This window comes from Vicugna pacos, chromosome 9, assembly GCF_048564905.1.
Source record: "Vicugna pacos chromosome 9, VicPac4, whole genome shotgun sequence".
Classification (NCBI taxonomy): Eukaryota; Metazoa; Chordata; class Mammalia; order Artiodactyla; family Camelidae; genus Vicugna; species Vicugna pacos.
This window is the reverse complement of record NC_132995.1, coordinates 31,825,467-31,885,132: the sequence shown is the minus strand read 5'-3', so window position 1 is coordinate 31,885,132 and position 59,666 is coordinate 31,825,467. Positions and strand designations below refer to the sequence as shown.

General features: G+C 48.5%; 2 protein-coding genes and 1 long non-coding RNA gene across 6 annotated transcripts in view; 1 reads left to right on the top strand and 2 right to left on the bottom strand.

Moving 5' to 3' along the window:
* Window positions 1-3,854: 3,854 nt before the first annotated feature.
* On the bottom strand, window positions 3,855-20,532 carry LOC140698129 (uncharacterized). The gene is made up of 4 exons (XR_012075639.1): window positions 20,362-20,532; window positions 6,881-6,977; window positions 5,828-5,912; window positions 3,855-3,970 (listed from the first exon to the last, which is right to left on the bottom strand). It is a non-coding gene; the product is annotated as an uncharacterized lncRNA (long non-coding RNA).
* On the top strand, window positions 17,582-40,709 carry LOC140698128 (liver carboxylesterase-like). 3 transcript variants are annotated; one of them, XM_072967384.1, is made up of 14 exons: window positions 17,582-17,701; window positions 20,508-20,715; window positions 24,327-24,471; window positions 26,802-26,935; window positions 29,111-29,264; window positions 29,590-29,694; window positions 31,558-31,662; window positions 31,991-32,029; window positions 33,030-33,170; window positions 34,721-34,801; window positions 35,060-35,207; window positions 38,831-38,962; window positions 39,985-40,057; window positions 40,334-40,709. In XM_072967384.1, the coding sequence occupies exons 1-14, from the start codon at window positions 17,650-17,652 to the stop codon at window positions 40,515-40,517; spliced, it is 1,701 nt and encodes a 566-aa protein (XP_072823485.1). In that variant the 5' UTR covers window positions 17,582-17,649; the 3' UTR covers window positions 40,518-40,709. The 3 variants fall into 3 exon arrangements, with proteins under 3 accessions (XP_072823485.1, XP_072823486.1, XP_072823487.1); XM_072967385.1 differs by having other exon boundaries at window positions 17,584-17,701; window positions 20,511-20,715; XM_072967386.1 differs by lacking the exons at window positions 17,582-17,701; window positions 20,508-20,715 and adding an exon at window positions 20,947-21,217.
* A 5,569-nt stretch (window positions 40,710-46,278) lies between these two features.
* The window catches only part of LOC102545725 (liver carboxylesterase), a 19,574-nt gene continuing 6,186 nt past the window's right edge, over window positions 46,279-59,666 (bottom strand). For both annotated transcript variants that reach the window (XM_072967383.1, XM_072967382.1), the window contains exons 4-13: window positions 57,761-57,914; window positions 57,331-57,435; window positions 55,339-55,443; window positions 54,972-55,010; window positions 53,831-53,971; window positions 52,191-52,271; window positions 51,785-51,932; window positions 48,031-48,162; window positions 46,931-47,003; window positions 46,279-46,654 (exon numbers count right to left, since the gene is read on the bottom strand). In XM_072967383.1, the coding sequence (XP_072823484.1) occupies window positions 46,471-46,654; window positions 46,931-47,003; window positions 48,031-48,162; window positions 51,785-51,932; window positions 52,191-52,271; window positions 53,831-53,971; window positions 54,972-55,010; window positions 55,339-55,443; window positions 57,331-57,435; window positions 57,761-57,914 (1,162 nt within the window). In that variant the 3' untranslated portion in view covers window positions 46,279-46,470. The remainder of the gene's footprint in view (window positions 46,655-46,930; window positions 47,004-48,030; window positions 48,163-51,784; window positions 51,933-52,190; window positions 52,272-53,830; window positions 53,972-54,971; window positions 55,011-55,338; window positions 55,444-57,330; window positions 57,436-57,760; window positions 57,915-59,666) is intronic.

The window sequence follows — 59,666 nt, the reverse complement described above, 5'->3', positions numbered from 1 at the left end:
ACCTCATACAACTCATTATCAAACCAACACAATCCTATTTAAAAAATGGGCAGGGAACCTGAATAGACACTTTTCCAAAGAAATCCTAGAGATGGCCAACAGGCCCATAGAAAGATGCTCCACATCAGTCATCATCAGGGAAATGCAAATCAAAACTACAATGAGAATGGCTATCACTAAAAAGGCAAAAAATAACAAGTATTGGTGAGGCTGTGGAGAAAAGGGAACCCTCATGCACTGTTGTTGGGAATGTAAACTGGTGCAGCTGCTGTGCGAAACACTATGGCGAATCCTCAAAAAAATTAAAAATAGAACTGCCATATGATCCAGCAGTTCTACTCCTGGGTATTTATCCAAAGAAAACAAAAAACACCAGTTTGAAAAGATATATGTACCCCATGTTCATTGCAGAATTATTTACAATACGTAAGGTATGGAAGCAACCTAAGTGTCCATCAATAGATGAATGGATATAAATGTGAGATACACACACACACACACACACACTCAGCCATAAAAAAGAATGAAGTTTTGCCATTTTTAGCAACATGGATGGACCTAGAAGTTATTACGCTAAGTGAAATAAGTCAGACAGAGAAAGGCAAATACCGTATGACTTCACATATATGTGAAATCTAAAAAACAAAACAAATGAACAAACATAACAACATAGAAACAGTCATAGATACAGAGAACAAACAGGTGGTGGTTGGGTTGGAGGGAAGAGAGGAATGGGGAGAGACATTAAGAGGTACAAACTTCCAATTACCAAAAAAAAAAATTAGTCACAGGTGTGAAACATCCACTGTGGGGAATATAGTCAATATTATATGTTATTATATATTATGTATACTGTATTCATACATAATGTAAGTATGTATTATTGTATGGTGACAGATGGGAACTAGACCTATCATGGTGATCTTTTTGAAATGTCTAGAAATACCAAATCACTATGTTGTGTAACAGGAACTAACGGTGCTGTAGGGCAATTACATTGCAAAAACAAACAAGTAAACAGAGAAACTAACAAACTCATAGAAAAAGAGATTGTACTCATGGTTACTAGAGACAGGTTGGGGAAGGGGATTATATGAATGTTGTTCAAAAGTACAGACTTCCTGTTATCAGACAAATAAGTACTAGGTATGTAATGTATAACACAATAAATACAATTAACACTACTGTATGTTACATGTGAAAGTTGAGAGTAAATCCTAAGAGTTTCCATCACAAGGGGAAAATTGTCTATTTCTTTAATTTTATATCTACGTGAGATGGTGGATGTTCACTAAACTTCCTGTGGTACTCAATTCATGAGACGTGTAAGTCAAATCATTAGGCTCTACACCTTAAACGTATACAGCGCTGTATGTCACTTATGTTTCAATAAAACTGGGAGAAAAAAACCGGCTTTCATACATGCCTGATGTGGGTATATCACCATCTCTTTAGCCAACACTGTGCTCCTGGGCATAATTTGATGAGCTACTTTGGGAATAAGAACTTTTACCTTATAAAACTATATCTAAATTCTGGACTTGCAGATCCACTGAGTCAAAGACAATGCCCTTTTAAAATTATTCTCTTTATGTTCTACAAATTCACTTCCCTACAGGGCTGCATCACTTCATGTCAGCAATACAGGTGCATGTATTTCACATTCACTTCTGCTTTCTCATCATTGTAAAAAAAAAACGCTTACGTACCTTCTTATTGTAAATTCAACAATTTGCTTTTTTACAGAAAAACCCCCTCTTTTTTTTTTTTTTTTTCAAATAATCTTGTATTTAAATTACTAAATCAACCCCAGGCAAAACTTAAGAGGCAGCCCAAATCGGCCTTCGCCTGTGGATTTCCTCTCGTCCAGCAGAGGGCGGCATTGTACAAGGGGAAGAATGCTTCCCTCAGGCTCCTGGGATGCCGGTGATGTGACACTGTAGAACTCAGAAGGAAAAGAAAACGGTACAAAGTAGTTAATGTTATAAACCAACACCATTAATCATTATCCTTCTTCCCTGTAACATTTGGAAAGGGGAACAGTACAATCTATTACCTCAAAAATCTGACTGAAATGATTAAACTCACAGGAAGAAGAGCGTCTGGGGCCACCAGTTTTTTCTTCTCTAATTTTTGGACTTTCCCATCAAGTCCTGAGGAGCCCGCCTCAGACAGGCAGGAAGTAGTTCCCTCCCCTGTGGGTCCCTGTTCCTTCTACTCTTCCCGCAATTGTCTGTTGACTCTGGACCTTTCTGCCCAACCCTGAAAGTCCTATTCTCCTCCCTCTCAGCCTCTGGCCTGGGCTGCCAGTCAAGAGTCGCCCCCAACAGAGGTGGGACAGGGTCGGGGGCAGGCTCAGGCCCTGCGCTGGGAAGCTGCCCTGCCTGGTGCTGCCCCAGGGAACACATCTGCAAGAAGAACCTCCCTTCCCACAGCTGAGACAGACCCAGCCCGTCACAGACCTTGTGCTCTGCTGGAAGTGTGTGTTAAGTGTGCACCTCATTTTACTCCCTGGGAAGGGAGGAGTAGGGAGGGAAAACCTAACTTGTCACTTGATTGTGTCCAACAAGGGAATTCCTGGACAGAGAGATTGGTGTTCTCCATGGACATACTGGAGCTCAGGATGGAGAGGAGGACACACGCCAGCAAAGGTGTCGTGGAAGCTCAGCCATGAGTATGCACTGGTAATTCTCATAGTATTTCAAACTTTCCATCATTATTATATTTGTTATGATGATCAGTGATCTTTGATGTTACTATTGTCATTGTTTTGAGGTGCCAGGAATCATGTTCATATAAGACGGCAAACTTAGTGAATAAATGTTGTTTGTATTCTCCACCAATAGACCATTCCCACTCCCCCCACCTTCTCAGGCCTCCCTATTCCCTAAGACAAGACAATATTAACATTAGGCTAATTAATAACCCCACAATGGCCTCTAAGTGTTCAGGTGAAAGGAAGAGTTGCAGGTCTCTCGTTTAAATCAAAAGCTGGAAGTGATTAAGCCTAGTGAGAAAAGCATGTTGAAATCAGTTAGGCTGAAAGCTAAACCTCTTGTGCCAAACCATTAGCCCAATTGTGAGGGCAGAGGAAAAGTGAGCTTGAAGGAAAATAAACGTGCTTCGCCAGTGATCACACAAATGATGAGAAAGCAAAACATCCTTATTTCTGATTTGGAGAAAGTTTCAATGGTCTAGATAGAAGCTCAAACAGCCACAACGGTCTCTTAAGCCAAAGCCTAGTTCAGAGTGACACCCGAACTTCCTTTAATTCTATGAAGGCTGAGAGAGATGGGGAAGCTGCAGAAAAAAAGTCTGAAGCTAACAGAGGTTGATTCATGAAGTTTAAGGAAAGAAACTGCTTCCGTAACATAACACTGTAAGGGGAAGCAGCAAGTACTGATGGAGAAGCTGCAATAAATTATCCAGAAGGTCTAGCTTGGATCACTAATGAAGGTGGCTACACTACACAACAGATTTTCAATGGAGACAAAGCAGCCATCTGTTGAAAGAAGATGCCACCTTGGACTTTCAGAGCTAGAGGGGAGAAGCGACGTCTGGCTTCACAGCTTCTCTCATTAGGGGCTAATGCAGCGTGTGACTTGAAGTTAAAGTCAGTGCTCATTTACAATTCTGAAAATCCTAGGGCCCTTCAGAATTAGTCTAAATCTGTGGATTTCATGTATGTTCCAAATGTCCAGGGTGGATAATAACCTAGCTCTTGGTTGTCTCTCAATTCTTTGTGAGTGTCTAAGCAGCCTGACTTTTTCCTGATAGGTGCCAATTGTCGAGGGTACCAAGACTTTCTGATTTTTTTCAGATCCATGAGGGGGCCAGAAATACAATACCTCTTGCCACCAGAGCCAGACATTCCATGGGTGTCCTCTTTATGGGCTGAGTGTGTCTGCTGGCTTGGGTGGGGCCACAGGAGTAGTGGAGCAGGATGCTTGCCCAACAGGGTTTGGTGAAACTGTGGGAAACAGCACAGGTGCAGGGGACTTACCTGACTGGCTTTTGTGGGGCCACAGGAGTGGCACAGGGGTGAGGCACTTACTTGGCCAGCTTTGATGGGGGTCCCTGATGCTAGCAGGTCAGAGGGAGAGTGCAAAAATGGTGTCCGCCAAGCTGATGCTAGCAAGGTAGAGGGAGCAGCCAAAAGGGTGCCCTCCAGAGCCTTTGTTCCCAGAGAGCGTCTCCACAGGTCCCTGCCCGTCTGGCATAAGCTTTAGGATTAGCAAGTAAACCTTCTTCACATATGGTCAAGGTACTTTTCAAACTGCTGCTTTTGTGCTGGTCCCAGGGCAAATGAATCTGCATGCGTATACTTTAAGACTGGATAAGGTGTGCATTTATGAGACCCCTCCTGCTTATGAGTCATTATACTAGGGGTGGGGTTTTGGAAAAGCTTGAAGCATCAGGGAGATTATACATGTTAAACAAAATGGGTTTGGCTTCAGGCTTGGTAGATTTCAGCCTACCAGCCACTCCTGCAGAGTCATTATGAGCCAGCAATGGGCTTTAAGACTACAGCCATTTACAGCAAGGTCTGGGAGTGGTTGTCTGTTTGTGGAATTGTGGGTATCACAAGTGGGCATGTTTTGAACAGTGAGATTGGGAGAATAATTTAGCCCTTCTTTTTATAGTTTGCTAAGACACTACCCTAGAATCTCCACAGGCTAGGAGCCAGGGCTGTATTCCCAGGTTGGAAAGGCCAGCTGGTTAGGGCAAGAGGCTAAATGGTTATTTCTTGACAGGTGTGTGTGTATGAGCATTTGTGCATGCTAGTGTGAGTGCATGTGTGTGTGAGTTTGTATGTATGTATTGGTGTGGTAGTGATTAGAAACAACCTTGTTTTCTGCTTAGGAGGACCACCTGGGTTGTCTCATGTGGATAGAAATAGGGGTGCTTTTTATTAGGGTACTCATGTGACCCATGTTTCTTTCCCAGATAAAAGTAAAAGAAGAACCCCAGATCAGGTCAAACTCCATACAGGCAATCACCTCTGAGGGCTGACTCTACTGCTGTCACAGACTCTCACCCCTGCCACAGGGCTCCCACTCACCGGCCTGCCACTGTGGCTAGAATGAGTGCAAATGAGCATCCTTTTTAGAATTTGGGTCTCCAGAAGCTTCACTTCAGCTATAACCCATGGTCTTAGCCAAGAATCCATGAGTTTTTCTAGGATTGTCTTGTGTTTTATAGCTACTGGTTGCTTAACTCTCTCATGTCAATATTGGTCTGTCCTGGACAAAAGCAATCTGGCTAAATGACATTGTGAAAACAGTGTGAGCATGAAAAAGGTACATTTGTTTCTTAATGCACTGGCCTGGCTAAAATTTTAAAATAAGACTATACAGTCTCTCTGTATCTGTCTAGGTGTTTATGTGTATCTATATGTGTGTGTGTGGTAGCTGTGTGTGTATTTTCTACCTCTAGACAGTATTTCCAAAATTTGTAAAAAAGAGCTCTATTTAATTGGTTTAAGGAAAATTAAGTGCTTATATAGGTTAAACTCTCAGAAATATAATAGAAACTAGCCCAAATGTTTCTCAAGTTCATATGATCTAAAACAACTTTTAGTAAATAAAAGTTTAAGTTTGTTGGGTTTGTTAGTAGACAGATCTTGTGCTACACTGAGAAATTTACTATGAAAAATCATGTTTCTAAAAAATACTAAATAAATTTTTAAATTTAAATAAGTTGAATGAGTTTTAATATAATAATAATAAATTGACACAAAATTAAAGTTTGGGACAGAGAGAAGCAAGATGGTGGAGTAGAAGGACGCTTGTAGCTCACCCTCTCCCACAAATACACCAAAACTCACATCCACGGACCCACTCAGCCAACCAGAGCACCTGCTGAACTCCAACAGAACGTCGCCCTCTTCAAAAGACAAAGACGCCAAAAATCTGGTAGGAGAAAAGGAAAAAAGAAAGAAGAAAAAGCAAAACAATGTGGGACTGGCCCTGCGGGGAGGGAGCGGCAGAGGAGGACTAGCGCTCATTCACTGAACCTCCCTCTCTCCAATGGGGTGGCCAGAGGGACGGAGGGAGAGCCTCCGAGGCTCAGATCTGCCCCGAGCACCCCTTGACTGACAGAACCAAATGGGCAAAAGGGTCCCTACGACACCCAGCCCGAGACACGAGCCAGCAGGTGGGGCCAGGATAGGCGGCCCGAGCCGGGCGGAGGACTGGGGCGGCTGCATTGAGGCAGCCCTGGGGGACTGCAGGGGGCTGCGCACCGTGGCTGGGAGGGGATACGGAGCAGAACAACCTGGGCCCCCCATAAATTGTGAAAAAGCAAAACAACATGGCTGGTGTGCCCTAGGAGAAGGGGCGCCATAGCCTTTGTCTCCTCAGACCTGTGCCGCCATTACTGGCGCTTCTCACGAGAAGAGAGGCGGGGCGCAGCCACAGCCGCCATCTCCTCCTGCGCGCAGCGCCCGTGCCGGAACAGGACTGAGCCCTGAATCCGCACCCGGGGGCTCCGCAACCTCTTACGCAGGACTGATACTTGTTTACAGCCCAAGGCAGATAAGATCTTTCTGCTCTGGCACCTCAGAGAACACCCTCGGCCAAGACAAACAAGCTGAGATTTGGCAAGGAGCAGGGGCAGGGCTGTTCCACCCTCTTCCCGAAGCCCACCTCCAGAGCACCCACCGGAGGCGGAGCGGGCAGCTGCACAGAGCAGCGGAGTGACTGGTGCCTGTAGAGGGTAGGCGGGCGGCCACCCACCTTCCTGGCAGGAACACGGCACCTGACTGCGGTGCTGGGAGGGGGCGCGATCCACCCACCTCCTCCCTGCCGCCAGCACAGCATCTGCCTGTGGCATCTGGAGAGCGAGTGACCCACCCACCCACCATGAGGGAGAGAATCACCTGACCCAGTGTTGGGAGGGGGCGCGATCTTCTTGCTGACAGGCACTGGGAGCAGCACAGAGGAGGGCACCAACGGAGGGCCTCTGGAAACAGCAGGCTGAGTTTGCAAAACAGGGCAAAGACAGAAAGACTTCTCAATAAAACCATTAAGAGTGCACGGTCTCCAGGAGAACACATCCTTTTTTTAAAATCTTTTTAATATCTGTTTTGTTTTCTATTACCTTTTTAATCTTTACTTTTTAAACAGTTGTATATGTTTACAGTTTTAATCCCTTTAAATTTTTTCTTTTAAAAATTTTTAATTAATATTATTTTTAAAAACCCACCTCATTTCATTTTTAATTCTCTTGGTTTTGATCTCCTGTTATTGATTATTCACAGGTTTCAAATATTGTTTTTTTTATTTTTTTCTCCTTTTTATTAAGGTTTTTAAAAGATGTCTCAACTCAATTGTTTTTCTGCTTCAACTTGCTCTTCTATTATTGATTATACACTGTTTTCAAACCTTTTTTTCTCCATTCTTTTAAAATTCTCCCTCTCTCTTTTTTAAATTTTATTCCTGCATAGGCTTTAGATAGATAAGTAAATAAACTCCTTAAGGACCACAATAGATAACCGATACTCCTTAAGCCACAGTGCCAGAGAGATATGAGCAATATGAAGGCAGAGGAACCACTCCCAATTAAAAGAGCAAGAGAAATTCCCTGAAAGCATGATCAATGAAATAGACATTGGTGGCCTACTAGATCAAAATTTCAAAAAAGGACTGAACAAAGTACTGAAGGAACTAAAAGAGATAGTGTTTAGAGATATAAAATATGTCAAAAACGAAATTAAAGCTATAAAGAAGAGCCAAGTAGAATTGGTAAACTCAGTGGCTGAAATGAGAACTGATCTAAAGGCTGTACAAAGCAGGCTAGATAATGCAGAGGAACGAATAAGTGACCTAGAAGACAGGACAACAGAAAGCACTCAATCAGAACAGCTGAGAGAAAAACAAACAAAAAACAATGAAAACAATATAAGGGACCTATGGGATAATATAAAGCATGCCAATCAAACCAAAAGCTGGTTTTTTGAAAGAGTAAATAAAATCAATAAACCTCTGGCAAAATTCACAAAGATGAAAAAAGAAAGAGCACAAATAAGCAAAATAAGGAAGGAAAATGGAGAAATTACAACAAATAACATACAAATACAGAATATCATACAAGAATATTATGAAAAACTATGTGGAACCAAAATGGATAGCCTAGAGTAGATGGACAAGTTTCTGGAAACATACAGTCCACCAAGACTGAATCAAGAAGAAACTGAACACTTGAACAAACTGATCACTAGAAATGAAATCGAAATAGCAATAAAAAACCTCCCTACAAATTAAAGTCCAGGGCCAGACGGCTTCACTGGGGAATTCTACCAAACATACAAAGAACTCATACCAGTCCTTCTCAAACTCTTCCAGAAGACTGAAAAATAGGGAATACTCACAAACTCATCCTGTGAAGCTACCATCACCCTGATACCCAAACTAGGCAGACATCACCAAAAAAGAGAATTACAGACCAATATCACTGATGAACATAGATGCCAAAATCCTCACCAAAATATTACCAAATAGAATCCAACAACACATAAAAAAGATCATACATCATGACCAAGTGGGGTTCATCCCAGGGACACAAGGACGTTTCAACATACACAGATCAATCAATGTAATACATCACATCAACAGAAGAAAGGACAAAACCCACATGATTATCTCAATAGTTGCAGAAAAACCTTTTGATAAAATTCAACACCCATTTATGATAAAAACTCTCACCAAAGTGGGTATAGAGGGAACATATCTCAACATAATAAAAGCTATATATGACAAACCTACAGCCAGCATAGTACTCAATGGTGAAAATTTCAGAAGCTTCCCACTAAAATCTGGGACAAGACAAGGCTGCCCAGTATCACCACTCCTATTCAACATAGTCTTGGAAGTACTAGCCACAGCAATCAGGCAAGAGAGAGAAATAAAAGGGGTCCAAAATGGAAAAGAAGAGGTAAAAGTGTCACTATATGCAGATGACATGATGCCATATATAGAAAACCCTAAAAATTCCACACAAAAACTACTAGAAATAATCGAAGAATTCAGCATGATAGCAGGTTACAAGATTAACGTTCAAAAATCACTCGCATTTCTTTACACTAATGATGAATAAACAGAAAAAGAAAGTAAAGAAACAATCCCCTTTAAAATAGCACCCAAAGTAATAAAATACCTAGGAGTAGATCTAAACAAGGAGGTGAAAGACTTATACATGGAAAACTATAAAACACTGATGAAGGAAATTAAAGAAGACTTTAAAAAATGGAAAGATATCCCATGCTCCTGGATTGGAAAATTCAATATTGTTAAAATGGTCATACTGCCCAAGGCAATCTACAGATTTAATGCAATCCCTATCAAATTACCCAGGACATAGTTCACAGAACTAGAACAAATCATAATAAACTTTATATGGAACCACAAAAGACCTAGAACTGCCAAAGCATTACTGAAGATAAAGAAAGAGGCTGGAGGAATAACTCTCCCAGACTTCAGACAATACTACAGAGCTACAGTCATCAAGACAGCATGGTATTGGTACAGAAACAGACATATAGACCAGTGAAACAGAATAGAGAGCCCAGAAATGAACCCACAAACTTTTGGTCAACTAATCTTTGACAAAGGAGGCAAGAATATACAATGGAATAAAGACAGTCTCTTCAGCAAATGGTGTTGGGAAAACTGGACAGCAGCATGTAAATCAATCCCTTACACCATACACAAAAACAAACTCAAAATGGATCAAAGATTTAAACATAAGACAAGATACAATAAATCTTCTAGAAGAAAATATAGGCAAAACATTATCTGACATACATCTCAAAAATGCTCTAGGGCAGTCTACCCAAGAAATAGAAATAAAAGCAAGAATAAACAAATGGGACCTAATGAAACTTACAAGCTTCTGCACAGCAAAGGAAACCATAAGTAAAACAAAACGACAATCTATGCTATGGGAGAAAATCTTTGCAAGTGAAACCAACAAAGGCTTGATTTCCAGAATATATAAGCAGCTCATACGACTTAATAAGAAAAAAAAAAAAAAAAACAACCCAATCCAAAAATTGGCAGAATACCTAAACAAGCAATTCTCCAAGGAAGACATACAAATGATCAATAGGCACATGAAAAAATGCTCAATATCACTAATTATCAGAGAAATGCAAATCAAAACTACAATGAGGTATCACCTCACACCAGTCAGAATGGCTATCATTCTAAAGTCCACAAATGACAAATGCTGAAGAGGCTGTGGAGAAAGGGGAACCCTCCTACACAGCTGGTGGGAATGCAGTTTGGTGCAGCCACTGTGGAAAACAGTGTGGAGATTCCTCAAAAGACTAGGAATAGACTTACTATATGACCCAGGAATCCCACTCCTGGGCCTATATCCAGAAGGAACCCTACTTCAAAATGACACCTGCACCCCAATGTTCATAGCAGCACTATTTACAATAGCCAAGACATGGAAACAGCCTAAATGTCCATCAACAGATGATTGGATAAAGAAGAAGTGGTATATTTATACAATGGAATACTATTTAGCCATAAAAACTGACAACATAATGCCATTTGCAGCAACATGAATGCTCCTGGAGAATGTCATTGTAAGGGAAGTAAGCCAGAAAGAGAAAGAAAACTACCATATGAGATCGCTCATATGTGGAATCTAATAAATAAATAAATAAATACATACATACATACAAAACAGAAATAGACTCATAGACATAGAATATAAACTTGTGGTTGCTGGGGGATGGGGGGTGGGAAGGGACAGACTGGTATTTCAAAATGTAGAATAGATAAACAAGATTGTACTGTGTAGCACAGGGAAATATATACAGGATCTTGTGGTGGCTCACAGCGAAAGACAATGTGACAATGAATGTATGTATGTCCATGTATAACTGAAAAATTGTGCTCTACACTGGAATTTGACACAACATTGTAAAATGACTATAACTCAACAAAAAATGTTTTAAAAAATTAAAGTTTGGTTTTCTCACTGTTAATAAGACAAAGTTTTATTGGACTGCTGGTCTGCTCTTTATAAGAGATTGTGAAAGGTTTTCCTTTATCTTTTAAAATAATCTGCCTAGAAATAAAAGATCTTGAGTCCTGTTAAAATAGTCACCTATGTTCCATATCGCCTTGGATTTCTTAAGTAAATCTAGACCTCCCAATAGTGAAAGAGCTAAGGTTTGCTCAGAATATGTAACCTTCTGTATTTGTCTGAAAGGTCTTTGTCACTTTGGTTAGATAGATAACTAAGTATTGTTTTACAGTGACCTGTTATCCTGTTTGACTGAGTGCTTTAAAATCTTTTGTTATTTTTGATAAACTTCCCCCAAATCAAATTCTAAATGAAATCTTTTGACCTCAAACTAACTTTGGGATTTTCTGGAGGGCTCCTGGAATGCCTTAAAAATTTATTCTCTCTCCTTATAAAAAGAAAGATGTTAAATCAATTAGGTTTTTACTTAACATATTAAATTACATGGGGAAAATTGTCAAAAAGAAGTAATATTACGCTTCTTAATGTTGTATTTATATTGGTATATATTATACATGTTCCAGAATTTGTATGAAATTCCTAAAACTCTGAGATGTCTTAATATAATGTTATCACTTATAATTCTAGTTATTATATTAAAATGTTGCATGTGTCACAGAAATAACCAAATTTCCATGCCAATGGTACTGTAATGAATTCCAATAATATCTCTGTTTATTTTTGGTCTTTTGCCTTTTACAGATAGTTATTGTTTAACTCTGATGCTTTTGTGTTCCTACAAAAGTGTTTCATCTTCAGAGAAATTCATAGAAAGGATTCTGACAAGTACTCTAGATTCCTGATGACTTTCAGATCATACCACCAAACTGGGTAAGAATTTTCAGAACTCTAAGGAAAAACTGGATTCATAAAACTGCTAATAAATAATCAAAATCAACAAGAGTTAATTACATAGGACTAAATGAACCGATAACGAACATTATAAATTTTGATGACTTTTTGTTTGAAATGTCACTGGTTCTCTTTTTTTTTTTCCAGGTTTAAGGCAACTTTTTTCTTTTCTCTTAAAGCTACTAACAATTTAACAAGTTATACCTTGTGAACAAAGATGAAACATTTATTTTTCATCCCTACCAGAAATTCTTCTGAATTTTCTCCAAAATTCAGAAACTCTTGAGTATTCTTTTCATGGCCATATAGTTTGTCATTTGCATAAATTTAATAAGAATCTGTTTTCCTTGTAACAGAACACAATAACATTGGCTATGTTACCAAGTCTTTGACTAGAATATCATATTTAAGAGAGATGCATAAAGGCGCAAATATGACTGGACAACTTCAAGGACAAAAAGTTGGCCTGGTGCTTTGCTTAGAGTTCTCAGCAACCTTACCAGGTGAGTAAGGAAGATGACTTCCTGGCAGGGTCAGGAACCTCAAGGAGAGAGAAATCCACCCAAACTGTAGGTATTGCAAGCAAAAACTGAAGGTGAATGCTTGGCTTGGCTTCTTGACCTGAGAGGCTTTTTAAGAGTTCAAGCTGAGATTTCTCATGAAAAATGCCAATGAAGCAGGCTTAAAAAGAGCTTATATGCAAATTCTATTCTCGCTACACTTTGGCAAATAATCAAGCCAAATTTAATGCAAACAAATTGACTTTTACTGTGATTATCCTTAGAAAAAAGAAATGGGGGTGGTAGTAGAGAGAAAAATTACCTTTGCATCTTTGCTTATATCAGATCCTAATCCTGTTAATTGCCATTGAGGTTCTGTTATATGCATGTAGATTGGACTGGATCCTGAATTCTTCTAGCTTCCTCAAATATCTGGCTATGACTCTCCAAACTCATGTTTCCAATTTCTCCCACCCTTCTGATTTGGAATCACTAAGAACAAAGACTGCCCGTGGAGCTCCATGGAAGGGACTATACCAGGTTTTCCTCACTACCTAGATGACAGTCAAACTTCAGGAATTGAAACTTAGATACATATGTCACAGCTGAAAAAGAACCCACGGTATCTGGTCCTGTACAAATGCTGGGCACCCTCAAATCAAACTGACTAGGATGAGAAGCAGCCAACATCAAGGTAGACTGCTTCCACCAAAGATGTCAGATCAAGACTTCATACTTTAACTAAACATGAAATCTTTGTTCTTCTCTTTCTTTCCTATACTCTGGTATTGGCCTGGAAAGATAATGCCATTATCTGTGTCTCCAAGGCCATTGCTGGGGGGGTGGTAAGTTTCCAGACTGCTGGATTTGTGATTAAAAAAAAATCTTATCTGTCCATAATGCCAGGGACACCCCAGTCCATTCCTTTGTCTCTGATTAACAACCCTAAACTTGGGAAACCTTGTGTCCAGGCTCTGCAAAGAAAAGTACATGAGGCAAGGTTAACTGGAATAAACCTGCCTGTGTGGTGAGCACATCCTTTTACTGGGCTCCACGGCTATCACTTTTCCAATTCTGAGCTAAATATTCAAGTAAGAATTACCAGGAGGCATTCATTTTTCAGGATTTGCTTCCTTGGATGGGGCTTACTTCCCTGGTTAGGAGTAAATGTAAACAAAGCTATGACCAGGAAACTCTCCTTAATTCTTGAAAGTATTGTGGAATCTGCTGCTAAAGCAACAACTGCCCAACAAAAACCCTTAGACTCTCAGGCCAAAGTTATTTTTGATAATAGAATTGCCCTTGATAATCTTTTAGCTGAGCAAGGTGGTCTCCGTACTGTGGCCAACACCACCTACTGAACCTGAGTTAACACTTAGGAGGAAGTAACTCAGATACACAAGATCAGTTACATAAGAACACTTGGCCTAAAGAGGTGACTCCTTCAATGAGTTTTTCTTGGGCATGTTTGATTTGGATTGGTTTCAGTCTTGGGGACCACGACTCTGGCATGCACTCCAAACACTGAGAACTGTCCTGCTTATTGCAATCATGGTGCTCTCCATAGTGCTTTGTATTCTCTCAAAAGCTTTAAATACATATTTGCAGCTGCTAAGCACCAAGCAAATGGTCTCCCTAAGACTGTAATGTCAGAAAGGAAGCAAAGAGAATGACCCACTGAAGGATTGTGAATGAAGCCATGACGTATGCCTGTCACGGGGATTAAGCAAGAACATCGTGAGTTATGGGTACCACACAAAGGATCTGCAAAAGTTGTGGCTGGGAGCTAAGAGTGATGCTGGTGCCTTAGATTTTGATCACCTCTCTCAGTTAAGCTGAGAGTTTGATTAAAAGAGGAAAACTGTTGAAAGAAGAAAGGAAGGAAGGAAGGAAGAAAGAGAGAGAGAGAGAAAGAAAGAAAGAAAGAAAGAAAGAAAGAAAGAAAGAAAGAAAGAAAGAAAGAAAGAAAGAGAGAGAGAAAGAAAGAAAGAAAGAAAGAAAGAAAGAAAGGGAGAGAGAGAGAGAAAGAAAGAAAGAAAGAAAGGGAGAGAGAGAGAAAGAAAGAAAGAAAGAAAGAAAGAAAGAAAGAAAGAAAGAAAGAAAGAAAGAAAGAAAGAAAGAAAGAAAGAAAGAAAGAAAGAAGGAAAGAAAGAAAGAAAGAAAGGGAGAGAGAAAGAAAGGGAGAGAGAAAGAGAGAAAGAAGGAGAAAGGAAGGAAGGAAGGAGAGAGAGAGAAAGAGAAAGAGAGAAAGAGAAAGAAAGAAAGGAAGGAAGGAAGGAAGAAAGAAAGAAAGAGAGAGAGGAAGAAAGAAAGAAAGAGAGACAGAAAGAAAGAAAGAAAGAAAGAAAGAAAGAAAGAAAGAAAGAAAGAAAGGGAGAGAGAAAGAGAGAAAGAAGGAGAAAGGAAGGAAGGAGAGAGAGAGAAAGAGAAAGAGAGAAAGAGAAAGAAAGGAAGGAAGGAAGAAAGAAAGAAAGAGAGAGAGAGAAAGAAAGAAAGAAAGAAAGAAAGGAAGGGAGAGAGAAAGAAGGAGAAAGGAAGGAAGGAGAGAGAGAGAAAGAGAAAGAGAGAAAGAGAAAAAAAGAAAGGAAGGAAGGAAGAAAGAAAGAAAGAGAGAGAGAAAGAAAGAAAGAAAGAAAGAAAGAAAGAAAGAAAGAAAGGGAGAGAGAAAGAGAGAAAGAAGGAGAAAGGAAGGAAGGAAGGAGAGAGAGAGAAAGAGAAAGAGAGAAAGAGAAAGGAAGGAAGGAAGGAAGAAAGGAAGGAAGGAAGGGAGAAAGAAAGAAAGAAAGAAAGAAAGAAAGAAAGAAAGAAAGAAAGAAAGAAAGAAAGAAAGAAAGAGAGAGAGAAAGAGAAAAAGGAGAAAGGAAGGAAGGAAGGAGAGAGAGAGAAAGAGAAAGAGAGAAAGAGAAAGAAAAAAGGAAGGAAGGAAGGAAGAAGGAAGGAAGAAAGAAGAAAGAAAGAAAGAAAGAAAGAAAGAAAGAAAGAAAGAAAGAAAGAAAGAAAGAAAGAAAGAGAGGAAGACAGAAAGGGAGGAAGAAAGGGAGGAAGAAAGAAAAGAAAGAAAGGCAAAATGCAGTCACTTGTGCCAAGCCCACATCATCAAATGAAGATTTAGCACCTAACCTAATTGTAGTTTCAACCTTCCCCAGGAATGTAATCTCAACCAGTCAGTCTAGAATTTCTTGGTCAGCTCCAGTGAGGTAATACACCTAATAGACCCTCTTGTCCCCCAAAAGAAGGTGACCTTGCCTGAAATCATCCTTTTTGTTTCTTTGTTTATGACTTCCTTGTCCTATGCCTCCTCTGCCTTTAAAAACCTTTCCTTTCTACTTGCTAGATGAGATGCTGTTCAATTCATGAATCACTTGATAAAGCCAATTAGATCTTCAAATTTATGAAATAGAATTTTGTTTTCAACGTGGGATACTATACATGATAGGATTTTTAAAAAATATTTATTTTATTAAAATATATTTCACATACCATAAAATTCACCTTTTTAAAGTGTACAATTCAGTGGTATTAGTATACTCACAAAGTTGTGTAACCATTACTATTATCTAATCCCAGAAAATTTTCATCACACCCAAAAGAAACCTCAGACCCATTCAGGGTCATTCATTATACATCTCCTCCCCTAGCCTGTAGAAACCTCTAACCTACTTCTTGTCAATATGGATTCACTTGTCACGTACCTCACATATGTAGAATCATACACTGTGTGGCCTTTTGTGTCTGCCTTTTTTTTCATTAGTATAATGTTTTTAAGGTTCTTCCACATTGTATCCATACTTTGTTTCTTTTTAATGCCTGAATAATGTTCTGTTGTAAGGATAGATCATGCTTCTTTGTCCATTCATTGGTTGATGGACATTTTGGTTGTTTCCACCTTCAACTATTTTAAATAATGCTGCTCTTGGAGAACAAGTTTTTGCATGGACATTTTTTCAATTACCTTGGGTACATACCTAGGAGTAAAATTACTAGGAAATTATGATAACTCTAAGATCAATTTTTGAGGAACTGTCAAATAGTGTCCCAAAGTAGCCATGCCTGTTTTGTCATCTTGTTTTTTCCTTCACAATAGGTCATGACTCTTTTCCCTTGTCCATAAGGAAATGTGCATCAATAGTTTGTGTGAATGCATAATATTTCCTTAGCCAGCTAAGTATCAGTATCAGAGTGTATTTGGAGAATTCTCTATTGTTGGCTATTATTGGACACTTAATGATTCTCTGAAACAGGCTTTGTGCATCTTCGTTGTGTCCCCAGCAGGTAAACGACACTTAGGTTTACCCGGAGCACTTTGTGTCCCTCTGTTTTGGTGCTTTCACGTTGTATAGCAAGTCACTTCCTCCCCCATCTATCTTATCTATTACATGATGAGCTTCTCTGGGTGGTAGAACATGTCTTAAATTTTTCTTTGTATCCATACTACCTAGCATGGAGCCAGGCATTTGGTAAATGTTTGGAGAATGAATGAATAAGTGGAATAATGAATAAATGGCAGGATGGATGGGTGGTTAGAGCCAGGGACTCTGGAGAGATGGAGTACCTTTACTGTAAGAACATTCTGTCCAAAGATCTCTGCCTGGAGAGTTAATGAGTTCCCTGCCCCTGGAGGTGTGGGACAGGAGGCTGAATCACTTAGCAAAAAGATTGAAAAGTTAATCCAGGCGTCAAAAGGAAGAGGATGAAATTTAGGATGCTTCCAAACTTGAAAGCATGGAACTCTATGAGACAGAAGCTTAAGGAAGCTAAGAGACTTGCTGCTCCCAGGTGAGCAGCTGTGGGGCTGGGAGTCTCCCTGAAAGTCTTCAAGTTCTTCTGAGGACCCTAGACCAAAGCCTCCCCTTGTCTAAAGCATCTGTATGCTTGTATCTACCTTTGGGAAGCTCACAGCGCACCAAGGTTAGAGTCCAGGAAGGGAGAAATGCTTATGAGACAAGTTATTGAACGAGTCTTGTGGGTATCTGTAATCAGAGAGTTTAAAACAGGCTCTTTGATAAAAGAGAGTAAACTCTGAGAGGGTGTGACTTGGCGGCCCCAAGAGCCACTCACTGGGATCTTTGGAAGAGGGGAGAGCTTTTCTGTTGTCTTCTGACTAAGCTATTGAGCTACAGGGGAGGGAGCTGGGGGAGGGAGCTGGTGGAGGGAGGTGGGGGCGGAGCTGGAGGGGGGCGGGAGTCGGGGGGCGGGACCCGAACAGTCCTCCGAGGGCGCGGAGACCTGCCGGCACAGGCGTTGCTGTTCTTCCACGATGTGGCTTCTTCCTCTGGTCTTGACCTCCCTCACCACTTCCAGGGCTTGGGGTGAGTCCTCCCGAAATGCGAATAGCGGGGCACCATTGGAAATCCTTGAGGCGGGGACAGGGCAAAAGAGTGACAGGCCGGTTCCGCAGCAGCATTCCCTCGTTCTCAGGACTCTGAGACAGGCCCGTAGGAACCCGGGCTGGTGGGTAAACACTCGCAGGTGTTTTAGCAACTAGCTGACCTCGTGCGTCCCTTGACTGGACTTTGCCGAACTCCGTATGCTTGTCTCTTGATTATTAGTTGGGATATGGCCAAATGATGGAGGGTGAATTAGCAGGATATTAACATCGACTCTGACGCCAGAGTGTGTGGGTTCGCATCCCAGCTCAGTACTTACTAGCTGTGGGTCCTTAGGCAAGGGACTTCTCTTTTCTAGGCCTTCGTTACACATTTCTAAAATGAGAGTGACAAGTCTAACTACTTCATTGGGCTGTTGTGAGGTTGCAATCAGCTATTGTTTCTAAACTGTGTCTGGAATGGAGAAAGTGCAAAAAAAGGTTTTCATAAACAAAGGGCTTATTTTAAAATATAGTGTATTAATAGACAACTGAGGTGTCCTAAGGCCGACAGATCAGGAGCCAACTGCCACTGAAATGATAGCTTGTTGCTCTCAGTTCCCTGGAGGAGGGGCAGGTGCAACCATGCTGGGCCACAAGGAGGACCGGGGGGCAAGGGAAAGAGGGAGGAATCTGGGGCAAGAGACTTTATCTTGGTTGCTGTCAGGGAAGGAGACCAGATGAGCGGGTTTAGGATTGGCAACTAGCCAGTTGCAATGGGCTGTGGGGCACAGGGCCCACCCACACTTGTCAGGTACTTGGCCTGGAGTGATCAGGGTAGGATGATGGTGGCCTGGAGTGATCAGGGTAGGATGATGGTGGCCTGGTGTGTGAGAGCCCAATAAAGAAGGTGGATGAGGTACAGGCTCTGGCGTGCTGGAAGGGAAGCTGATTCCTATCTCTAGGGAGTGGCTCACTCTAGGAGGGGTAGTCCCTCCAGAGTCGGCAAGACCCCAGATGTCAAAGCATCAGGATACAGAAAATAAAGGCATGGGGAATGCAAGGGGGCAGCAAGGGACCTAGAATGCACCTGTGCCATTTTATAGATGGAGAAACTGAGACTCAGAGAGGGAAGTGGACTTGACCAAGGTCAAGTGGAATATTGTGCTCAGGAATGTCTCTCTGTCTCCTGAATCCAGAGCCAGTGCTCTGGCCATCAGTCCCCTGAGAGTCCGGGCCCCAATTGGGTTCTACCTTTCCCCCAGAGGCGTGTGTGACACTGAGTGTATGAGCAGAGTAAGAACCAAATTAGGAGTGGGCTACCCCTTACTGCTGGTTACCCCCTGACAGGGCCGTGCCATTTCCACCCTGAGAAAGTCCATGCTGGCTGCCTCCATTGCCTCAGTTTCCTCACCTGTAAAATGGGTATATTAATGCCTCCCCAGCAAGGCTTTTGTGCAGACTTGTTGAAAGGAACTGGAATGACCATGTGGCACAGAGTAAGTGCTCAGTTCATAAACATTACATATCACACGAGGGGTCACGTCTGTGGTACCATTATTGCTTGCGCCTCTCAGCCCATCACCTCATTTGCACCCTTGCCAACTGGGCTTCTGTCCACCTCATGTCTCTTCAAGGTTATCACTGATATTCTTCTATAAGACCTTTTCTGTTCTGGCCACATACTTTGATGTTGACCTTTTGTCTGTATCTAAAGGGGAGCAATTGGGAGGATGAGATGCTAGAAATCATTTCCTGTTGTGATGCTTAAAAAAGTGAAGCTATTGAGGACAGACAGGAGAAGACCTGAGGGACAGGCATGAACACGTGTCCCTAAGGTCACCTGCACGGGAAAGTGTAGGATGGTCCCAGAGCAGGTGGAGGCAAGCCTGGTGTGGAATTTGCAGGGAGATGGGTTTCACTCAGTGAGAAAGAGCCATCTGCTGCACAGACAGAATCTGACGGCAGCTCCCTGGGGAGGGCCCTGCTCAGAGCCCCCTCTTGTGTCCCTCTGCTGTACTTCAGAACAGATCACTGCTGCTCATGTATAAACTGAAAAATGTCCGAATCACTGGCCTGGCATCCGAGACCCTGTAAACTATCTCATTGCCGGATTATGTTCCACTGCCTGTTCCCCCACCTGCTCCAAGAGGGCCCATCGCTCCCCAGGCAGCCCTTGCACTTTGCTGTCCCAGGGCCTTGCCGCTGCTCAGTCTCAGCTCCAGCTTATACCTTTATACTCGCTCTCCCCCTCTGCCTTTGTCACTCCTTCCATCCATCCAAGGTCATTGCCTCCATGATGCCACCAGTCAGAGGGCCTCCCTCCCCCTTCTGTCTCCTGTGGGACCTTACTGGTACCTGTCCCGGGACAACACCCATTTCCACCCCAGCAGTAGGGCCAGGTGTGCATGTGTGTGGCTCTTTCTCCCTACAAGGTTCACACTCTGAGAAGAGGGGCAGCTTATTTTTCATTCAGTTTCCAGCATTCAGCTAAGCACCGGGAGCCAAAGGGTAATGTTTCCAGAGGCTCCTAAGAATGGAAATTGACTGCCTTTGTCGTTCCCAGCCCCTCTCCTTCTTGTTTTATTTTTCCCTGGATGCTGATATACCTCCAATTCCAGTTCCCTCCCTCAGGCAGCCCCGTGAGCTGGAAGGACAGTTCACCTCGTCTCTCTTTCACATAAGAAGCAACGGGGGCCTGGAGAGTGGAGGGGACTCATTCAAGGTCACATGCAGAAAGTGGCAAGACCCCCTGGAATCGAGTTCAAACCTTCACCAGTGACGTGTCCTCGTTTGCTCTCAATGTCCAGCAGGGCAGCCACCCTCGCCGCCCGTCGTGGACACGGCGCAGGGCAGAGTCCTGGGGAAGCACGTCCGCTTAGAAGGACTTGCACAGCCTGTGGCCGTTTTCCTGGGAGTCCCTTTTGCCAAGCCCCCACTCGGATCCTTGAGGTTTGCCGCGCCGCAGCCTGCAGAACCATGGAGCTTCGTGAAGAACACCACCTCCGACCCTCCTATGTAAGCTGGGGTGTGGTTTGGCGTCTCTCGAGGGGGATGTTAGCCTCCAAAGGATGCAGGTTGGAGCCAAGGCAACCCTCTGGGTGGCTCATACTTTGTTCTGGAATCCTCAAGGTACTGTAGATCCTGCAAAACGTTCCAGAACTCTCACAGCATTCTAGAGCCCTGCATTCCACTCATATTCATTGAGCAACTTTGCCAGACAATCTAGTTTCCCGGGATGTGTTAGTGAACAGAATAGAGATCCCACTTCCTGCAGTTTGCATTGTAGCAGGGAGAGCCAGACACTAGACAATATGCAGATTAACAAACAGATTATATAATATGTTTGAATCTGATAAGTGCTTTGGAAAAAATAGAAAGTTGAGCTGGTGAGGGGTTTCAAAATAATGATTCTGTTAACCTAAAAGCATAAATCAACCAGATATGTCACCAGCAAAATGGAAGCCGCAAAGAATTGGAATTGGGGACATGCAACTGTGGTGAACCACAAGCAAGCCTGGTAAAACAAAGGAGAAGAAACTCTTTAATAGCGGAGAAGGGGAAATTGGGAGGGACTGTTATAAAGAAAAAGTCCGCTGGTGGAAACTGGGATTTTAATAAGTAGTGGCTGTTAATTGGCTGAATGTCAGTCACTCATTGGCTGAGCTGTTGTCAGGCAAGGAGGAAATCTTCCTTGCGGTTAAGTAGTGTCACGTTTGGCCAGAAGTGGAAAGTGCATCTCTTCCCGGCGTGCTCTGCGTGAAGGTGGAGTGGTGCGTTCCAGAGAGCTCTCCCTCATGACCTCTGGATTCTATTTTAGTGAGGCTTCCCGTCGTTAAATTTTCACAGTGCTGTTTATTCTCCTGTCTTGAACATAGCTGGAGAGTGGGGTGGGCCAGGAGGTGTATGTTGGTAATACTTTGGGGTGTTTACTGGGCAAGCTCTCAACTCCCAGGTGTGTCTCACTGCCTGATCACAAGCAGAACAGTGGTTGGTGTGTTCTAGTCACCTGACCAAGTTGGGCAAGAAGGCTCATAGATGGCCTTCTGGACACTGTGGATCTATGCCAGCATCTATCCAGATCTCATCTACCTCAGCAAGACATTTCTGAACGTTCCCACAGTCCTACCTCTAGCTACACTTTCTTTTCTGTTTTTTTCCTTCTCTACTCTCCTTACTCCCTTCTTTCCTCCCTTACTTCTTCTCTTTCTCTTAAAATAATATTATTTTCTGACTACAGGTAATAAGTAGTACATACTGATTACAGGAAAGTGAGACAGCACAGATAAATAAAGCTACACAAATGAAAGCCACACACAGTTCCATCAACCAGAGAGAACTGCTGTTCACATCTTGGATTCTGTTTTTCCGATCTTTTATCTGTTGCACATTTTCGCCCTTAAAATGGAATCGCATACTTTTCTGTACCCAGTTCTAACATGTGTATGTGTGTTTTTCCACACTAAAAAGCAATTCTTCCACACCGTATGGGTGTCCAACAATTCTACTAATTCCGACACTGTTTTCCAAAGATAGGATCGGATTCCATAGGTTCAGGGCTCAGTCCCATGATACTGCCCTCGGCTTCAGATGCCAATTCCAAGTCCAAGTTACTTAGGCTTCTGACCAACTGGCTGTAAATCAGAGGCTGCCATGACCCACCTCCTTGAATCTAGTAATTTGCTGGAGCAGCTCAGAGAACACAGGGAACAGTTTACTCACTAGATTACCAGTTTATTGTGAACGATATTAAAGGATACAAACCACTAGTCAGATGCAGATATCAGTAAGGTGAGGTCCCCGATAAAAGAGCTTTCATCCTCCTGGACTTTGGAGTCCAGCACGATGGCACTTAGAGATGAGGTCAAAACTCACCTCCTTAACACTACTGTATATACCTTTATTGCTCTCATCACTCAGGAAATAACAAGGGTTTTAAGAGCGCATTGGCAGAAACTGGTCAAAGATCAAATATATATTTCTGATTATATCACAGTATCATATCACATTATACAGATATTTTTGGATGCCTGTTTTTCTCCTTAAAGTACATCGTGACCATTCTCTTATGTCACTAACTGTCACAACCTGACATTTAATAGCTGCATTACATTGGGTATTGAATCATGTAGTATGTATCCAATCTCTTATTTGAGATCCTTAATTGTTTTTGATAATAAATTAGCACTGTGATGAACATCTTGGAACTAAATATTCGTAAGTATTCATGAACTAATTTTGAATATGTTCCAAGAAATGACATTTCGGAGTAAGAGTATTTTTTAAATTTTCCTCCAGAAATGTTACAACCATTCAATTGATAAATGAAAGCCTCCATTAACTGAATTTTTGGCAATGCTTGAGGTCATTAAAAATGGATTTTTGCTGTTGAATAAGAAAAATAATGATAATACTACTTACTATCATCATTCTACATATAACTATTCTTTTTATTGTGCATTTATCTGAATACTAACGACGTTGAACTCTTTTTCCCTTTTTTAACTTTGGAATTTCTTCTTTTATGAATATTATGCCCGTTGCCTTGGTGATCTGGGGTCAGTTCCCCCCGGATGGAAATTGAGAGGCTATTGTTGGGGCTCTGACTCTGCCACTTGACAGCTGAGTCATCCCAGCACCTTAGTGCCTGAGTTGCCTCATCTATATACTGGATGCAGTGATGCCTGCTTTCTGGGGACATTGGAGTCTGGAAATGTGGCTTATAATATTCCTGGAAATAGAAGCAATGCATAGTGTGGCTCTTCCCAGCTGTGTGACGTTGGGCAGATTCTGTAGCCTCTGTGGCCTCATTTTCTCAACTGTAAAATGTACATAATAATAGAACCCATATTATGGGGCTGATCTGAGGATTAAATGAGTGAATATATAAGGAGTAGTTAAAGTAACGTTCGGCATGGTAGGAGGACTGAATAAATGTTACACATTATAACCTCCGTTGCATCTTTAAGATCTATTGATAGGGCAACCAACAGTGCCTGTCCCTGCTGGATAATGATAGCATGTGAGTTCTGCAAGACCTTTATAGAAATCACCCCCGTCAGTTACACCTGGGAGATTGGGGCCCAGAGCAGGCAAGGAATTCACCCAAGGAAACACAGCAAATTAGCAGCTGAGGCAGGACGAGAACAGAATTCTCCTGATGTTGCCCCATGTGCATTTCACCCCTGAACTGCTGCACGCTCTAAATGTCTGCCGTCTGAGTGATTTCTCCTGCTGAAAGTCTCCCGTGGACTATGACATGCTTACCAGTTGGTAGAATATGGTCGCCCTACAGCTCCCGGCAGAGAGCCGGCCTGCACCCAGGGCATACAGGAAGTGGTCCTGTCCCAGGCTCATCGACACAGAGGCTAAGGCATCCCAAATGATCTGGGAAGGAGAGAGGGACAGCTCTCCCCACACATGATCCTGGGGGACCTTGGTGAACCTGAGAAGCCCCCATCTGATGCCCCAGGTACCTTCCTACCCAATCCAGTGTCTGGAGTCTGATCAGAACAACTATATTTCCTGGCCTATTCCTGCCAGTCCAAGGCCCAGCCTGACACAGGAGACATGTCCTTGCTCGGCTCTGACTGAACCTCAAGAATTCTTCTCTCTCCTTGCTCCTCCAGGTGCTCCCAAGACCCAGTGGCCGGGCAGATGCTCTCAGAACTCTTTACCAACAGAAAGGAGAAGATTAAACTCCAGTTTTCCGAAGACTGTCTTTACCTGAATATTTACACCCCCGCTGACTTGACGAAGAGAAGCAGGCTGCCCGTAAGCAGTGGGACCACCAGTCAAGGCTGGTGTGGACTGGAAGCGATGAAGGCAGTGCTGGGTGGGGGCATCGTGGACCAAGGCTGTTTCAGGGGACCTAGGGCTCCCATTACCCCCAAGCCAAACCTGACCTCAGGAAGCACAAGTTTTCCATACCTCAGTTTCCCCCAGTCGGGGGAGGTTTGCTGTACGTCTGCATGGCATTTTTAATATTTCCGAGGTCTCTCATGCTAATAGGGCAAGAAGGATTGCTCTAAATTGTTAGATTAGGAATCTGATACCCAGAGCAGCTAAGAAATAATTTCCAATAAAGTCAGAGCTGGAAGGAATCCTAGAGGTAACCCAACATCTCAGTCCTTCCTTTACAGATAGAGAAACTGAGACCCAGAGAGTGGAAGGAGAGGTCATAGAGCAGGTTGGCAGGATCAGAGCCCAGGTCTGTGGTACTCAAACCACGCTCTCTGACTCAGAAGGAAGGGGAGCCTGTGTGTGGCCTTTCCTCAGCACACAGAGACCTTCTCTGACACCTGTCAGGGTCCCAGTGCCACAGGTCCAAAGGCAGAGCCCGGGGCAACCAAGAAGCACTTCCCTTCCTCTTGGCCAAATATCTGAGGTTTTGTTGAAGCTAATTTCACTCCCCAATTGTCTCTGGCCCTGGCTGATGACCCAGTGAGTCAGCATTTCCAGAACAATTGGAGGCCCAGAGAGGCAGCAGCCTTCCAGACTCAGCCTAGAGGGTAGGGGCTGGTCTGCCAGAAAGGAGGGGCCCGTGGGGTAGAGACTGGAGGGGTGAGAGGGCCCAGCCCTCTCCCAGGACACCCCGCATGGTACCCCGGGTTGGGGGAGGGCATCTGTGACCTTGTGACTATGGGCCGGCCCTGCACATGCTTGGCTCAGAGAGGTGGGGGCAGCAGTTCGTGCCTTCATTCACTCATTCCTTCTCCTGGTGTGTACTCAGTGCCCCGCACGCACAGCTAGAACTGGGGGTTAGGAGAACGGAGGAGCCTAGAGCCACGGCCACACAGCCCTGCGCTCCAGGGTCCTCCCGTCCGGGCTGCGCACACCTGGGCTGGCTGCTGCAGCACATCGCTGCCGGGCGGCCCTGGGCTCGGCCTGGACTCAGAGGGGACTGCAGACTCAGTCCTCTGCCTGTAGGGAGCCGGGGGTCGCAGGTGAAGCAGGAGCAGGGGCTCTGGGGACCTGGGGGCTGGAGAACCTCTGCTGACAGATGCCGGCTCTGGGACTACTGGGTCGGCCGTGAATCCCAGCTCCGCCTTCACTAGGTCGGAGACTGGGCTCTGCTCCTCGGCGCGGGACTAATCCGCCATGAGTGCTCAGTGATGAACCTCAAGCCTTATGTCAGTGTCGGGCACAGCCCACGGGGCGGGTCCCCAGACTCATTAGTGAGGGCGGGAGGGACGAAACTCCTCCCACCCCAGCAGCCACCCTCCTGCACAGCACCGCGGCTCAGCCTGTGGCCCCTGGAGCCAGACTAGCCGGGTGCACTTCCTGCCTCGACCCCCTGTGAGCTGTGTGGTCTCAGGCTGCTTAAGTGTCTCCCTTTTCCTGTCTGTAAATGGGACAATGGTAGCCCCTATGTCATGGGTGGTTTGTTTTTAATGCGGAAGCAGTGCTTGATGCGTAGTTCATTCTCAAGTTCCTTTCTATAATTTATAATTTTATAAATATTGCACTGTTATTGCTTTAGCCATTCTCGCTTCCCTGCTCTTTTAATGCAAGAGCCGTGACTTATGAAGTGTCTGTCCATTCTCACCCTCAACTCTTCCCACAGTTCCTGGAACACAGTAGGTGTTCAGGTCATAGTCATCAAATGATGGAAACCTGGAGGAGGTGGCTTTTAGGCTGGGCTTCGGAGGCTGGGTGGGATTTGGGGAGCAGAAGAGGCGGCAGGGAGGCATATGAAGACGAGGTACCCCCAGGGCTTGGGCTTCTTGACAGAATCCTCCGTGCACGTGAGAAGCTGAATCGCCACTCCAGAGGTCACTAAGGTGAAGTGGGACTGCAAGGGCAGCTGCTGCCCCGTGTGCTGAGTGGGGAGTCGGTCCAGGAGTGAGGACGGTGGGATGTTGGGGAGACGTTGACACTCTAGCTTTGGCTGTACCCGTGATGCTGTTGTCAGGATGAAGAGCCCTGGGAGGAGGTGGCACTGGGACTGGGGAGACAGGCAGGGGCCGCCAGGGTCCTCTGAGTTGGAGGGGGTGGCCTCGCCACAGCTGGGAGAATGGGTGGGTGACCAAACCAGGCAGCCTCTTGGGGTCCTCCCCAGCTCGGCTTCCTGTCACCAGTGTGGTTGCTCCCTCCCCGTCCAGGTGATGGTGTGGATCCATGGAGGAGGTCTGGTGGTGGGCGGGGCATCAACCTATGACGGGCTGGCCCTCTCTGCCCATGAAAACGTGGTGGTGGTGACCATTCAGTACCGCCTGGGCATCTGGGGATTCTTCAGGTAAGACACTGGCCTCTTATCATAGCACACTGACCCCCAGTGTGAGGGTGTTAGGACTCAGCTCCAGTCCTGCGAGCCCTCAAGGGGATCTTTGCTAAGTTTCCTAGTAAGGCATCCATGTCCCCTATAGCAGGGCTCCACCAACCCTCTCATTCCCAAGCCGCCCTGGCCAAATTGCTTCTGAGCTTTTGCATACAAAACACCTAATCTACCTGACAAACTCCTAGCATTCCTACAAAGCCCAACGCAAATATTACCTCCTCCCAGAGACTCACCTGTTTCAGCTGTGCTGCCCTTGCATGTTGCAGACCTCGAAGATGATGGCTAACATGCAGCACAGCACTCAGAGGCCTAACTTAGAGGTGGAGGGGCGCGTGGCTGCAACTGGGAGGTGTGGGAACATCTGACCCCTGTGGACACCCCTCCTGGGAGGGATGTCACACTCATGTCCTTTCTGGAATTTGGCACGTGCAGAGGGAAGGCTTGAGTCTCCTGCATGGCGTCTCTGTGGGGTAGGGACAGTGTTTCCTGCAGGCCCAGTTACTCAGCCTTTTGTGGAAGCACTGGCCCCAGGACCTCTTACCCTGAGATGGCTGATGGGTGGGCTGGGGAAGGGGTCACCTCACTGGAAGGACCTAGGGCAGGAGGAGGGTTATCCCAGGCGAGTGGTGCCCAGGATGTACCACCATCAGTGAGAACCCTCGCCTCTTCCCCCACAGGCATGTCTATGCTCCGTTTTTCAGGACAGCAGCACATCACTCCCACTGCTTCCTCTCGCCCAGCCACCCCTACCCCTCAGTCAGGTTTTCACTCTGTCCAGACACCAGAGTGCTCTGGTATAGGTCACCAACCACCCAGCATCTCTTGACCTTGGCATCATCCACACATGGCCTCTCACAGCTTTTTAAGCTTCCTTCTCTTGGCTCCTGGTCACCTCCTCCCTCTGCACTGCTCCTTCTCCGCCCCTCCCTGACCTTCCTCCCTGTCTCAAGCCTTCGTGTGTCTCCCTCTCTGTCCTCTTGGTGCCCCTGAGGTCACTCAGGGACCTCCAATCTCCGTATTTTTAACCCCCATTTCCCATTTGAAACCCACGTGCACACAATTAACTAGCTCCTGCGACTCCATGGGACATCTGAGGACACCTGCCCTTCCAGGGACAAACCTCACCCTTGACCCCCACCACTGCTCCCCCCAAACACTCCTGCTCTTCCCACTGGGCCTCCTGCTCAGCTGCCTGCAGCCCCACCCCGTTACTCAGGATAAATCCTTGTGGTCACCTGGACATTTTCTTTTCCTTGCATCTCATGTTCACTGACCAGCAAATCCTCTGGGCTCCACCTTTAAAATATTTGGAATCCAGCCACTTCTCAGCTCCTCCCGTTCAGTCACCTGCACAAACCCTCTGTGTCACTCCCCTGGATTGTTGTGATCACACCTGCTTGCACAACTCAGCGACTTTTATAGCATGTCGGATCCACACGTTAGCCGGAGTGATCGTTTGGGACATAAATGGAATCATGTCATTCCCTGCAGTGGCTCCCACCTTACTTACAATGACATCAAAGTCCTTGCCAGGGTCCTCAGGGTCCTCTGCAGCTGCAGGTCCCACACTCATCCTTGTTCCCTGTGCCCCAGGGCCTTTGCTCTTTCTATTCTTTCTGCCTGGGGTTCCCTCCTTTGGATATTTGCAACTTTCATGGGCTCATTTATTCAGGTCTCTACTCAAATGTCACTGCCTCAGAGTGGTTTTTCTTGATGGGGTGATCTGAAATAAGACTCCCAGCCCCTGTCCAGCCCTGCGGGTCCCCTCGCTGTTTTATTTTCCTGAATGCACTTTCACATCTGACATGGCACTCCAGACTCAGCCGTGTACGAGTTCATGGTGTGCGGTGTGATTCTGTGGAATCAGAGATTTTACCTGTTCTGTTCTCACAAGTGCTTCAGCTCCCAGAACAGTGTGTGACTCACAGTAGATGCTCAGGAAGCAGGCGCGGGACAGATGTGAAGACCCTACAGCAGAGCGATGCTGCAGGGGTGGGAGGCAGTGAAGACCCCAGTGCCAGGGCTGTGGAAGCCCAGTCTCTTCCGGAAGGCTCACCCAGACCCTCAGCCCCATCCCGAGATCCCTGCCGTGACATCTCTGCTCTCAACCCCGCCCTGTCCTTGTACTCACAGCACTGGGGACGAACACAGCCGGGGGAACTGGGGTCACCTGGACCAGGTGGCCGCCCTGCACTGGGTCCAGAAGAACATCGCCCACTTTGGAGGAGACCCAGGCTCTGTGACCATCTTTGGGGAGTCAGCTGGAGGGGAAAGTGTCTCGGTTCTTGTGAGTGTTCCTGGCCCTGTCGTGGCTGCTGAGGGGACCCCTTGCAGACCAGCCCATCTAGTCGCGGGCCCTGTACTGACAAGACCTGGTTCAAGGCTGACCCTGCTCCGTCCAGCATCAGAGATTGTGGAGAGCTAATGGCCAGCTCTCCTGGGTCCCCAGGAAGCGCAGGGCTCAGCTTAGTGTCCTGAGGCCAGAAGAATCTCCAGCCCCAGCTGGGCCCCGTGGTCTCCAGGGGAATGGCCCAGGCAGAGCTGGGGGTGGGGCAGCTCTTGAAGACTCGTCCCCTGAGCATCAGCTCCCTTTCTCTCCACTCCCCTCCCAGGTGTTATCTCCCCTGGCCAAGAATCTCTTCCACCGGGCCATCTCTGAGAGCGGCGTGGCTTTAACTGCTGGCCTGGTCCAGAAGGACATGAAGGCTGCCATGAAGGTAGATCTCACAGTGGACTGTCCCCACTCCCTTTGCTCTGCTATCCTGGAGTTTTCGGGGGCCTTTCTTGCTGTGGGATGCAGCTGACATCCTCAAAGAACCACAGAAGTGGGAAATGGCTGAGCGGGAAGGGCAAGGAGATGCCTCAACTAGCCTCCCAGCTTTATCACGTAGCAAACTGGGGCAGAGAGCGGAAGCACTTGCCGCGGTCAGTGAGGGATCAGCGCAGAGCTGGACGCAAGCTCGTGAGTCTGGACGGCCAGCCCCGTGCACTGTCCACCATCCCCACTTCCCAAAGTGTGCCAGATGGCGTTCGGGGACGGACAGTGGACAAAGGACTGTCCTCTCATCTTATCTCTACGAGAGTCTGAGTTCTGGTAAACCTACTGGCACTGCATGGGCCTGGAGTGGTTCCTCCCTTGGGGCCTGTGACTGGGGTGGGTTCTTGGAGGATTCATTCACTGATTCATCCATTCACTCAACAAATAGCTTTGATATAGCCAGACACTTAGCAACCTCATGAAGCTCTGTTCTAAGGAAGGAGACAGATGACATAATTATACAAATTGTTAAATGTCAGCTGTGACTAGAGCAATAGAGGAGAGGTTCCTGATGTAACAGAATCCAAAAGGAGCCCTTAGTCCAGTGTGTAAGGGGAGGTTATCAGGAAAGGGTTCCAGAAAAAAAAAGAAAAAAATAATCAATGCATTGAGAAAAGAAGGATAAGTAGTAAATTACTTGGTAAGAAAAGAGTATCCAGGGATAGGTAACAGCCTGTGCAAACGTCCTGGGGCAGCAGGAAGTATCTCAAGTGAGACAGAGTGAGAGAGACTCATGTGGTCAGAACAGAAAGCACAGACGGAGCTTGGAGGGAGCTGAGGGTGGGGCCGGTGCCAGGGGCCATGCTGCATCGGAGTCTGGTGAGGACTGTGTCTTTATTTGGAGGGTGCTAGGAAGGCATGGAAGGGTGAGCCATGGGAGGCTCTGCTGGGCAGTGTGCGCTGAGGAGGGGTCATGTAGGGCTGTGAGAGCTGGTTTGGTGGTGGGAAGGGGAGGCAGCCAGACTTACAGGGACTGGGAAGTAGGAGGGGAGGAGATACATGCACCAGGAATTCTTAGAATTTCTGAGAATACTTGTCAGAATTCTTGGTTATAAAGAGTAGAAGCCTATTTGACCAAGCTAAGTGCAGAAGGGGGAATTGATTGGAAGGAAACAAAGGTGGCAGAGATGAGGCTGGATTTTTCTATTAAACAGGACCAGAAATTGACAGAATGAGGAACCTAAGACTCTTACTCTTGCTGCTTCTCTCTCCCTCCCCCCCCCCCTCTTTCTCCCTCTGTGTCTCTCTCTGTCTCTCTCTCTCTCCTTCTCCTTGTGCATTTTTATTTATTCAACAAGTGCTTACTGAGTGTTGAGTGTATGTCAGACATGGGACCGGGCTCTGGGCAGCCCATGTTCACCCTCCCTGGTCCTGCCATGGTGGAGCCTGGCTCCTCTCCATCTGCATTGTCCCCTCTGGCTGCACTTTGCCAGTGTCTGGCCTCAGGCCAAAAGGCTATCAAGTGGATGAGCTGAGATTTGAAATGAAACAGTGGACTCTCGATTTCATGCTCTTAAGCTCCACTGCATGCTGTCTCCCTTTAGATGTTCAGGTTTGAGGTGGTCATGCCCACTTTAACAGAGGTAAGGCACCAGAGATAGAGGAGTGTAACTGGCATGACTGGAACTCAGGACACCCTGGTCCAGAGTATTTTCTGCTTCTTTTGTGCCTTTAGAAATTGAGGTTGGGACAGAACAGCTCGTTACTGATGGAGGGAAGGGACATGGGTCTTGAGTTCTCCTGTCACCTGTGATCTCTGCAGAAAATTGCAGTCCTTGCTGGGTGTAAAACCATCACCTCGGCTGTCCTTGTTCACTGCCTGCGCCAGAAGACAGAGGACGAGCTTTTGGAGGTGTCGCTGAAGATGGTAGGTGCTTCTGTTCTCGTGGCCACACAATCCCCGCTCCCCGCCTCCGTAAACACAGAGTGGGGGTACCCTAAAGGAAAATCGGGGTGTTGTAGCCTGGAGGGAGCAAGAAGGGGAAATGGGTGGAGGGCAGGGCTGGCCCAAACAGACGGCCTCCCCAGAGCTCCGGTACCCTGCCCACACCTGCACCTGCTGCTCAGGCCAGGGCTCCCGGGGCCCACTTCCTGTCGGCCCACACCTATACCCGGTGCTCATGCCTGGGTGAGCCCAGGTCCACATTTTCTTCCAGGAAGGCTTCTCACTCACATGTCTGTCTTTGTCTTCACAGAAATTTTTCGGTCCTGATTCATTTTCAGATACCAAGGAGGTAAGGTTTTTAGTTTCTTGATTACACAGTTTAAATCTTCATCCCTTATGCTTTAGTTAATGAAAACGAAATCATGAAAGGCCCAGAGAGGGTCAGTGACTTGCCTGGGAAAGTAACACAGCCAAAGACCAGATGTAGGACTGGAATGAGTTCCTCTGACTCTCAGTCCAGGGCTCTTAGTCATCAAATCGGTGTCCTCTGGGCCCAGCCAAACTCCTCATCTTGTTTGCATTCCTACAAATGACCCATTAGGAGAAAGCCAGACTAGAAGCTTCCACTGTGGGGAGGTGGAGATGCCTGGGGCGAGGAGCCTTCATGGGGAGCCCAGATCTCCTCCTGGGAGGCTGCAGGGCTGTGCCGATTGCGCCGTTTGCAGGGCTGTGAGGAAGGGAGTCACAAAGCTCAGTCCTGGGGACACCACCCTCCGCCCAGCCACCCAGGAAACTCCCTCAGCAGCCTCCCCAGGGCCCAGGAAATGTCGAGCCCTTGTTTTATTATTATAGATAAACATTACACATAATTGATTTTTTTATAAACTATGTATACATATTACATATAGTACCTTGAAACAAAAACACACATAAAATAGTTTGAAAAAATATGGCGAGAGGCTCCCAGGAACCTGACCCCGTCTTTCCCCGGAGCAGCAGCTCATAGTCACTGATCAGAGTCCCAGTGACGTCACAGCCCCGAACCAGCACCAGTGATGAGGACTGGCTGTAGCTGCAGAGCTGCACACAGAGACGCACACACCTCACAGTGTATCCACGGCTTACTGTGTATTTTTATACCAATTTGAGTTAAGATTTGCTCCTGTCACCTGACCGCTGCTGGCCCCTGCTCAGAGGTCTGCCCTCTGTGGAAACACAGACTGGCTGCTTTGTGAGGACCTGAGGGTGTGGTCCCGCCCATGGGCACACAGGTCTGTGGTGACCCTGAGCACAGACAGTGGAGAGGGAGACGTGGCTGTGACACACTCACGATGCTACTGCCTCCCTAGAACCATGCTTTCCTGCCCACGGTGGTGGACGGAGTGCTGCTGCCAAAGATGCCTGAAGAGATTCTGGCTGAAAAGGACTTCAACACCGTCCCCTACATCGTGGGGATCAACAAGCAGGAGTTTGGCTGGCTTCTTCCAATGGTGAGAAAGTGTAGCATTTTTGATCCTTCGTCCCATCACCCCTCCCATCTCTGTCACAGGACCCACCTTCTCCTGACCCCTCTCTAGGTCTAGGACAGCTGTCCCCTTTGTACCAGCTGACGTTTCCATGGAGACCATGTCCACGATGCCCACCTGTCACCTGGGAGGTGTGGCCCCGGGGAGCCCCATTCCCAAACACTCTCTGATTATCCAAGAATCCTGAAATGTGGGTGCTGCAGAGAATCACTGGGCAGATGAGAACCCAGGGCCGGGAAAGGGGAAGGGGCTCAGAGTTAAGGAGAGGGGGCCTGGGGCCTGCATCCCCTCCCCTTGGGCTGGTGTGGCCCCAGTTTCCCCATGAATCCCCCGCACAGGCTCTCAGTCATCTCACTGGAGAGACTCAGAGGTGCTCACTTCCTCCTGAGTTAAAGTTGATCCTGAGGTTGGGAAGGGCCTTCCCTCCTGTCTGAGATCAACACAGCAGGACACTGGTTGACAGGACAACGGGTTTGACTCAGTTATGCCCCTGCAGTAAGGATAGAGTCTAGCGGGGACTCACCCCAAATCTCTGAAACAAAAGGCTGGGGCCTGTTGAAGGCTGAGGAGGGGTGTCCTTGTGACTGGGCCACCTGGATTTGTTAGCTGGCCTTCTCTGGTGGGGACACAGTCTTCTCCTGTCTTTGTGACGGGAGGCAGGGGTGTCATTGGAGCATGGCACCCACCATAGTGCAGTCTTTCTCCTCCCCAGGGACTGGGAGAGAGAGCGGGAGTGACCCCCGGAATGTTGGCTTTTCAAAGAGATCGCTCTCAGGTCCTTGAGGAAACAGTTTCGGGTGGAAAGTTGCCAGATCAAATGGCAGAGAAAGGATTGAGAATGGCAAGGTTTCTAGAGTAACTGCTCTCAGCGGGGGTTCAGGGCCCTCTCTGCCTGTCACCAGGTTTTGGCTGGAACAAATAGTAAACTCTCCTGGGAGCGCGGAGCTTTCCAAGGGGACCTGGCATCACCCTGGGGACACGCCTACAGCTGCTTGTCTCTGTGGCAGTCTGCTCAAGTCTCTTACTGCAGAGTCTGGAAGGATTCATGTGCAGAGCCCCGCGGTCCTTCACAAGGATTTTAGAGCCTGCACTATAGGCCCAAAGCCATAATGGCAGGATTTGGGGCTTCCTCACTTCCCTGACCCAGGCGGGGATTTGTGGGGTCTGTGTCACCTGCCCCCGAGCCCCTCCTTCACCTCTAGGCAGACCGAAACCTCCCGTCCCTGTCTCCGGGACCACTGTGGGGACCCCAGCCTGACCCGTGTATGTGTGTACGTGTAAACCTCAAAGGGCTGGGGCAGCCTCCTTTAACAATCACTTTATCTGTTTGCGCTTCTTGATTTCCGGATATAAAAGTCCACTTGATCCATTGATGTTGCCCAGCTCCTTGAAGACCCATGCCCGTCAAGACGTACCAGAGTGACCCCAGCCTGAGTCGGTTTGGTCTGTTGGTCACATCGGTCCTTCTTGCTAACTGCTGACGTTTCACAATTGCTTCCCCTTTCTCTTAACAGATGATGGGCTACCCACTCTCTGAAGGCAAACTGGACCAGGAAGAGGCCACAGTGCTCGTGCAGAAGTCCTCCTCTCTCCTTGTAAGAATCCAGGAATCACAGGAACTGGCTGAGCCGAAAAAGAGGCACAGGGGCTTTCCCGAAGTGCAGAGCGTTTGACCGGGGCTAGAGGGGTCTTCTCCCACTTGTCTGCCTTTCCACCTCACCACCTGGGGCTGGGGGTGGAGGGGTTGCACCGGGCTTGAGACAGTCACCATAATGCAAGCTTTCGTCACTGGCAGGAGAAGCCATGCTGTTCACGAGGGCTTGGTGGTCACTTTAACTATTGTTCCATCTCAGAACGTCCCTAAGGAACTGGCTCCGGTGGCTACTGAGAAGTATTTAGCAGGGACAGATGACCCTGTGAAAAAGAAAGACCTGTTAGTCGACTTGATTGCAGATGGGATGTTTGGTGTCCCATCTGTGAATGTGGCTCGTCACCACAGAGGTGAGTCCCAGACGTTGGACAGGAGAGGGAAACCGACCCCTCCCGCCTCACACGGTGTCTGTCCTGTCCTCACCCGCAGCATAGAGAGACATGTGGAAAGTCCAAGGCTCAGTCCTCAGAGGTCCATCCCTGGGGTGGGGTGGGGCACTGCCCTATGTTGGTTTCTACCAGAAGTAGACTCTGAGAAAATAATCGGAATGCAAGTCGTTTACCTGGGAGGTGATCCCAGAAAATAGCAGTTAAAGTGGAGAAGAGGCACGGGAAGATGAAGGCAGCCGATCCGTGCTGCACTGTGAAGCAGGGATCCAGGGTGGACACCTGGAGCTGGGAGCTCTGGGAATCCAGCAGAGGACACATCTCATGGTTCACCTGAATTGAGCGGCAGGAGAGCTGGGGTATTTTACCTCCGCCTTTGACAAATTATTGGCTGAAGCCTATTCCTGAGGGGTTGTAAATTCCCCGGAGCTTTGACCTGCTGCACACATGGGCAGAGTGGTTTCTGGCAGCCAAAGACCTGAGGCAAAGAGCGACAGGTACTGGAGGGGAAATCAGGCTGGCACGTCCAGAAACAGGGGTGCTGCGGTGCACCGTCAGCGCCTGCCACAGGGCTCCTCACCTGAACTACGTGATCACGTGATCTGTGGCGCCCCAGGGCACGTCTTGGAAGCTGTGTCTTGGAAGGTATCCAAGGTCAGAGCTAGTTGCAAACTACTTTGTTAACCAGTGCAGCTGGGGGTAGAGTGAAGCCAAGAATAGGAAGGAGTGAGCTTTGGAAGAGTGAGGGCAGGCGGTCTGGAGAAGGTTGATGCCTGCAGCCGCCTCCTCCCACCTGATGTGTGCTGGCTCTGTCACAGGGCCCCCCGGCGTCACCCAGGGCTGAGTGCGGGCTGTGAGGTCAGGGATGGAGGAGCTCACCTGGGGAGGAGGCGTCCCTTTGGCCATCACAGGATCCTGCTTTTCTAGAAGCCCCCCTTCCCTAGTCTGCGAGGCAGGAAATGCTTCTCTGGTCCAGACCACTCTCTCCAACTGCGCTGGAATGTGTAGGATTTGGGACTTCATATGCATAATCAAAAGCAGCAACAGCTGACCTGCCATGTCCCCAAAATACAGGTTCTGGTGACCACTTCCTTCTCCCTGGGGTCCCGAGAGAACTCTTCACCCAGGGGCTGCCCGGGGTCCAATCTATTCTTTCATAAACTTGGTCTTGGCTCTCGATACACATCTGACCTGTGATTTCCTCTTCTTCGTTGTCTGCTGACCCAGCCATCCTGGACTTGTGTTTGATCTGATGTCTCATAGCTTTGAGTTCAGGGTCTTTTTCTCATGGACTTCCCAGATTTTATCAGTGTCGTTCTTTCCTTTCTATATTTTTGTCTACTTGTGTTACCTTTTTATAAAAATTTTCTGAATATAAAATTACCATTTTACAGTTGTAGGGCTTTTTGAAAATATGGAAACGCATAAAGAAGAAACTAGGTACTGCTCGTAATTCGTCTATCTAGAAGTATCTGCTCTAAATTTTTGACACTTTTTTTCCTAATGATCTTTCTATGCATTACATACAATTGAAATATTAATTTTAGATTATGTTTTTGTTGACAGAACCCTATATTGTAGACTTCCTCAGTGTCGATAAAATTTCATAAAAGTCCATTATTTCAGGGAATTGTGCAGTACGATTTCCTTTAGGATTCCTGTCCTGGCTTCTCACACTTTGATGCCACAAAAGCATGATGCTCGGCCTTCTGTGTGTATAACTTTAGCCGCATCTCTAATACATTTCTTAGGATTCCTTAGTAGGTGTGAAATTGCTGGACTGGGTGTAGGAATATTTTAAAATTCTTGATACATGTTGTGAAATTGCTCTCCAGTACATGAGGGTATGGATTTCTTAATTTTTTCATTTGCGAATCTCAGGCTGAAAAATAAAGGGAATGCTGCCAATTTCATAAGCCCCTCCTTACCAAAAAAGTAACATCACACTGTTTTAATTTGCATATTTTTGATTGCTAGCTCTCTCCTTCCCTCTGCTTCTCTTGTTCCTAAATCTTATTCCTCAAATCTGTGCCCTACTTTCTTCTGAAGACTTATGTGGTGGTTGTAGGAATGTTATAAATCTCAGAGGTTGAAAAAAAAAAAAAAGGAAAGAAGAAGAGTAGGTTTTGGGCAACAAGCTGCCAAAAATAAGTTCCCTCATTCACAAAAGGTTTCTCCTGTGCAGCTGGGTTCTGTGTCCTTTCTGACACTTCCGCGTAGCAGGGGAAAGATTAAACCCTGTCCTCCAACAAATTCTGCTTGAGCTTGAAGCCGCTGTTAATCAGTGGATTATGGGACCACAGAAGGGGCGCTTCCCCCAAAAACACCTCTTCCTAAACCAAGGGCGCAATGTTGGGGGGTGAGGGAAGCAACTGAATACATCAGTCTGCGTCCTCCTGTCACAATGGCAGAGGGTGTTAAACAGCCTTGTGAGCGAGTATTTAATGACACGAAGAAATGATGATAGTCATACAATATAACAGACACAAAATCGTCATAATTGTGTATACACAAAAAGGCTGTGTGCTGAAATATTCCCAGAGGTTTCTCTGAGTGGTGGGGCTATACATCATCTTCTTTGTTCATACTCCTTTTTCCCTGCAGTTTACAACGTTGCTACTGTCCCCAGTGGGGGACAAGCTGTAACATTTCCCCAACAGGCTGACTTGGGGCCGACCCTCCCCGGTCAGCGTCACTCTGCTGGGGGCGTGTGATCCCTGCGCAGCGCCCCCCAGACCGGTGGCCCACGGACTGGCCTGGAAGGAGCGGGGATGGGCGAGTCTGCTGAAGCATCAGCAGGAAAACTGACATCTTCTGGGGACCTGGAGACGGGGGGTGAGCGTGGGGGCAGTACCAGGACCTGCACACTCCGCTGGCCGAGCAGGAAGCAAAACATGTGAGGTGACAGAGGAAAAGGAAATGCTGAATTTCGGTTTCCTGAGGCACAAGAGGCAGATTGTCCCCTTTCTGCGTAGGTTTGTATTCAGATATCCGCACTTTCAGACCAGCAACTTGGATTTGCCTCACTCTCCTCGGGATAGGTGTGGAAAACACTGGAAACGCTCAAAAATGGGCAGAATAGATGACACCTGTCGCTCCACAGGTATTCTCCAAAGGAATGAAAACTAGCCTGTTATCAACGAAAGATGGTAGTGGAACGTGTATGCACGGAGGGTCCCCGTGTGAATGCGTTCGAAGGGGCTCCTGCAAACTGATCCAGTACCCCGAGAGTGATGGTTATTTTAATGGATCCAGCCAAGGTTTCAGCATTCATTCATTCATTCACTCTTCACTCACTCATTCGTTCCTGAATTGCCTGGCTCAAACCCCATCTGGCTCCCTAACTGTGCACCCTTAAGCAAGTCACAACATTTTCCTGAAAGGTTTCCTTCTGTTCTGCTGCTAACAGGCTTCCTGCAGGCACAGCGAGGCCTAGCACAGGGTTGGCGCTCACGACGGGCGTTGCAATTGTTCCCTCAGGAGCAGGCATGTCCCCAGTTTCCTGATTGCTCACGGCCCCCCGGACAGCGGGACACCACCCACGTGTGCGTCTGGTGAAATGAACTGTGTGACTCCATGTCTTCCAGATTCCGGGGCCCCCACCTACATGTATGAGTTCCAGTATCGCCCAAGCTTCTTGTCAGACATGAGACCCACGACGGTGGCAGGAGACCACGGGGATGAGATCTTCTCCGTCTTCGGGGCTCCATTTTTAAAAGGTGATGGCCCTTTGGTGACTAGAAACTTGGAGTTAGGATATGGGGGAGGAAGTCTTGGCTTAGTGGCCTTAGCCAAGTTCCCCTTTCTCTCCAGGTCTTGGTTTCCAGAATTCACCATAGCAGAGTTGAAGGACAAGTGTTCCCTAATTTCTGTTGCCCTAAAGTGTGTGATGGGGGATGTGTATCCCTGTGCCCTCACTGACGGTCGCTCTAAGAATCCAGACCCGGGCATCAGTGAGCCAGGTGGTGGGCCACCTGCAGGCCCTGCTCCCGGGCTGGATTCTCCCTCTCCCCACTTGCAGAGCACAGCAGACTGTGAGTGAGGGGCAGGTCAGAATTGCTGTTAACCTTGAATCAGGGCCAGTGTGTGTCTGTCTGTCTATCTCACCACCTATCTGTCTATCTATCTAAAACTTACCACTTTCAATATTTGAATATATTTAGGATTCTAGTTTATTAATATAGCAATACATCTATTACTGTGTTAAAAATCTATTAATTAATGAAACCCTTTTCACAATGTCCTCAGCGCCTTAACCATCAGCATTACAGACGACTTGTGGGGACACACCCCAGGGCTGCTCATGGCACTCAGTGCCTCTGGGCTTCTCCTGGCTGGGTGACTCTTTGGGGACCTTGCAGCTTGGTTGTTTTCCAGATTCTGTGAAGGTGTGTGCGGGCGAAGGAGACGAGGGAAGCCCGGAAGGACAGCACCCTGGGAGTTGGAGTGGCTGCGGCAGAAGCCCTGGCTGCGGCAGCGGGACCCTGGGTGGGGGGAGGGGCGCGCCGGGCACAAAGGACAAGGGCAGCAGCTTATAGACTGACCGCTGCCCTTTGCCGAGGCTGCGGTCAGGAAGTGTCACGCTTGAAGTGCACGTGAGTGACCAGGATCTTGTTAAAATGCAGACTTGCCTCAGTAGGTCAGGAGGAGGGTCTCCGTTTCTGAACTTCTGACAAGCTCTCAGGGGCCTTTGCTGCCCATGGACTCACTGTGAGCAGCAGGGCTTGGTCTTCTCCCACAGGGGGCGCCTCAGAAGAGGAGACCAATCTCAGCAAGATGGTGATGAAATTCTGGGCCAACTTTGCTCGGAACGGGTGAGCAGGTGGCAAGGCTGGAGCAGGCTTGGGAAGGCGCAGGGCGAGGCTGTGGGGTGGGGGCGCTTCCAACGTGTGATGGGCAAACTCCCAGCCCCGTGGCGTCCGACCCGAGAGCTCCCCAAAGTGGACAGGCTGCCAAGGAGACGGTCAGCCTCCTGTCTCTGGAGGCATAGGAGACGCTGGCAGAAGTGAAGCCAGGGGTCCCTGTCAGTCTCGGAGGGGTGTTGGGACCACACAGTAGCTTTGAGGATTTCTCTTTGATTCTGTTCCCAGGAATCCCAATGGCGAGGGGCTGCCCTACTGGCCGGTGTACGACCAAAAGGAAGGCTACCTTCAGATTGGCGTCACCACCCAGGCAGCCGAGAAGCTGAAAGCCGAGGAAGTGGCTTTCTGGACCGAGCTCCTGTCCAAGGAGGCAGCGAGGAAGGCATCCCGGACAGCACACGTCGAGCTGTGACGGGAAGTGCAGCTGGCCTTGGGGGCCTGTGGGAACCCGGACAGGCGTGTTCTAGAGAAAGTGTTTACGGGCCAAGGAGGCATCTTATTGTGGAGGCTGGGGACTCATTACTGGGAGTGGGCAGAGGTCAAAGAGTGGGGGTTTCTGTATCTGTGGCCTCAGTTTTGGAAATAAATGCTCTTGGAGAAGCCACGTCAGTGCCTGTGTCTTAGGGTGGAATTAAACCGTCCTCCTGAAAGAGAGGAGGTTGGAGGCAGAGGGCACCATGGGCAGAAAGTTTCCTCTGGCAGGTCTGGCTGGTCCTCTGGACGGAAGCTCGCTGGCTGGGCCCTCGGAGGTGTCAAGGGGGACTCTGCCTCTGCTCCCTGTCTCTGGGCCTCAGCACTTCCCACAAGAGGACATAGTGTTCCGAGTGCTGTGTCCCTCCCCTCCATGTGGAGCTACCTGTAGAGATGGAGGTGGCAGTGACTGAGGATGTACTTGGACTGGGGGTCCAGGAGTTGCCATGGTGACACTGGGGCACTCCTGGGTGGCCCATACTAACTCTTCAACAGGTCTGCAATTCTTTCTTCAACTTGTACCATATCCTCCCAGGGTCCCCCAAGAGTTCATCTCTTCCAACAATTCCTCTAGCCCTTTGTGAAGCCTGGGCTACTGCATAGCAGGTTCCAGGGCAAAGCAGATGCTAACTTGGATTGAGCCCCTGAAGTGGCACCCTTAAACTGCCCTTTTCAGAATACAAGGGTTGATTTCCGGCTTCTCCTGGGATGCAGAAGCTCTAGGTGTGGCACTCTTATCCTAATCACCAGAAAACTTGTATTATCCCCAATATCATGACTTTTTCTGAATCAGTCAAAGAAGTTGCAAGGCAATCAATTACCTTGAATCTCAGGTAAGACAGATACTCGGAGAGATGGGTTGTGAATGCTGGCTGACTGTGTGCCTGTAGGTGGAAGGTGGAGTCTCCATATGTTGAATAGAATTACTAAAAACATTCTAAACAAGTGGTACAGGCCCACTGTGGCCGAGTATGAGAGTACAGAATCCCCAGGGACCACCGACCCACAGGGGAGTTTACGCTCATTACAGACCTTTCTCCATGGACCTCTACTGGGGGCTCATGAGAAAGCTTGGGAGCAGGTAGTAGGACCAGAGAATTGAGGCCCTGCTCTGACACTACTCCCTTAAAAAATAAAATCCCCAAACCATTGAGGAAAGATCACTAAGCCCACATCCTTGGGCCCCTGGGGAAGACCTATGGAGGTTCCCTGAAAGGAGTGTTAAAGACCCTCTACCACTGCAAGAGGGATGGGAAACCATCCTGCACCCTGGTCATTAGAGGTCTTTTACTGCTGGGGAGGGGCAGGATCACTGAGAAAGCCCCACCTCCACACTCAGGGGGTACAGGACCTGCCTAAGGTTGAGGCTAGACCAGGACAAGAGAAGCCACACCCTGGAGGCCACCACTGAGGTATCATGCCCCAAGTACTGAGCAATAGAAATCAGAGGGAGAGAGAAAATGTGGTTGAACTGCACTTGGTACCAACCCTATAAAGTTCACTAGTAAGCGACAGACAGGACCAGTATATAATTTGCTGTGCAAAATTAAAATAGTCCCTTATTTTAAAAATCATAAGAATTTCAAGATAGTGATAGCAGAGCATTAAGGCAACCGTGGAACGTGGAGGCTTCTAAGAGTGGGCACGGTGTACATGCACAGGTCTCACACCCGAGACGGAGCTGGTGACAGAGCTGGGATGTGAACCTTGGCAGTCCGGCTCCAGAGCCTGAGTCCTTAAGTGTAAAGCAATCCTTTCTTCCTACACAGGACATTGTTTAAAAATCATGGTCTCGGCTTGTCCTGATCTGACTCCATCTCCTGAGTCTGGCCAAAGGCACCCATTTGGCTGATGATTCTCTGCTGCCCCCTTGTGGACAATCACCAACAGCCACACCTCCTTCAGGGATGGAGCCTGGCCCTCAACCCCAGGGCAAGACTCCCAGCAACATCCCCTCATAAAGGTGACACTGCCTAAGCTGACATATCCAGGGACAGCATTCAGACTGGTCTCTTGGCTCGTGCAGCCTCTAGAGCTCTAACCATGCAGGGGATGCTTGGGTGGGAGCTTCCCAAATCTTATTCTTCCTTCAAACTGAGATTAAATGCCTTTTGGACTAGGTGGTCACCCCCGCCTCCAAGATAGAACTAATCCAGTTCCAAACAACTCAGAAGTGCTCAGGAAACTCCACTCACAAAGCATTCCTCTTGCACCCAGACTCAAGCTCACTCAGCTCAGGTATAGTCCCCGTTACTGGGGACTTTGCTGGGAGTCTCACCCCACCCCCCCCCCACCACAACAGGCTCCATCTCTGAAGGAGGTGTGGCTATTCAGTAATCACCCACAAGAGGGCAGCAGAGACTCATCAGCCAAAGGGGTGCCTTTGGCCAGACTCAGGAGAATGGAGTCAGATCAGGACAAGCCCAGATCATGATTTTTAAGCAACGTCCTGCGTAGGAATGAAGGATCGCTTTGCACCTAAGGACACAAGCTCTGGAGACTGGCTGCTAAGGTCCAGATCCCAGCTCTGTTGCCAGCATCACAGGTTTAAGACCTGTGCATGTACACGGTGCCCACTGAGCAGTTTCCAGGATCCACGGTGGCTTTTATGCTCTGCTATCACCATCTTGAAATTATTAATAATTTTTAAAAGCATTATTTTTATTTTGCGCAGTAAATTATACAGCTGGTCGTGCCTGTCACTTACTAGTTGAGTTATCTTGGGCCTTACGTTAACCTTGTGTTGATACCAAGTAGCCACCTCACAGGGTTGCTGTGAAGATTATCTGAAGAGCATTGCTTTGGGAAATTAATGTCAGACATGTCAAAACAGAACACGGAAAACCAAAGACTCATTTCTCAACTTTGAAATCTAATACATCTGAGTCATGAAAGATCTCAGAGGAAAGTAAATTGTTGTAGAAGAGTGAAAGGTGATACAGAAGCTGGACTTCATGATCAAGCCATAAATTTCCTGGGCTACAAAGATGAAGAGAAATGGGGTGCTTAAGTGAGGATGTGGTGTTGCTGGAGTGGCTGAGAACAGAGATCCAGATTTCCCTCTCTTCCCCAAGCCAAGGCCAGCATGGGTACTACACACAGCAAGATAGGTTTTAGAGGCTTCTGAGAGCAGAGGAGACCTGGGCTTCCACTCCTGGAAAAAACCCAGAGCACCCAAAGCCCTCATCAGATATGGTTTCTTAAGGTAGCTGGACAGACAGATTTAAACCAGGGCTGCCACATTCAGTCATGCAGGCTGGGCACTGCACAAGTCTAGGGGAGCCATTCACATTCTACAGTACAGAATCTCCACACCATACCTGGCCATCCTGTCTGAGACAATCTTAAAGCCCTCCCCAAGCCTCAGTAAAGAAACGGAATTTTTTTTTTTCCTTTTGGTCCAAAATGAGGAGTGACACAAAGAGCAGAAAATAGCCTGGAGGCCAAACTTCACCCATTGACTGTTTATGTAAATAAAGCTTTATTGGAGCACAGCCACACTCATTTGTTTCCGGTTGTCTCTGGCTGTTTTTTGTTTGTTTGTTGTTGTTGTTGTTGCTGCTACAATAGCAAAGCTGAGTAATTGCAACAGAGACCACATGTCCCACAAAGCTGAAAGTACTCACCATCTGGTCCTTCACTGGAAAAGTTGCTTATCCCGGAGGTAGCCCAGTAGCCAGCCCAGACTCACATTTGAAGACCAGATGGGACCTAAAAGCCTCAGGACACACCAGTGTGGCCAGATGATAGTACTGAGACCCCACTGCCCCCCAAGTAAGTCAGCACCAGTAAGGCTCCTGCAACAGTTTCACAAACCGTGAAACTGGGTGAAAGATGTCACCCGAATGTCACCAGCACAAGGAGGGCTTAAAGTGCAAATTTCACTATTGAAAAATAAAAATAAAGTTATCTTTCTTGGCTGTCTGTGTGATCTGGGATGGCATATCTCATGGACAGGGCCACGTTTGCTGACCCTGGTTACTTTCCCCTTCCTCATTCAGACACCCACCTTGGTACTGACCGGGTGAGGCTTGGGGCAGGGCCTGCAGCTCCGAGGGACCACCTTCAGAGACCGCATTCCCACAGGGCCGTTCTGAAGGGTGAGATGCAGGTGCCCCTGCCTGTACCCCGGGGGCCTGAGGAGAGCTGAGCTGTCTAGGACAGGCACCCGGGCCAAGAAGACCCAGGCGGCAGAGAGCCATAGCCTGGTCTGGGACGAATTGTACTGGAGGGAAACTGAGACAACCTATCAGACCTTTTCTTCCAGGAAGTCTGAACTGAAAATGTGCAGAGAAAGCCAGAGGTCAGGAGAGGGGACAGAGTGGGACGTGAGGTGGCAGTGAACTAGAGCCACAGACCCCCGGGGCCTTGGCAGGAGCTGTGGAAGCAGAGGCTTAGAGCAGCTGAGGAGGCGGGAAGGGGGCTGTCTAGGTTAGATCTAGGTTAGGGGGTGGTAGACACTGCCACGGGGGAATTGCCACCATGACCCCATCACTGTAGCTTCCTCGGGTCCGTCTCCCAGACTGCAAGCATTCCTGCCTCCTCAAGTCCCAGTCAATGATCTGCTCTCCTTCTTGCTTCCTGCCTTCTTACCACAAGCAACCCTGCGTGGGTCTACATTGTTTGCCGTCTCCAGGAACCAGGCAAATAAATCTTCCAGTCACTCGCTCATGCGTTCAGCCACGCACGCGTGCTGCATCCAGCACACTCTCTGTGCGGGGCCCTAAAACACAGAGACCAACAGAAAAGGTCCCACTCTCAGGAGTTCGCTGACCAGTGGGTGGTTCTCAACCCGGGCTGCACACCAACTGCAAATAGGGAGCTTTTTAAGAACCCTGATGCCGAGGCCTCACGCCAGGCCAAACTAACAGGATCGCGATGTGGCTCGGAAAATAGCATCTTTAAAAAAGCAGCTTAAGGGATTCTAAGGGCGGGCAGGATGGACAGCCTTTCCTCTAATGGATTTCTTTCGGCCTTTGTAGGTTTTTGCTTCTTTAATTCTTCCTGCCGTTTCTTATCTCCAGCCTTTCTTTTTCAAGGTTCTTTCAGCACCACTTCCCTTTCTTTTCATGCTTGGCCGGTCTCTATTTAGGTCACAATTGGTCTAGAAAAGTCACCGACTCATACTACCATTTCCCCCAAACTTTAGTTAGTCACAGTTTTTCAAGGGAAATATCTCTTGATGGAACTTTTGAAGCCTCAGGCCTCTCACAGCTGCTGGGAATGAGGGGAAAGGTGTGTTTGAGAGAGTCGGATTCAGACTCTGGAGCTGCATGGGGAGCAGGAAGAGCTGTAGACAGAGGGACAGGCAGTAGAGTGGGGTCAAAACAAAATTTCATTCCGGCATGGAGGGGGGTCATCTGGGGTTGCCATGGCAACTGCCCGAACCCCCCAAACCACCCTGCAACCCGCAACCCCGCCAAACCAGGTATATCCAGTCAATGCCACCTCCATCTCCACATGGAGAGGAGGGACGCTGCATTTGGACCACCACGCCCTCCTGTGGGAGCTACTGAGGCCCAGGGACAGGGAGCAGATGCAGAGTCCCCCTTGGCACCTGCGAGGGCCCAGCCAGCGAGCTTCCGTCCAGAGGACCAGCCAGACCTGCCAGAGGAAACTTTCTGCCCATGGTGCCCTCTGCCTCCAACCTCCTCTCTTTCAGGAGGACGGTTTAATTCCACCCTAAGACACAGGCACTGACGTGGCTTCTCCAAGAGCATTTATTTCCAAAACTGAGGCCACAGATACAGAAACCCCCACTCTTTGACCTCTGCCCACTCCCAGTAATGAGTCCCCAGCCTCCACAATAAGATGCCTCCTTGGCCCGTAAACACTTTCTCTAGAACACGCCTGTCCGGGTTCCCACAGGCCCCCAAGGCCAGCTGCACCTCCGGTCACAGCTCGACGTGTGCTGTCCGGGATGCCTTCCTCGCTGCCTCCTTGGACAGGAGCTCGGTCCAGAAAGCCACTTCCTCGGCTTTCAGCTTCTCGGCTGCCTGGGTGGTGACGCCAATCTGAAGGTAGCCTTCCTTTTGGTCGTACACCGGCCAGTGGGGCAGCCCCTCGCCATTGGGATTCCTGGGAACAGAATCAAAGAGAAATCCTCAAAGCTACTGTGTGGTCCCAACACCCCTCCGAGACTGACAGGGACCCCTGGCTTCACTTCTGCCAGCGTCTCCTATGCCTCCAGAGACAGGAGGCTGACCGTCTCCTTGGCAGCCTGTCCACTTTGGGGAGCTCTCGGGTCGGACGCCACGGGGCTGGGAGTTTGCCCATCACACGTTGGAAGCGCCCCCACCCCACAGCCTCGCCCTGCGCCTTCCCAAGCCTGCTCCAGCCTTGCCACCTGCTCACCCGTTCCGAGCAAAGTTGGCCCAGAATTTCATCACCATCTTGCTGAGATTGGTCTCCTCTTCTGAGGCGCCCCCTGTGGGAGAAGACCAAGCCCTGCTGCTCACAGTGAGTCCATGGGCAGCAAAGGCCCCTGAGAGCTTGTCAGAAATTCAGAAACGGAGACCCTCCTCCTGACCTACTGAGGCAAGTCTGCATTTTAACAAGATCCTGGCAACTCACGTGCACTTCAAGCGTGACACTTCCTGACCGCAGCCTCGGCAAAGGGCAGCGGTCAGTCTATAAGCTGCTGCCCTTGTCCTTTGTGCCCGGCGCGCCCCTCCCCCCACCCAGGGTCCCGCTGCCGCAGCCAGGGCTTCTGCCGCAGCCACTCCAACTCCCAGGGTGCTGTCCTTCCGGGCTTCCCTCGTCTCCTTCGCCCGCACACACCTTCACAGAATCTGGAAAACAACCAAGCTGCAAGGTCCCCAAAGAGTCACCCAGCCAGGAGAAGCCCAGAGGCACTGAGTGCCATGAGCAGCCCTGGGGTGTGTCCCCACAAGTCGTCTGTAACTGCTGATGGTTAAGGCGCTGAGGACATTGTGAAAAGGGTTTCATTAATTAATAGATTTTTAACACAGTAATAGATGTATTGCTATATTAATAAACTAGAATCCTAAATATATTCAAATATTGAAAGTGGTAAGTTTTAGATAGATAGATAGACAGATAGGTGGTGAGATAGACAGACAGACACACACTGGCCCTGATTCAAGGTTAACAGCAATTCTGACCTGCCCCTCACTCACAGTCTGCTGTGCTCTGCGAGTGGGGAGAGGGAGAATCCAGCCCGGGAGCAGGGCCTGCAGGTGGCCCACCACCTGGCTCACTGATGCCCGGGTCTGGATTCTTAGAGCGACCGTCAGTGAGGGCACAGGGATACACATCCCCCATCACACACTTTAGGGCAACAGAAATTAGGGAACACTTGTCCTTCAACTCTGCTATGGTGAATTCTGGAAACCAAGACCTGGAGAGAAAGGGGAACTTGGCTAAGGCCACTAAGCCAAGACTTCCTCCCCCATATCCTAACTCCAAGTTTCTAGTCACCAAAGGGCCATCACCTTTTAAAAATGGAGCCCCGAAGACAGAGAAGATCTCATCCCCATGGTCTCCTGCCACCGTCGTGGGTCTCATGTCTGACGAGAAGCTTGGGCGATACTGGAACTCATACATGTAGGTGGGGGCCCCGGAATCTGGAAGACACGGAGTCACACAGTTCATTTCACCAGACGCACACGTGGGTGGTGTCCCGCTGTCCGGGGGGCCGTGAGCAATCAGGAAACTGGGGACATGCCTGCTCCTGAGGGAACAATTGCAACGCCCGTCGTGAGCGCCAACCCTGTGCTAGGCCTCGCTGTGCCTGCAGGAAGCCTGTTAGCAGCAGAACAGAAGGAAACCTTTCAGGAAAATGTTGTGACTTGCTTAAGGGTGCACAGTTAGGGAGCCAGATGGGGTTTGAGCCAGGCAATTCAGGAACGAATGAGTGAGTGAAGAGTGAATGAATGAATGAATGCTGAAACCTTGGCTGGATCCATTAAAATAACCATCACTCTCGGGGCACTCGGTCAGTTTGCAGGAGCCCCTTCGAACGCATTCACACGGGGACCCTCCGTGCATACACGTTCCACTACCATCTTTCGTTGATAACAGGCTAGTTTTCATTCCTTTGGAGAATACCTGTGGAGCGACAGGTGTCATCTATTCTGCCCATTTTTGAGCGTTTCCAGTGTTTTCCACACCTATCCCGAGGAGAGTGAGGCAAATCCAAGTTGCTGGTCTGAAAGTGCGGATATCTGAATACAAACCTACGCAGAAAGGGGACAATCTGCCTCTTGTGCCTCAGGAAACCGAAATTCAGCATTTCCTTTTCCTCTGTCACCTCACATGTTTTGCTTCCTGCTCGGCCAGCGGAGTGTGCAGGTCCTGGTACTGCCCCCACGCTCACCCCCCGTCTCCAGGTCCCCAGAAGATGTCAGTTTTCCTGCTGATGCTTCAGCAGACTCGCCCGTCCCCGCTCCTTCCAGGCCAGTCCGTGGGCCACCGTCTGGGGGGCGCTGCGCAGGGATCACACGCCCCCAGCAGAGTGACGCCGACCCAGGAGGGTCGGCCCCAACTCAGCCTGTTGGGGAAATGTTACAGCTTGTCCCCCACTGGGGACAGTAGCAACGTTGTAAACTGCAGGGAAAAAGGAGTATGAACAAAGAAGATGATGTATAGCCCCACCACTCAGAGAAACCTCTGGGAATATTTCAGCACACAGCCTTTTTGTGTATACACAATTATGACGATTTTGTGTCTGTTATATTGTATGACTATCATCATTTCTTCGTGTCATTAAATACTCGCTCACAAGGCTGTTTAACACCCTCTGCCATTGTGACAGGAGGACGCAGACTGATGTATTCAGTTGCTTCCCTCACCCCCCAACATTGCGCCCTTGGTTTAGGAAGAGGTGTTTTTGGGGGAAGCGCCCCTTCTGTGGTCCCATAATCCACTGATTAACAGCGGCTTCAAGCTCAAGCAGAATTTGTTGGAGGACAGGGTTTAATCTTTCCCCTGCTACGCGGAAGTGTCAGAAAGGACACAGAACCCAGCTGCACAGGAGAAACCTTTTGTGAATGAGGGAACTTATTTTTGGCAGCTTGTTGCCCAAAACCTACTCTTCTTCTTTCCTTTTTTTTTTTTTTCAACCTCTGAGATTTATAACATTCCTACAACCACCACATAAGTCTTCAGAAGAAAGTAGGGCACAGATTTGAGGAATAAGATTTAGGAACAAGAGAAGCAGAGGGAAGGAGAGAGCTAGCAATCAAAAATATGCAAATTAAAACAGTGTGATGTTACTTTTTTGGTAAGGAGGGGCTTATGAAATTGGCAGCATTCCCTTTATTTTTCAGCCTGAGATTCGCAAATGAAAAAATTAAGAAATCCATACCCTCATGTACTGGAGAGCAATTTCACAACATGTATCAAGAATTTTAAAATATTCCTACACCCAGTCCAGCAATTTCACACCTACTAAGGAATCCTAAGAAATGTATTAGAGATGCGGCTAAAGTTATACACACAGAAGGCCGAGCATCATGCTTTTGTGGCATCAAAGTGTGAGAAGCCAGGACAGGAATCCTAAAGGAAATCGTACTGCACAATTCCCTGAAATAATGGACTTTTATGAAATTTTATCGACACTGAGGAAGTCTACAATATAGGGTTCTGTCAACAAAAACATAATCTAAAATTAATATTTCAATTGTATGTAATGCATAGAAAGATCATTAGGAAAAAAAGTGTCAAAAATTTAGAGCAGATACTTCTAGATAGACGAATTACGAGCAGTACCTAGTTTCTTCTTTATGCGTTTCCATATTTTCAAAAAGCCCTACAACTGTAAAATGGTAATTTTATATTCAGAAAATTTTTATAAAAAGGTAACACAAGTAGACAAAAATATAGAAAGGAAAGAACGACACTGATAAAATCTGGGAAGTCCATGAGAAAAAGACCCTGAACTCAAAGCTATGAGACATCAGATCAAACACAAGTCCAGGATGGCTGGGTCAGCAGACAACGAAGAAGAGGAAATCACAGGTCAGATGTGTATCGAGAGCCAAGACCAAGTTTATGAAAGAATAGATTGGACCCCGGGCAGCCCCTGGGTGAAGAGTTCTCTCGGGACCCCAGGGAGAAGGAAGTGGTCACCAGAACCTGTATTTTGGGGACATGGCAGGTCAGCTGTTGCTGCTTTTGATTATGCATATGAAGTCCCAAATCCTACACATTCCAGCGCAGTTGGAGAGAGTGGTCTGGACCAGAGAAGCATTTCCTGCCTCGCAGACTAGGGAAGGGGGGCTTCTAGAAAAGCAGGATCCTGTGATGGCCAAAGGGACGCCTCCTCCCCAGGTGAGCTCCTCCATCCCTGACCTCACAGCCCGCACTCAGCCCTGGGTGACGCCGGGGGGCCCTGTGACAGAGCCAGCACACATCAGGTGGGAGGAGGCGGCTGCAGGCATCAACCTTCTCCAGACCGCCTGCCCTCACTCTTCCAAAGCTCACTCCTTCCTATTCTTGGCTTCACTCTACCCCCAGCTGCACTGGTTAACAAAGTAGTTTGCAACTAGCTCTGACCTTGGATACCTTCCAAGACACAGCTTCCAAGACGTGCCCTGGGGCGCCACAGATCACGTGATCACGTAGTTCAGGTGAGGAGCCCTGTGGCAGGCGCTGACGGTGCACCGCAGCACCCCTGTTTCTGGACGTGCCAGCCTGATTTCCCCTCCAGTACCTGTCGCTCTTTGCCTCAGGTCTTTGGCTGCCAGAAACCACTCTGCCCATGTGTGCAGCAGGTCAAAGCTCCGGGGAATTTACAACCCCTCAGGAATAGGCTTCAGCCAATAATTTGTCAAAGGCGGAGGTAAAATACCCCAGCTCTCCTGCCGCTCAATTCAGGTGAACCATGAGATGTGTCCTCTGCTGGATTCCCAGAGCTCCCAGCTCCAGGTGTCCACCCTGGATCCCTGCTTCACAGTGCAGCACGGATCGGCTGCCTTCATCTTCCCGTGCCTCTTCTCCACTTTAACTGCTATTTTCTGGGATCACCTCCCAGGTAAACGACTTGCATTCCGATTATTTTCTCAGAGTCTACTTCTGGTAGAAACCAACATAGGGCAGTGCCCCACCCCACCCCAGGGATGGACCTCTGAGGACTGAGCCTTGGACTTTCCACATGTCTCTCTATGCTGCGGGTGAGGACAGGACAGACACCGTGTGAGGCGGGAGGGGTCGGTTTCCCTCTCCTGTCCAACGTCTGGGACTCACCTCTGTGGTGACGAGCCACATTCACAGATGGGACACCAAACATCCCATCTGCAATCAAGTCGACTAACAGGTCTTTCTTTTTCACAGGGTCATCTGTCCCTGCTAAATACTTCTCAGTAGCCACCGGAGCCAGTTCCTTAGGGACGTTCTGAGATGGAACAATAGTTAAAGTGACCACCAAGCCCTCGTGAACAGCATGGCTTCTCCTGCCAGTGACGAAAGCTTGCATTATGGTGACTGTCTCAAGCCCGGTGCAACCCCTCCACCCCCAGCCCCAGGTGGTGAGGTGGAAAGGCAGACAAGTGGGAGAAGACCCCTCTAGCCCCGGTCAAACGCTCTGCACTTCGGGAAAGCCCCTGTGCCTCTTTTTCGGCTCAGCCAGTTCCTGTGATTCCTGGATTCTTACAAGGAGAGAGGAGGACTTCTGCACGAGCACTGTGGCCTCTTCCTGGTCCAGTTTGCCTTCAGAGAGTGGGTAGCCCATCATCTGTTAAGAGAAAGGGGAAGCAATTGTGAAACGTCAGCAGTTAGCAAGAAGGACCGATGTGACCAACAGACCAAACCGACTCAGGCTGGGGTCACTCTGGTACGTCTTGACGGGCATGGGTCTTCAAGGAGCTGGGCAACATCAATGGATCAAGTGGACTTTTATATCCGGAAATCAAGAAGCGCAAACAGATAAAGTGATTGTTAAAGGAGGCTGCCCCAGCCCTTTGAGGTTTACACGTACACACATACACGGGTCAGGCTGGGGTCCCCACAGTGGTCCCGGAGACAGGGACGGGAGGTTTCGGTCTGCCTAGAGGTGAAGGAGGGGCTCGGGGGCAGGTGACACAGACCCCACAAATCCCCGCCTGGGTCAGGGAAGTGAGGAAGCCCCAAATCCTGCCATTATGGCTTTGGGCCTATAGTGCAGGCTCTAAAATCCTTGTGAAGGACCGCGGGGCTCTGCACACGACTCCTTCCAGACTCTGCAGTAAGAGACTTGAGCAGACTGCCACAGAGACAAGCAGCTGAAGGCGTGTCCCCAGGGTGATGCCAGGTCCCCTTGGAAAGCTCCGCGCTCCCAGGAGAGTTTACTATTTGTTCCAGCCAAAACCTGGTGACAGGCAGAGAGGGCCATGAACCCCCGCTGAGAGCAGTTACTCTAGAAACCTTGCCATTCTCTGTCCTTTTTCTGCCATTTGATCTGGCAACCTTCCACCTGAAACTGTTTCCTCAAGGACCTGAGAGCGATCTCTTTGAAAAGCCAACATTCCGGGGGTCACTCCCGCTCTCTCTCCCAGTCCCTGGGGAGGAGAAAGACTGCACTATGGTGGGTGCCATGCTCCAATGACACCCCTGCCTCCCGTCACAAAGACAGGAGAAGACTGTGTCCCCACCAGAGAAGGCCAGCTAACAAATCCAGGTGGCCCAGTCACAAGGACACCCCTCCTCAGCCTTCAACAGGCCCCAGCCTTTTGTTTCAGAGATTTGGGGTGAGTCCCCGCTAGACTCTATCCTTACTGCAGGGGCATAACTGAGTCAAACCCGTTGTCCTGTCAACCAGTGTCCTGCTGTGTTGATCTCAGACAGGAGGGAAGGCCCTTCCCAAACTCAGGATCAACTTTAACTCAGGAGGAAGTGAGCACCTCTGAGTCTCTCCAGTGAGATGACTGAGAGCCTGTGCGGGGGATTCATGGGGAAACTGGGGCCACACCAGCCCAAGGGGAGGGGATGCAGGCCCCAGGCCCCCTCTCCTTAACTCTGAGCCCCTTCCCCTTTCCTGGCCCTGGGTTCTCATCTGCCCAGTGATTCTCTGCAGCACCCACATTTCAGGATTCTTGGATAATCAGAGAGTGTTTGGGAATGGGGCTCCCCGGGGCCACACCTCCCAGGTGACAGGTGGGCATTGTGGACATGGTCTCCATGGAAACATCAGCTGGTACAAAGGGGACAGCTGTCCTAGACCTAGAGAGGGGTCAGGAGAAGGTGGGTCCTGTGACAGAGATGGGAGGGGTGATGGGTCGGGCAGGGAGGCAGGTGTGAGAGGCTGTAGTTTCTCACCATTGGAATAATCCAGCCAAACTCCTGCTTGTTGATCCCCACGATGTAGGGGACGGTGTTGAAGTCCTTTTCAGCCAGAATCTCTTCAGGCATCTTTGGCAGCAGCACTCCGTCCACCACCGTGGGCAGGAAAGGGTGGCTCTGGGGAGGGGGCAGCGTCGTGACTCTGTCACAGCCATGTCCCCCTCTCCCCTGCCTGAGCTCAGGGCCACCAGAGACCTGTGTGCCCATGGGTGGGACCACACCCTCAGGTCCTCACAAAGCAGCCAGTCTGTGTTTCCACAGAGGGCAGACGTCTGAGCAGGGGCCAGCAGCGGTCAGGTGACGGGAGCAAATCTTCACTCAAATTGGTATAAAAATACACAGTAAGCCGTGGATACACTGTGAGGTGTGTGCGTCTCTGTGTGCAGCTCTGCAGCTACAGCCAGTCCTCATCACTGGTGCTGGTTCGGGGCTGTGACGTCACTGGGACTCTGATCAGTGACTATGAGCTGCTGCTCCGGGGAAAGACGGGGTCAGGTTCCTGGGAGCCTCTCGCCATATTTTTTCAAACTTTTTTATGTGTGTTTTTGTTTCAAGGTACTATATGTAATATGTATACATAGTTTATAAAAAAATCAATTATGTGTAATGTTTATCTATAATAATAAAACAAGGGCTCGACATTTCCTGGGCCCTGGGGAGGCTGCTGAGGGAGTTTCCTGGGTGGCTGGGCGGAGGGTGGTGTCCCCAGGACTGAGCTTTGTGACTCCCTTCCTCACAGCCCTGCAAACGGCGCAATCGGCACAGCCCTGCAGCCTCCCAGGAGGAGATCTGGGCTCCCCATGAAGGCTCCCCGCCCCAGGCATCTCCACCTCCCCACAGTGGAAGCTTCTAGTCTGGCTTTCTCCTAATGGGGCATTTGTAGGAATGCAAACAAGATGAGGAGTTTGGCTGGGCCCAGAGGACACCGATTTGATGACTAAGAGCCCTGGACTGAGAGTCAGAGGAACTCATTCCAGTCCTACATCTGGTCTTTGGCTGTGTTACTTTCCCAGGCAAGTCACTGACCCTCTCTGGGCCTTTCATGATTTCGTTTTCATTAACTAAAGCATAAGGGATGAAGATTTAAACTGTGTAATCAAGAAACTAAAAACCTTACCTCCTTGGTATCTGAAAATGAATCAGGACCGAAAAATTTCTGTGAAGACAAAGACAGACATGTGAGTGAGAAGCCTTCCTGGAAGAAAATGTGGACCTGGGCTCACCCAGGCATGAGCACCGGGTATAGGTGTGGGCCGACAGGAAGTGGGCCCCGGGAGCCCTGGCCTGAGCAGCAGGTGCAGGTGTGGGCAGGGTACCGGAGCTCTGGGGAGGCCGTCTGTTTGGGCCAGCCCTGCCCTCCACCCATTTCCCCTTCTTGCTCCCTCCAGGCTACAACACCCCGATTTTCCTTTAGGGTACCCCCACTCTGTGTTTACGGAGGCGGGGAGCGGGGATTGTGTGGCCACGAGAACAGAAGCACCTACCATCTTCAGCGACACCTCCAAAAGCTCGTCCTCTGTCTTCTGGCGCAGGCAGTGAACAAGGACAGCCGAGGTGATGGTTTTACACCCAGCAAGGACTGCAATTTTCTGCAGAGATCACAGGTGACAGGAGAACTCAAGACCCATGTCCCTTCCCTCCATCAGTAACGAGCTGTTCTGTCCCAACCTCAATTTCTAAAGGCACAAAAGAAGCAGAAAATACTCTGGACCAGGGTGTCCTGAGTTCCAGTCATGCCAGTTACACTCCTCTATCTCTGGTGCCTTACCTCTGTTAAAGTGGGCATGACCACCTCAAACCTGAACATCTAAAGGGAGACAGCATGCAGTGGAGCTTAAGAGCATGAAATCGAGAGTCCACTGTTTCATTTCAAATCTCAGCTCATCCACTTGATAGCCTTTTGGCCTGAGGCCAGACACTGGCAAAGTGCAGCCAGAGGGGACAATGCAGATGGAGAGGAGCCAGGCTCCACCATGGCAGGACCAGGGAGGGTGAGCATGGGCTGCCCAGAGCCCGGTCCCATGTCTGACATACACTCAACACTCAGTAAGCACTTGTTGAATAAATAAAAATGCACAAGGAGAAGGAGAGAGAGAGAGACAGAGAGAGACACAGAGGGAGAAAGAGAGAGAGGAAGAGAGTGGGGGAGAGAGGGGGGGGAGGGAAGGAGAGAGAAGCAGCAAGAGTAAGAGTCTTAGGTTCCTCATTCTGTCAATTTCTGGTCCTGTTTAATAGAAAAATCCAGCCTCATCTCTGCCACCTTTGTTTCCTTCCAATCAATTCCCCCTTCTGCACTTAGCTTGGTCAAATAGGCTTCTACTCTTTATAACCAAGAATTCTGACAAGTATTCTCAGAAATTCTAAGAATTCCTGGTGCATGTATCTCCTCCCCTCCTACTTCCCAGTCCCTGTAAGTCTGGCTGCCTCCCCTTCCCACCACCAAACCAGCTCTCACAGCCCTACATGACCCCTCCTCAGCGCACACTGCCCAGCAGAGCCTCCCTGTGGCTCACCCTTCCATGCCTTCCTAGCACCCTCCAAATAAAGACACAGTCCTCACCAGACTCCGATGCAGCATGGCCCCTGGCACCGGCCCCACCCTCAGCTCCCTCCAAGCTCCGTCTGTGCTTTCTGTTCTGACCACATGAGTCTCTCTCACTCTGTCTCACTTGAGATACTTCCTGCTGCCCCAGGACGTTTGCACAGGCTGTTACCTATCCCTGGATACTCTTTTCTTACCAAGTAATTTACTACTTATCCTTCTTTTCTCAATGCATTGATTATTTTTTTCTTTTTTTTCTGGAACCCTTTCCTGATAACCTCCCCTTACACACTGGACTAAGGGCTCCTTTTGGATTCTGTTACATCAGGAACCTCTCCTCTATTGCTCTAGTCACAGCTGACATTTAACAATTTGTATAATTATGTCATCTGTCTCCTTCCTTAGAACAGAGCTTCATGAGTTGCAAAGTGTCTGGCTATATCAAAGCTATTTGTTGAGTGAATGGATGAATCAGTGAATGAATCCTCCAAGAACCCACCCCAGTCACAGGCCCCAAGGGAGGAACCACTCCAGGCCCATACAGTACCAGTAGGTTTACCAGAACTCAGACCCTGGTAGAATAAGATGAGAGGACAGTCCTTTGTCCACTGTCCATCCCCGAACGCCATCTGGCACACTTTGGGAAGTGGGGATCGTGACAGTGCATGGGGCTGGCCGTCCAGACTCACGAGCTTGCGTCCAGCTCTGCGCTGATCCCTCACTGACCGCGGCAAGTGCTTCTGCTCTCTGCCCCAGTTTGCTCAGTGACAGAGCTGGGAGGCTGGGTGAGGCGTCTCCTTGCCCTTCCCGCTCAGCCATTTCCCACTTCTGTGGTTCTTTGAGGATGTCAGCTGCATCCCACAGCAAGAAAGGCCCCCGAAAATTCCAGGATAGCAGAGCAAAGGGAGTGGGGACAGTCCACTGTGAGATCTACCTTCATGGCAGCCTTCATGTCCTTCTGGACCAGGCCAGCAGTTAAAGCCACGCCGCTCTCAGAGATGGCCCGGTGGAAGAGATTCTTGGCCAGGGGAGATAACACCTGGGAGGGGAGTGGAGAGAAAGGGAGCTGATGCTCAGGGGACGAGTCTTCAAGAGCTGCCCCACCCTCAGCTCTGCCTGGGCCTTTCCCTTGGAGACCACGGGGCCCAGCTGGGGCTGGAGATTCTTCTGGCCTCAGGACACTAAGCTGAGCCCTGCGCTTCCTGGGGACCCAGGAGAGCTGGCCATTAGCTCTCCACAATCTCTGATGCTGGACGGAGCAGGGTCAGCCTTGAACCAGGTCTTGTCAGTACAGGGCCCGCGACTAGATGGGCTGGTCTGCAAGGGGTCCCCTCAGCAGCCACGACAGGGCCAAGAACACTCACAAGAACCGAGACACTTTCCCCTCCAGCTGACTCCCCAAAGATGGTCACAGAGCCTGGGTCTCCTCCAAAGTGGGCGATGTTCTTCTGGACCCAGTGCAGGGCAGCCACCTGGTCCAGGTGACCCCAGTTCCCCCGGCTGTGTTCGTCCCCAGTGCTGTGAGTACAAGGACAGGGCGGGGTTGAGAGCAGAGATGTCATGGCAGGGATCTCGGGATGGGGCTGAGGGTCTGGGTGAGCCTTCCGGAAGAGACTGGGCTTCCACAGCCCTGGCACTGGGGTCTTCACTGCCTCCCACCCCTGCAACATCACTCTGCTGTAGGGTCTACACATCTGTCCCGCGCCTGCTTCCTGAGCATCTACTGTGAGTCACACACTGTTCTGGGAGCTGAAGCACTTGTGAGAACAGAACAGGTAAAATCTCTGATTCCACAGACTCACACCGCACACCATGAACTCGTACACGGCTGAGTCTGGAGTGCCATGTCAGATGTGAAAGTGCATTCAGGAAAATAAAACAGCGAGGGGACCCGCAGGGCTGGACAGGGGCTGGGAGTCTTATTTCAGATCACCCCATCAAGAAAAACCACTCTGAGGCAGTGACATTTGAGTAGAGACCTGAATAAATGAGCCCATGAAAGTTGCAAATATCCAAAGGAGGGAACCCCAGGCAGAAAGAATAGAAAGAGCAAAGGCCCTGGGGCACAGGGAACAAGGATGAGTGTGGGACCTGCAGCTGCAGAGGACCCTGAGGACCCTGGCAAGGACTTTGATGTCATTGTAAGTAAGGTGGGAGCCACTGCAGGGAATGACATGATTCCATTTATGTCCCAAACGATCACTCCGGCTAACGTGTGGATCCGACATGCTATAAAAGTCGCTGAGTTGTGCAAGCAGGTGTGATCACAACAATCCAGGGGAGTGACACAGAGGGTTTGTGCAGGTGACTGAACGGGAGGAGCTGAGAAGTGGCTGGATTCCAAATATTTTAAAGGTGGAGCCCAGAGGATTTGCTGGTCAGTGAACATGAGATGCAAGGAAAAGAAAATGTCCAGGTGACCACAAGGATTTATCCTGAGTAACGGGGTGGGGCTGCAGGCAGCTGAGCAGGAGGCCCAGTGGGAAGAGCAGGAGTGTTTGGGGGGAGCAGTGGTGGGGGTCAAGGGTGAGGTTTGTCCCTGGAAGGGCAGGTGTCCTCAGATGTCCCATGGAGTCGCAGGAGCTAGTTAATTGTGTGCACGTGGGTTTCAAATGGGAAATGGGGGTTAAAAATACGGAGATTGGAGGTCCCTGAGTGACCTCAGGGGCACCAAGAGGACAGAGAGGGAGACACACGAAGGCTTGAGACAGGGAGGAAGGTCAGGGAGGGGCGGAGAAGGAGCAGTGCAGAGGGAGGAGGTGACCAGGAGCCAAGAGAAGGAAGCTTAAAAAGCTGTGAGAGACCATGTGTGGATGATGCCAAGGTTTGGTCAAGAGATGCTGGGTGGTTGGTGACCTGTACCAGAGCACTCTGGTGTCTGGACAGAGTGAAAACCTGACTGAGGGGTAGGGGTGGCTGGGCGAGAGGAAGCAGTGGGAGTGATGTGCTGCTGTCCTGAAAAACGGAGCATAGACATGCCTGTGGGGGAAGAGGCGAGGGTTCTCACTGATGGTGGTACATCCTGGGCACCACTCGCCTGGGATAACCCTCCTCCTGCCCTAGGTCCTTCCAGTGAGGTGACCCCTTCCCCAGCCCACCCATCAGCCATCTCAGGGTAAGAGGTCCTGGGGCCAGTGCTTCCACAAAAGGCTGAGTAACTGGGCCTGCAGGAAACACTGTCCCTGCCCCACAGAGACGCCATGCAGGAGACTCAAGCCTTCCCTCTGCACGTGCCAAATTCCAGAAAGGACGTGAGTGTGACATCCCTCC

Excerpts from the sequence above, each read along its gene's own strand:
- LOC140698128 (XM_072967384.1), top strand. The coding sequence starts at position 17,650 with ATGTGGCTTCTTCCTCTGGTCTTGACCTCCCTCACCACTTCCAGGGCT. Across the intron at positions 29,695-31,557 it reads ACATGAAGGCTGCCATGAAG|AAAATTGCAGTCCTTGCTGG; the intron begins GTAGATCTCACA and ends TGATCTCTGCAG. Across the intron at positions 38,963-39,984 it reads CGGGGCTCCATTTTTAAAAG|GGGGCGCCTCAGAAGAGGAG; the intron begins GTGATGGCCCTT and ends CTTCTCCCACAG.